The 72,089-nt window shown below is 40.5% G+C and overlaps 1 protein-coding gene across 1 annotated transcript; it reads left to right on the forward strand.

Annotated features, from left to right (window-relative positions):
- The first annotated feature begins 13,035 nt into the window (after window positions 1-13,035).
- On the forward strand, window positions 13,036-55,737 carry LOC311080078 (NACHT, LRR and PYD domains-containing protein 3-like). Its single transcript, XM_084109843.1, has 7 exons — window positions 13,036-13,326; window positions 14,342-14,757; window positions 24,025-25,980; window positions 29,273-29,446; window positions 32,415-32,588; window positions 37,997-38,043; window positions 54,667-55,737. Exons 2-7 carry the CDS (start codon window positions 14,360-14,362, stop codon window positions 55,224-55,226), a joined length of 3,309 nt encoding a protein of 1,102 aa, XP_083965969.1. The 5' UTR covers window positions 13,036-13,326; window positions 14,342-14,359; the 3' UTR covers window positions 55,227-55,737.
- The last annotated feature ends 16,352 nt before the right edge of the window (window positions 55,738-72,089 follow it).

Here is a 72,089-nt window from a genome sequence, read left to right on the forward strand (position 1 = left end):
ACATCCCCTCATGTTGTTTGGGAGGGTTTCAAGAAAAATCCTCCTCGCTCCTCCGAAAATAAACTCCAGCATATTCAGTTGTCAGACACGACTGGATCTTCAAAAGGGACCGAATTCTGTGGTCAGATGAAACAAAAAAAGGGCTTTTTGGCAGCAAACCCACCAGATGTGTTTGGTGCACACAGGGATGAAGAGTACCCCATGCCTACGGTTAAATATACTGCTGGACCTTTAATGTTATGGGCCTATTTTTTTGCTGGAGGTCCTGGACATCTTGTTCAGATACATGGTATTATGGATTCTAGCAAATACCAACAGATAAAAAATCAAAACCTGACGCCTTCTGCTAGAAATCTTATAATGGGCCATGGTTGGATCTTCCATCAGTACAACGGTCCAAAACAAACATCAAAATCAACACAAAAATGGGTAACTGAGCACAAAATGAAGCTTCTGCCATGACCGTCCCAGTTCCCTGACCTGATGAGTGGAGTGAACTGAAGAGAAGAAGCACCAACATGGATCTGGGAATCTGAAGGATCTGGAGAGATTCTGTATGAAGGAATGGTCTCTGATCTCTTGTCAGGTGTTCTCCAAACTCATCAGGCATTATAGGAGAAGACTCAGATATCTTACCTTGGCAAAAGGAGATTGCAAAAAGTATTTATTTTATAACGTGATTTAACCCCCACTTTCAGTTCTTTTACTTCAATAAAAGGTTTGATTTTTGAATGAAAGATCAAAAGGATAAACAATGCAGATTTATTTTTTACAGCCATTTTTTATCATATTTACCAGGGGTGCCATTAATTCTGACCACCACTGTATGACCGAACCTAAAAATGTAATTCGCTGCTGGTTCCTTCGAGATTTTCCTATGGGGTTTTATAATGGAGTTTTCTGATTCATGTGTAAAATAAAGCCTGTGATAAACATAACTTCAGTACACTTTGACATGTTGTTCTACAAAGTAAATTACACACACCCATAGCAAAAACGTGAATTTTGAAACAATTATGTTCATTTTTGAAAACGTACGTTTTTAATAAGTAACTAGAAAAGACAGCTGAGGTGTGAGTGTGTGTGTAGTGTACTTTGTACAACAAAACATCAAAGTATCGTCCATGTTTATGTTTACCACAGGCTTTATTTTACTCATAAATTGAAATCATAGGGAACATTAACGCTGTGAAACATTATAACGCCATTATAAAACCCCATAGGAAAATCTCGAAGGAACCAGCAGCGCTGTATCTGCCAGTGACTCATGTCACTTTAATCAGTTACAACTAAGGTTGGTTATTGAGGCTGTTAAACTGTTCAGTTTAAAAGTACTTTATATTTGAGGCAATATTTTTAGCACCTTATGAATTAAATGGTACTTTTGACAAATGTAACTAGCTTCTGGCAGACGGCCTAGTAAATCGATGCATACAGAACTATAGAAGCTATTTATTTTAGTCGATAAAATTTAAATATGGGTATTTTTCTTACACGAACGCATGGCTTCACTTCAGAAGGCCTTTATTAACCCCCTGGAGCACTTTTATGATGGATAGATGCACTTTGATGGACTTCAAAACAGAAACGGCCATTCACTGCCATTATAAAGCTTGAAACATTTTTTTATACATAACTCAAATTGTATTAATTTGAAAGACGATGTCATACATGATGTCATATACATCTAGGATGGCTTGAGGGTGAGTAAATCATGGGCTAATTTTCATTTTTGGGTGAACTATCGCTTTAATGTCATAATTTTCATTTTTACATTTTAAGTAATAATTTAAACTTTTCATCTCATAATTTTGACTTAGTATGTCAAAAATGTAACTTTCTATGTCATAATTATGACTTACCAGAGCATGTTTTTTTTCTTATATGGCAAAATGGGCTTCCATATCCTTCTCGATGTGTTAGAAGTTAAATGACTGCACCACCATTATGACCTTAAGAAATAAAAAATACCACACAGGTTTATTCAGTTAAATGAAATAGATGGACACTTTTGCTCAGGATGTCTCCACCACTTTTTCAAACCAACGTACAGAAGACATGCAGTGCAAAGAAAAGCATCTCCATCATTCTTTATAGTCCTGACCAAACAGGGCCTGCATCTCGTAAGGCGACACTTAGTACTTAGTACACGTAAAAAAAAATGATACATTTTGTTAAATGCCGCCATCACTTCTTTATTTTTATAAGTTTGCCAAAATATATGGTGGCATAATAATATTAATTATAAACTCCTGTGGTGAAGGCAGTAAATTGCTCACTGCAGGCTATAATGTGAGAATCAAGACAATTGCCCATCAAATAAAGAAATAAATGAAAATGAAATGAAAAATCAAGATAATTATCACAGATGAACACAACTTTTATGAATTGTGAAGCCTAAATGCAGCTGCCAGAAGTAAAAAAGCTAGTTTTGCTATAAACGAACCACAGTCCCACGACTTCAACATCACCATCACTAAACTTCCGACAACTCTTTCAGTTTTTATCTAACAACATTTTCCCAGAACGTTTGAGTTAGAATAGTTTGTAAGAGCACAATTATAACCATAACAATGCTGTAAAAGTGGACTGAGTTTACCTGTTCAGCGTGATGACGTTTAATCTACTCGACAGTCTCTGTATAGTCACATTTGCTACTTGTAAGCAACAAGACACATAACAGTGGGGTAATAGTGATGTATTTTATGTCGTAGAATAAAACTTGAAAGTGTATTGAGCTTGTGTTCCATTTAACCAAAAAAAACATTGACTTCGGGAACCGCGTTTTGGCCTAAAAAATTATTTCTGCACCACCCCATTAGACGTCCAGAGAGGAGGAGCTGGACGTCATTTGACAACTTGATTTATTTTGGACACTTTTATCACCATGGACACTTAATTCCCCTTCTTTGGACATTTTATGTTAAATGTCCAAATATGTTAAATTTTATGTTATGTCTCCGAGGCCTGACACCGCACCCACTGTGTCGATCTGTTGCTCCTCCAGCCACAATATGTAGCCTATTACATCCATGCATGAAGGTTTACAATTTTTACATGAACCATTTCAAATGCACGTTTACTAGGGGTGTGACGAGATCTCGTGTTACGAGATCTCGCGAGATTAAAACGTGACGAGATTTCTCGTCGAGGTGAAACTTTGTCTCGTGAGTTGTTGTGATGTCAGCGTGATGGAGCGTGAGGGTGAAATATTGAAGTATTGAAGATACCCCTGCCACTTTTAAAGGAACACTCCACCGTTTTTTGAAATAGGGCTTATTCACCTTCTTTCCTACATTTAGATAGGTGGGCAAATGCATTTTTGTCTCAGTGCATGCATTGTTTTAGTTTGACAGGGTCGGCGCTAGCTTAGCTTAGCATAATGAATGGAATCCTTTGTTGCCAGCTAGCATGTCCTGAGTAAAAGTGATATAAAAAATAGAAAAAAACTCACCTAATTACTTCTTGTGGCCTGCGTGTTCACAATGAGTACAAATAGCGATGCAGATTAACACTAGGCGATTTCTTAGGCAGATATTGACTTGGGACTATATTAGGGGGAAGCACAGGCGAAGCACTGCTACTTGGGCGCAGAGATATCACGCCCAAGTAGCAGTGCTTCGCCTGTGCTTCCCCCTAATATAGTCCTTAACCCTCTGGGGACCAAGCTGTTTTTGGGGTCCTTGAGATGTTCTGACATGCCTTGACATTTGTGCTTTTTTCAGTTATTTATAAACATGTTAATGGCAAAGGTGTAAATTCACTCTATATAGCACAAACAGGGCTACCATAATATGCGAGCAACGTGTATGTAGATGTTTGTATTTTTAAGAGAATAATGTTTATGCGTGGTTATTGGAAAAAATTTAAATGAAAGTTGCTGAATTAAGACCACAAAACACATTAAATATGTGTCCACAAGACTTTTGACTAATGGATGTTGTCCCTTTGAGTTCTAGCTTCAAAATTATGTGAAAATAGTCTTGCTTTATCGTTCACAAAAAAAAATACATTGATTTAAATGGTGTAAAACAGGTTTTGCTTGGAAAGCCAATATGCGAGGGGGAGGAGTAGTTTACACCTTAGATTACAATGTCCCACCCACTCTGCATAATTAGCCATTCATTCAGGTGTGACACTGACTGAGCCACAATGCAAGGACAAAAGATGTATTTAGAAGACTTATATTGACCATTTAAGATTTCGCTTACATCTCTCTTGTAAATAAGTTTTGCTATTTTATTAAAAATGTTACAATTACAACAATAATTACAATTTCAACAATATTTCAAGTGTACTCTTTCTTTGTAAAAAAGAAAAAGAAAAAAGATTATAGGCCTACATTTTATCATATGTATTCATTAGTTTGAATATAGCCAACTGTCACGACAGACTAAAAACAAAAGGTGTGAGGACTCAAATGCTGGAGAAAATAAGAATTTATTAATGAAAACACAAAACAAACCCACGAGGGGGAAAACAGAACTAAGTAAATACAAAAACAACAACAGACTAAGAAAACTCTGGAAAATCTCGGGGAACAGGAAACAAAAGACAACGTACCGACACAGACTGCAAACAAGAGGGAACTAATAAAGGGAAACTAATCAGGAGGGAACAGGTGGATGAACTCAAACAATAATCAGATAACAAGGGGGAGGGATCAGACAATAACACGAGCACATGGCCCAAAATAACAAAACACCCATGTGCAGCACAAGACAGGACAGGCATGTGACATTACCCCCTCCCTACGGAGCGGCTACCAGACGCTCCATAAGACCCGGACGGGACGGAAGGGACAGACCAGGGCGGGACGGGAGGGACAGACCAGGGCGGGACGGGAGGGACAGACCAGGGCGGAGACTTTCTCTCGGGCGCCCAGGGCGGAGACTTTCCCTCGGGCGCCCAGGGCGGAATCAACAGTCCATCGGGCGGCCAGAGCGGAGACTTTCCCTCGGGCGGCCAGGGCGGAGACGCCCCCTCGGGCGGCCACGGCGGAGACGACAGTCCATCGGGCGGCCACGGCGGAGACGACCCCTCGGGCGGCCACGGCGGAGACGACAGTCCATCGGGCGGCCAGGGCGGAGACGACCCCTCGGGCGGCCACGGCACTGGAACAGACACCGGCTCAGGCACAGGAACAGACACCACCGGCTCAGGCACTGGAACAGACACCACCGGCTCAGGCACTGGAACAGACACCACCGGCTCAGGCACTGGAACAGACACCACCGGCTCAGGCACTGGAACAGACACCACCGGCTCAGGCACTGGAACAGACACCACCGGCTCAGGCACTGGAACAGACACCACCGGCTCAGGCACAGGAACAGACACCACCGGCTCAGGCACAGGAACAGACACCACCGGCTCAGAAACAGGCACCACCGGCTCGGGCTCAGGAACAGGCACCACCGGCTCGGGCACTGGAACTGGCACCACCGGCTCGGGCACTGGAACAGACACCACCGGCTCGGGCACAGGAACAGGCACCACCGGCTCGGGCACAGGAACAGGCACCACCGGCTCGGGCACAGGAACAGGCACCACCGGCTCGGGCACTGGAACAGACACCACCGGCTCAGAAACAAGCACCACCGGCTCGGGCTCAGGAACAGGCACCACCGGCTCGGGCACTGGAACTGGCACCACCGGCTCGGGCACTGGAACAGACACCACCGGCTCGGGCACTGGAACAGGCACCACCGGCTCGGGCACAGGAACAGGCACCACCGGCTCGGGCACAGGAACAGGCACCACCGGCTCGGGCACAGGAACAGACACCACCGGCTCAGGAACAGGCACCACCGGCTCGGGCACTGGAACAGACACCACCGGCTCGGGCACAGGAACAGGCACCACCGGCTCGGGCACAGGAACAGGCACCACCGGCTCGGGCACAGGAACAGACACCACCGGCTCAGAAACAGGCACCACCGGCTCGGGCTCAGGAACAGGCACCACCGGCTCGGGCACTGGAACAGACACCACCGGCTCAGGAACAGGCACCACCGGCTCGGGCACAGACACAGACACAGACACAGACACAGACACTGGCTCCGGCTCAGGAACAGACACTGGCTCCGGCTCAGGAACAGACACTGGCTCCGGCTCAGGAACAGACACTGGCTCCGGCTCAGGAACAGACACTGGCTCCGGCTCAGGAACAGACACTGGCTCGACGGCGGTCATCTTGTCAGGGGACACAGGCTCGGCAGACGTGACGTGAACAGTTCTTGCGGCGGCCATCTTGTCCGAAGACACAGGTTCGGCGTCGGCCATCTTGTCCGAAGACACAGGCTCAGGAACAGTCTCCGGCTGGGCAGGCTGGACGTGAACAGTCTCTGGCTGGGCAGACGTGACGTGAACAGTCTCTGGCTGGGCAGACGTGACGTGAACAGTCTCTGGCTGGGCAGACGTGACGTGAACAGTCTCTGGCTGGGCAGACGTGACGGATCGCTGGGGTGGTGCAGGCAGTGCAAGCAGCTCGGGCGGGGCCAGTAGGGCAAGACGCCTGGGCGGCGCGGGCAGAGCAAGATGCCTGGGCGGCGCGGGCAGAGCAAGACGCCTGGGCGGCGCATCAGGGACGGTAGTCATCTCCGGGATGGTCTCCGTGTTAGGAGCCACCGGACTCGGGACCACCGGACTCGGGACCACCAGACTCGGGACCACCGGACTCGGGACCACCGGACTCGGGACCACCGGACTAGCCACGGAGGGGTTCTTCCTTCTCCTCCTCCGTTTCGGAACCACTGGAACTGGGACCACTGGAACTGGGTCCACCGGAACTGGGATCACTGGAACAGAGACCACTCCCCTGGCGATCCTCTCCCGATGGCGAATGAAACCCTCCACCATCGCCTCAAAACTGACATGATCAAACGCTCTACAGATCAGCCAGTCCATTGGTTCATCCAGCGCATAATTAAATAGATCCCTGCAAGCCTCCTCGCCCAGGTTCAGCCCTTCAGCAGCGCGACGGAACCTCTGACCGAAAACCCTCACCTCCATTCCCTGCTGACGGAGGGAGACCAACTCCTGAAATCGGAGAATCCGCTCCCATTGCGGACAGGAGACAGGTTGCGGCTCTCTTCTCCGCTGAGTCCTCATAATGGTCGGTACGTTCTGTCACGACAGACTAAAAACAAAAGGTGTGAGGACTCAAATGCTGGAGAAAATAAGAATTTATTAATGAAAACACAAAACAAACCCACGAGGGGGAAAACAGAACTAAGTAAATACAAAAACAACAACAGACTAAGAAAACTCTGGAAAATCTCGGGGAACAGGAAACAAAAGACAACGTACCGACACAGACTGCAAACAAGAGGGAACTAATAAAGGGAAACTAATCAGGAGGGAACAGGTGGATGAACTCAAACAATAATCAGATAACAAGGGGGAGGGATCAGACAATAACACGAGCACATGGCCCAAAATAACAAAACACCCATGTGCAGCACAAGACAGGACAGGCATGCAGGGACGGACTGGGACTAAAAAACGGCCCTGGACTTTGACTAGGCCCGGCCCAAAGCAATCGGCGCGCGGAAACTCGACAACAACAACAATAACGCCTGGCATGAGTGCCACAAGACTTTAATTGTGGCTCATGATACTATACCATCCAAATTATAGCAATAGCACTGATGTTGACTAGATGTTGTGTTAAAAGCATATTATTCTAGATTAACTTGAATACTCACATATAAATGGACTTGGTCTAAGCTCAACCTGAATAAACAGATCGAATGGATTTAAAAAAAAAAAACAGGTTTTATTCAAAAATAGCATGGATGGAATAGATTATATAATATGCTGTTATAACAGCATATTATACAATCTATTCCATGCTGTCTTAAAATGAATTTATTACTTAATAATCTTAATTAATTTATGCAGTAATTAATCTTACTGCACAAATAATAATACCACATCTAAATGAAAATACACCATTACAAATGTAACCAAAGTTTGTAAGCATTAACTGTAACGTTACCAACATTTTTAAAAGTAAAAGCACAACATATTTCTTAATATTAGCTACTGCATGTGGCATTTTACAGCTAAAATGTTGAAGTTTAGCTGTTTTAACTACTGTAATCATTAAAAACGTAGCAACCTGAATATCACTTCCTAACATCATCCCTAGCAAGTAACTCTCTTTCTCCTCTCATGTTCCATACTTACTTGCCCTGGATCTGCCTGTGGAACCAGCTCATCTTTCTGTCCCTCATCACTGGTGGCATGTTGCTGCATAGCTGTCTGGCTCACTTCTTCACTGCTGCTAATATTTAACTGCGAGGTGCTGCTGCTGGCTGTGCTGCTAAATATTTCAGTTAGTTTGCGATATTTAGCGGCTTCAGTATCTAAATTCCGCAATTTTTTTTTCTCTCGCCTTCTCAGCCACACCCTTTTCTTTCCGTTTTTTACCCGCGGCCGCGTTGCATATTGTTTTGCTTGTTTCTATGCTTCTATCTAACGTCTTTGCTTTTCCTTACTTGGCGGCCACGGCCAGTGCAGCTGGCATCCAACTTAAAGGTGCATTGCTGCCACCTACAGTACTGGAGTGTGAAACAGATTAGTGGGGGAAAAAAACAGGTGATGACTGCGTGCGTGCGTGGCGGGTGGTGGGCCGGCCCGCCGGCCGTCCTGGAGTACCGGCCGTTCTGTGATTCTCCAGATCACACAGATGGCCAGTCCGCCCCTGCAGGCATGTGACAGCCAACATTGGAACATCTAACATCTTAGTCTATGACTTTATTTTTGACATATATATATATATATATATATATATATATATATATATATATATATATATAACGTTAGATATGAGTGTACCCAAACTGTACCCAAATCTAGTCAACAAGTGACTGACTGCAACGTTGTTTTTATGAAATATTAGGGTATATAAATGCTAATTTGCAGTTTAATACGTTGCTTATACAAATACATTTTATTTCAATATTCCAGTCGATTTTTACTCATCTCAGTAGGCTATAGCAAAGCAGTTTATTCTTTCACACACAGACGCGCGATTTATATTTAGGCTAAACAGTCTTTACAAATATGTACCCTTCATTCATCTCACAGAAAGGCGAGTCATATTATAGAAATGCGATTCATCTTTTTGCGGTTTACATAGGCCTACACTAACGTTATTTCATGACGTTATTCCACACTTGAGAAAAGAAAACAGCCTACCTCACTCCTCAGCGGGATCTGCTCCTCATATCAGGAGATATTGCTCCTCATATCAGCACTGTTCTGAGGAATCTTTTCTCCATAAGGTAGGCTATATTATGCCTCACTCGATCGCGACGCGCTTTGTTTACAGCTGATGTGGGCGTTTCACAGATCTTCAATAGTTCTCAGAATTTGCGTTTGAATAGCACGCGCTCTCCGGGGAGTGGTCACATTACTGTGAATTAGCTCGTAATGAGCTCGACTGGAGTCGCTCTCTTTTTATACAGATTACAGAAGCTGAGAATATTTGTTTTTTATACAAGTTACTTCATTTAACAGATGCGATCTCAAGCTTTATGCCCGTGGGTCTGTTTGCCTGTTTGACTGAATTTTCGCGGAGTTATAGATCATTTTCGAACGCGTTTCAAATGGGAGTTTACTGGCAGAGAGAAGGCAGAAATCGCATCATGTTAATTTTTCTTTATTTGTCAAAAAGCAAAACGCTTTATTTTTATTGTGAGTATACAGAAAAAAAATAGAAACTGAACAGGATCAATTGATGTACTACACGAAAATGAAAGATCAAAATTAACAGAGCATTTAGTGTTTATTTTCATTGCTAAAAAAAAAAACGAGCAAAATGCGCGGGCGCGTTCTTGGTCCCCAGAGGGTTAATATATAAGTCAATATCTGCCTAGGAAATCGCCTAGTGTTAATCTGCATCGCTATTTGTACTCGTTGTGAATACGCAGGCCACAAGAAGTAATTAGGTGAGGTTTTTTTATTTTTATATTACGTTTACTCAGGACATGCTAGCTGGCAACAAAGGATTCCATTCATTGTGCTAAGCTAAGCTAGCACTGACCCTGTCAAACTAAAACAATGCATGCACTGAGACAAAAATGCATTTGCCCACCTATCTAAATGTAGGAAAGAAGGTGAATAAGCCCTATTTAAAAAAACGGTGGAGTGTTCCTTTAAATCATTTGTGTGCCAGGCCAATCACACACACACACACACACACACACACACACTCACTGTCCCTCGCTCACTCTCTCACTCGCGCGCACACACGCTCACTCCCGCGAGCATACACGCACACTCACTGTTGCTCGCACTCTCACTCACTCGCGCACACTCTCGCACACACTCAACCCGTCGTGGAGGACCGTTAAAATGAATCATGCTAGTCTTTCTGTCGTGATGTCCTGAAGCATCGCAGACGCGTAGGTTGTCGCCCACTATGACACACTATACGAAATTAAACGATCGAATCTTGCGTCCCGACGCCCGTTGCCCTTTACGAATCTCCACGAAACGGATCGTGCCAAAATCGCGCTAAAATAGTGTAATCTGAACCAGGCAGGTCATAAATATTTGACCTATCGCGCAAAGAACCTATTAAAGCACTAAGACATGGGAACAGTATAGCTAACATTCACATAGGCTATCAAGTCATATCGATATCGCAATATTAAACAATGTTATCGCACATCGCAGCTTTTCCTCATATCGTGCAGCCCTAGTTACTGCCCAAAGGTCTCAACTGCTGCCAGAAATCGTCGACATGCTTATATTCTTGAAAAAGAACATGACCATAATCTTAGGCTGTTCTGTGTTGTTAATTTATCTCTTTTTCATGCTTGAAGAAAAAATTGTTTCTGTTTGAACTTGTAGTTTTGAGAGAGCAGTACTTTGATTATGGATACACACTTACTGTTTGCATATAAAGTGTTATTTCAGTTATTTATATTTATTTTATTTATACTGTTTTATTTTTTTATGTTCGATTTGTGGAAAGGAGTTAGATTTCTCATGTGAAATCGTACAGGGGAGAAGCCAAACGGTAGAGTTTATTGCAAAACATTTTGCAGTGTTTGCATGTCCTTTACTGCATAGAATTCATTAAAATAGAAGTAAAATAACATTCATTACAAGTTGATTTCAAAATGCACCTAAATTGTTTTGCATTTTGTGATTTTCAGTTGAATAAAAGACTATTTTCCATTCATATATTTCATCATTGAGGATTTCTTAAAAATTGTATAAAAATCTCGTCTTGTCTCGTTCTCGTGAACCCAATCTCGTGTCTCGTCTCGTGGAGTAAGCGTCTCGTCACACCCCTAACGTTTACTAATACCAAACTTTATGGTTTTGTTGGTTTTGTTTTGTTGATTAGAGACTCATTGACTCTTTGTTTATTTATTTATTTCCCTTTCATTTTTACATAACCTATTCATAGCATGTCTGTTGGAGGACCATCAAAATAAAGTGTTAGCAGATATTAAGCAGACTGTCTACTGATAGGCTACTGTAATGACTGATATGGAGTTGCAAAGTTACTTAAACATAATGTTTAAAAGTAGTTGTTTGGTAAATAGTTAGCAAAAAAGTTATTTTTGTTTGTGTATATTCCATTAACAAATTAATCCTCAAATAATATATATATATATATATATATATATATATATATATATATATATATATATATATATATATTTTGTTTTTTTTTGTTTTTTGTTTTTTTTTCGTTTTTCTATATGTATCGCATTTATATGGCCCTGCTGGGATTTATTTCCTCGTTTCAAACCAGGAAGTGTAAAAAATAGTCCATTCGAGGAGGAGCTGCTGGATGTTTACCTGTGATATTTACCTGTCTCACAGTTAGGGTTGCCAACTTTCTGAAATGGAAATAAGGGGGGGGGGGGGGGGGGGGGGTCTGGTGACACGCCCCCCAAGGAAGAAAATTTTGACATTTTTTAAAAAAAATAACTCCTGAAATGATGACTTCTGGTGAATATTGTGGAAACTTTTGATATATTTAGATAAATATATTTAATATATTTAATACATTGTAGCATATTATAATACAACTTATTAGGCCTATATTTATAGAATAGCAAAGTAGGCCTAATCAATATACAAGACTGAACAACATAAGTTAGATGTGAAATATAAAGCCTATCATGATCATTTTGCCAACAATGAACCATGGATTTGTTTAGTTTATAATACGTTTTATTTTTAACTTAAACAAATACAACATATAACATTCAAAACTTATCGGCTTAGACTGCATTTGAAGAAAAATAAACAACAGTTTTCTGTAGCCTTGTGCAAACTTATTCAATAGAATTAGACTTCTAGAATGTTCTTTCCAGTGCAAAAAAATATATTTTTAATTTAATTAGACAACATTTTAAGGAGGTGTAGTGCAAATATATTTATATAATTATACTTCCATCATAGTTAACTTTCTTTCCAGTGCAAAACAATAATATAAAAAACATAAATAAAAAAACAGCTAATAAAGAAAATCTAAAATATTGCACTCAAATACTGCATTCAAGCAATAAAACACCTGTATGTATGCACATGGAAAATCTCACAGAAATAAATAAACCTCCAGACTAAGCACATTGTGCAGCTATTTTTTCCATGTGTACTTTTTTTGATTTCTTTACAATGTTAGGCTAAACCTGTACTATCTCTTTTAATATAATCACTTTCTTATGAACTATATTTGAGTTTTAAAAATCCACATGATTACATAGCCTACCATATCAGCCTCTGGAGACGTCTGACGGACAAGGAACCTTGACATCGCTCGGCCGTGTATTCATTGTCCCTCACGCATTCCAGCCACGGGTAGTCATTTTCCCATTCAGTTCTATATTTTTATGCTCTTTTCTTTTTCGCCGGCTGCTCGGAGGTTGTCATTTTTACATTTCCCGCTGTTGTTACTTGTCGTCATCGTTGCTACGATACGTGACTCACAATGACTGAAACGACCAATTAAAAGGGCATTCTCTGATGATGTAAGATGTTAAAAACGCTACGCTGATCATAGACAAACAGGGGGAGAAATTATACCGCACCGTCGTTTTTTTTTTCTTATCGCCTACAAATGTCTTCGTTCATAGTCTGACATATATTAGAAGCTATGTGTCTGTCATGGATTTGCACTGAATTGATTCTCAAAAATACGGAACAAAGTGCGTTCCGTATCAGTTCAATACGGAACAAGACTTTTATGTGTCAAATACGGAACGATTTGGCAACGAATCGAAAGCAGTCGATGACTGTAAAGACGCCATTTCGGAAGATAGAAAATCATCAATCGCTTCACATGTGACAGTAAGTTCGTTAAACTTTTCATACCTGTAATATCGATAAAGTATTTGCATCTCAACACACATTATGCCGAACTCAAACTCAAATACATGATAAAGTTGAAGGTTACTTTCGTTATCTAGGCCTACGTCACGACACGTCAACTGTTGGTTAAACGTATAAAATGGTTAAACGTAGGCTACACATACTTTTTTCTTTAACAGGAAAATATTAGTTTAATGTTGAAATCTTCGGTTGGATTTAAATACGTATTCAATTATTTTTATAATCTATATTATATGTGTATTGAGTGACAAAGTAATACTGGGGAAAGAAACTGTGGTCATAAACATAAAAATAACATATGCGAGACGAATAAACGGATTGTGAAAAACACCTGCAAAAGTTCAGAAGTGTCATTTAGGTTGTATCGGCGATTTCAGGCCCAAACATAAATGATCACGTTCATCTAATCTTTCCTAACGATCCGCTAGCTGCCCGCCCCATAAGCAAGCCGTCAAAAAAACGCGTCTCTAGGCAGCCTAGGCTCTGAGATCTGCACACAAAAACAACTGCGCTCACCAACACTCAAAACCAAAACAAATAGTGTTCCAACCAATCACCGACAGGGGTGGGTGTTGTGAGGTTTTGCGCTCGTGCACGGCTGCCTATGACGGCTGCACGCGTTGGTGAGCGCAGTTGTTTTTGTGTGCAGATCTCAGAGCCTAGGCTGCCTAGAGACGCGTTTTTTTGACGGCTTGCTTATGGGGCGGGCAGCTAGCGGATCGTTAGGAAAGATTAGATGAATGTGATAATTTATGTTTGGGCCTGAAATCGCTGATACAACCTTTAAAGTGAAGGTGAATCCAAGGCTGCTGTGTTTGAAAGTGTGGCCGACATGTTGCTCTACAAACAAACACTATTAACTGGAGAAAAACTGCTGTAGCCTACGTTAAGTTAAAATGAATTAAATGGCATTTAAATAAAATGTGTCAAAATTCAATTGTGTTTTGTGCATGTTTTCTGTGTCCACATACAGAGGAGAACCATCTTTAAAATGAGTGCATGTGAGGAGAGAGAGAGAGAGAGAGAGAGAGAGAGAGAGGAGGAAGAGGAGGAGAACCGTACCTGTAAAATGAGTGTGTGTGACGAGAGTGAGGAGGAGGCGTCTGTTCACACTCAGAGAGCAGCATCTCCAGTATCCAGCTGTGTGTCCATGAAGAGTAACATCTCCATGGCTATTCCCCCTGATCTCAGTGATGGACCATCTCCAGTATCCAGCTGTGTGTCCATGAAGAGTAACATCTCCATGGCTATTCCCCCTGATCTCAGTGATGGACCATCTCCAGTATCCAGCTGTGTGTCCATGAAGAGTAACATCTCCACGGCTATTCCCCCTGATCTCAGTGATCCCCCTATGTTCAGTGATGGACCTGCTGTGACCTCTGACCCTGAGTGAGTATCATGAAGTTCAGGGCTGTCTGGTCAGTCAAGATATTATAGGTTCATCGCCTCTAAAAACTGTTAATAACACACATACAGACAAAAACAAGCTTGTTGTATGGTTGCACAAATAGTTGTTAAAATTAAGGGAAAAAGGCTATATAAAATATGTATCCAAATTGAATATATTTATAGATGATAGTCTTGGAATCTATATAACTAGTTAGTCTCTTACCTGGCGACCCTATTCTTGAACATAGACTGGAAAATTATATATCCAAACTTAAATGGTCAAATTTGTCTCAAACTATCAATATGCTCTGGGAGTTTTAGGCGCAGTAGCCAATATGGCCGCTAGGTGACATTCAAACTCCATTTGGTGATTTAAAAACTTGAAGGGTTTTAATTTCATGAATGCTTTGGACTACTGGGCTCTTTTGATAAAAGACACATAGGGTTTTATTGCTGAAGTGAAAGCAAGCAACAACAGAATATATATGTTATTGCTTACATATACTGACTAAAAGAAAAAACATTAAAAGTCAGCTTGTAACAATGAATTGACTAATTCACCGTTAATAAATATACGTTTAATTTTACACTATTTTACTTTAATATAGATGTAATGCTCTGTTTGTAATTGTAATTTAGAAATGATACTTTTGTGTGCAGAGGGTTTATAGAATGTTTCTAATTGTATTATTAGGGCTGCTTGATTATGGCAAAAAATCATAATCATGATTACTTTTCTCAATATTGAAATTATGATTATTTAACACGATTATAGGTGGGTGATATGATCAAAGTCTCATTTCATGATATGAGTCATTTTAAATGTCAGTGAAATTTCACAATTATCAATACTTCAGCAAAAACTAATACAAGGTAATTATTGTAAGTCAGTGGTTCTCAGACTGGGGGCGGCACAGAAATTCTAGAACATTCATTTAATTAAAAATATGTAAATTTAATGTTTGATATTTATCTACATTAACTGTGAATAGTAAATTAATGTTAAAAATTATCCACTTTTGTTAAGGGCTGTTTCGGTCAGGATGATAACTGAGTACCATCAGCAGTGGTAAACCAAAACACATTTTTGTGCCCGTGAACGCTGTTTTACCTGGATATCAGGACACGAGTGAAGTACAAAGCTTAGTTTACAAAAGAAATGATAGGTTAGTAACCAAATGTTACATCGCAACAATGGAAACACTTGGATTTGTGCCGAATGAGAGCGGTACATACGTGAGAGCCCATAAACTATAATTAAACCATATGTCGGTTTATTCTGTTTTGTGATTTTTCACAAATTATACAATAACCTATTCCATAAATTAGCCTGTTCCTCTGGACATGGAATCTTCTTGTTTCTTTTCCCAAATTGTCACTCACATCTCCTTTCGGAGGGAATTACTCTTTCGTTCACTTTCAATCCCTGTATTTGCATCCTTTACTATGGCAAAAACTATGAGAAAAACACCATCTCATTAGTTTCAATCTTTATCTCACGTCCAATTAAACTTTTACACAATTTGTGCTTGTTGGACATGGTATAAGGCAAGTCAAGTTTATTTGTATAGTGCATTTCACATGCAGGTAATTCAGTGTCGTTTCTTCCACAGCGCAGCATCAAATACCTATTCATATCTTGTTTGTGTGAAAGATAAAATTCGCTCTTCTGACCTTTTACAATCAGTGTTCATTGCTTTGGAACATTGGAAGAAAACACAAAGATATTAGGCAAGAGATGGACTCTGTCCTGCTCATGTCCCACAGTCCTCTCAAAGCGCAGAGCGGCATATACTGTACAATCAAACATTTATCTTTGTGGGGAAATATAATAAATATATATCCTTTTCCAGGGTTATATAATTTAATTTGCTTTAATTAAAATTGTAAGTTTGAATGTTTTCTGTCATGAATGGTCTTTGGGCTGATCTTCTATGTTGATTATATGAAAAGTGAAAAGCATGAGGAAGATCATGCATAAGATGCACAGTATATCACGAGACGAGTGGGCAGACATGATTTTGACCACTTCATTAAGTTTGTTTTTGTAGAAAACCTTTCTTTAAAGTAAATCTCATTTTGTACTAATTGTATCTTAATTTAAACCAATGTTTCATCAACCAATTGCCTGGATTTAATAAATATAGCAGGCAATATAATCAGGACACGGAGGCGCCGGCGCATGAACTGGAGCTCGTCTCATAAATTAACCAGTACTATTAAAAGCTACTTGCCTCAAAGACCTGATAAATATATCTATAGAAAGCTGTGTACTTAATGTGTACTTTTAAACAAAACAATTCAAAACGAAAGAAAACAGACTGCTCTCTGCTTAGGCTATGTAATCCATAGCCTATGAAATGTGCATTTCTCTCTGGCGCGTTCACTACTGCGAAGATCGAGAGTCAGCATCGTCAGCTTCATCTTTGACACAGAAGACACTTGTTTATTAGCCCTACTAATACTCAATAATGTAATAAATAATATTCAAGAGCAGTGAGTGATTTTATCTTGTCATTTGTTGTTTGATTTACAATAATGATCTAGCAGATTTATTAGGCTGCTGTCACTTTAAGAGCTGCACGGATCCAATATACTGTAACTGTTACACACATGCTCTTTCTCAGTGTTTACATTCACTTCAAGGGTATGTGTACACGAAAACAATATGCTTTTCCTTTGAGTTTTCCGCATACAGACGACATCGTCAAAATGATCGCCATTCACAATGAGAGAGAGAGACTATAAATGCTGTATTTTGCTGACAGACCATTAGATGGCGATGAAACACTATAGACTGATCAAGTAATAACCTACGCTTGAACATGACGTCATCAAACGGTGGTTGAGGAGAGATCCCCTGATATGATTGTAAAGCGCTTTGGGTGTACAGTAGTTTATGAAAGCGCTATAAATGCCTCATTCATTCCTTCTTTCATCATTTTCAGAGATTCACGTTTTTGTTTAAATGGAGAAAGTTTTCAAAAAAACTTCAGTGTTTTCAAAAGTATGCGTTTTTATCCATCCTAAAACGCTGTTGTTGTGTAAATGAAAGGCCAAAACGCATAAAAAGTTTTACATTTTTAGTTAAAAACGGTGTCGTGTAAACAGCCCCAAGACATAACCGACTCTTTACAAGGATACTTGCGTAAATGCCGTTTTGATATATTTGTGTGTAGGCTATTTGACCGTTTATGCGAGTATCTGAAGGCCACAGTGTACTTTTCTAATGCATGTTTAGCCCCGTCTCAGAGCGAGCGCACAGGAGGCCGCCTAGGGAACATTTCTTTCGCGGCTTAATGCACTTTTAATAACACGGTTTAATATCAAGCACTTCCCGCAGTTTAGCAAAAGTAGACTATGTTATGACTTTCAGAAACGAACCCAAGCACAGACAGTCTTCAAAACACACAGTTTATTATAGACAAAAAAAAGGGAAAACAAAACCCACGAGGGGGCAAATAACATAGACTGGGGAAAAATAAAAATCACAAAACTAGACTTAGACTAGACAATTAACAGACAGCAATCACTAGATAAATCTTCACAGAGAAATCACATGACAAGACTACTCAAATGATAATACAAAACGAACCAGCCCAGGACAGCAAACACAAGGGGCTTAAATAGGAGAGAAAATGATAAGGACAACAGGTGATACTGATTAAACAATAATGACAAACGAGGAGAACAAGGGGGCAGGGTAAGGGAACGAGACAACACAAGCGCACAGCCCAAACAAAAGGCCATGTGCTTGTACACAAAACATGGGTCTGTCATGATCCTGCCTCAAGACTAAGGAAAAAACAAGGACAAGAGGGCAGAATCATGACACTCTATTTTACAACACTCTTTTTTGGCTGATTTGGATGTTAAGTTTGACTTAGGTAATGAAAGCACAACGGCAACGCTGTGAAGGAAAGGAAGGTGTGCTGGACGAATGCAGCAGCGGCACAATAGTTGTTTCACGTCGATTATCTTGTTTTCATAATCCCTGGAAGCCGAAGTTGAAAAATCAATTGTGATTAATCGCACAGCCCTAAATGATAGAATTATTGATTTAACTGCAGTGACAAAAGCTTGAACTAAATTGAGCTGGAAAATGACAAAATTGTCTTTGACAAACTGCTTTATAGGTAAACTGAATTTGATGATCTCTGGAACATCGACACAGTTATTGAACTGAATTGAATCAACATTGAACTGACTTGAGCTGAAAAACAACACTATCTTTTGTTGACCTGCTTATACTGTTGCTGAATTGAGCTCTTCATAACTGGTAAACTGCTCTGTTATTGAACAACAAACTCACTAATCTCGGAAACCATTGAACAGCATTAATGGTTTCATTTTGCTTAACTTTTAATTAGTAAACTTTACCCAGTTATATTATTTTCAGTTCTATAAGAAAACATGATATACATGATGCATAAACATAGCCATAATGTTAAGACAGTGTCTTAAAGCTGCAGTAGGGAGCTTTTAGAAAACGTTGACCTGAAAATTTTAACAAGCACAGCTTACAGGTCACTCCCCCTTGCTCTCTACTGCGCTACAGCCCTCCCTCCACAGCTCCTCCCCCACAACGGAGTCTGCCGTGAACGCGCAGGCTAGTAAACATGCAGGGCCCACGATGACGGCGGATAAACAGTTATCGCACATTCACTGGTAGGGACGAAACATCAACAATATGCTTTACATTGACTATGGCCTGCCCATACTTTGACTACAAACTTGGTCCTCAAATCATTACGTATTTTGCAATACATGTAATGTAACTTCATAACGTTGCACTCTTTCTATAAGTTATAAATAGCTAGTAAGATAATATAACGGTAACATATTGCAATAATAGAGGTCAATATTGCGATTGCGATATAATAAACAAATGATTTCATGAGTCAACTTGCTTGGTTCTCAAGGAAAATAAATGCACACACAGATTAGTGATAATCTGCCTAAAGAAAAAAGTTATTTAGTCAAGAGCAGTGAGTGTTTTTCTCTGTTCCCTTTGTTCTTTGATTAACTTTAGCGACAGATATAATTAGTGGCTACTGTGTACTGTCCCTTTAAGACCAGCCGCTGCTGTCTGAGACGCGGATCTCACACGCGCCTCATTCTTTCACGAGTCACAACTCTTCACGTTCATCATAAGACTACTCTTATTTTATGAAGATACTCGACAAAAAGACATTTTGGCATAATTGTGTGTGTTATTGTTCGGTTAAGCTCGAAAGAGAACTGTATTCTGGCAAGCAGTTTTGTGGGCACGCACGATATTAGCGCAAGTCTTTCTGTGTGTCACAGTCAGGACATTCACAGGCAGCGCGTTCATTTTGGCATACATGTGTGTTGTTCGTTCTACAGCGAAAGAGAACTTGATACTGGCGCGCTGTCTGTACGATACTGGCGCGCGTCTATGTGGGTCGTGTGTATGTGTGTGTGTGTGTGTGTTTCAGGAGGACATTCACTGACAGCGCGTTCTTTTTTGTCTTATCGCGCATGAATGGTTTAAAAGCATTTGCATGAATAAGAGCGGGATCATGTAACACTAGCCAAAGGATGCCAAAAATTAACAGATGCTGTGTTAATTGCGTTAACAGCGCTAATTTGTTTATTTAATATAAAATCGCAGCATTTTGGGTCATATAATCGCATAGGCTTGACATCGCGTTTGCAATTGCGATACGATTAATCGTGCAGCACTACTAGTACATTATTTCAGCACCATGACAAGCAGTTTGCACAGTGCGTGACATTTTATCTGTAGGCTAAGTTATGTTATGCGGCTAGAGGTTTGACACTCAATGGGCTCCGACGGGCTTGTTTATCGTCATCATCGGTCTTTTTCTGTTTACCTGTCTTTGTTGTATGAGCCAGTGCCACTCGAGAAATTGGCAGTTTTGGTTGTTTGTCCCTCATTATCACAGCTGCACGGCACACCGGCAATCTTGATTTTGAACGACGATATGCGCTGTGCGAGAGAGGGGTGTGATCAGCGCGTACACGAGCTTGATTGACACTGCTAAGACACTCCTCCTGGCTCTGATTGGTTGTTTCTGACCGGGAGCGGTGTATTTCTGCAAATGGCAATAGGACCACTGGGAGGAGCCAGAGGAGCTTGATTTTTTCACAGATTATCTGTCTCATATTCTACTGTCAGGACATAATGACAGTTTTAACAAATATGTAAAAAATACATTTTTACAAAAGTTACCTACTGCAGCTTTAAGTTCTAGTATGACCTACTAGCAGTTAGTCAGGGGCAGTCAGCCTTAGTTTTCGTTCTTCACTGTAGCCTCATTGAATTTGCGACACGAGACACCAAACCCGCCAGATTTAAATAGTCAGCAACAGCCACCACAGGATCAATTGTCCACACGACTTTTTTAAATGACTTGCTTTAAACGACCATCACACGCAACTTGAAAAACAAAATGTCTGTATTGTGGTCAGTAGACGAGGTGGCAGCACAACTATAATGATCAGTCTATAATCCCACCCATAGGCACTGATTTATGTTTCTGCCGGTGCCCACACTCCATACACAAAAAGTGGCGAGGACATGTCCCACCCGCAAGTTACGCCTATGTTACCAACCAAACAAAAGCACATTCTCTTCATGAGTGTTGTCCTGAGTCGCGCTCTCGCTGATATCTGATGATCCGTAGAGGTTCACTAAATAAAATAATTCAATAAATACCTATTTACAATAAGCACTTGACTCAAAAATAACTATGAAATAATAAAATAACTTGAGAACTGGCTGACTAAAATCAGCTTGTGAAATAAAGTGTAAAATTATGAAATAAAGGCGAATCCGTAATTTCTTTACAATTGAAAGGTACACGTGTTATTTCGTCAGTCAGTCGTGAAAGTCTGGTGGTTGAAAGCTTCTGGCAACATTAAATCCAGGAGAGAAGAATATTCTAGAGAAAGAGCAAGTTTGAGCATGCACACGTAATGTCTGAGTGAGAGCAGACAAGAGCCTGAGACTGTATATTTGAGAACGAGCGTCCAGTCCTGTGCGAGAGTGAAGGAGATCAGCCTGTGAGTTGAGAGATTTGTGCTCGCGCATTACTTGGATGCGCTCTCGACATTTGTCATTAAAATAATGCCATAGAAACGGCCTCAAATAAACTATAAAAAGATGAAGATAATCGTGTCTGAAAACTGCAATAGATTTTTTATTGGTTAAAATGAATACAGTGTATCTCGTATTTTTCTGTGGGTGCTTGAACATGAGATTGGCGCCTATGATCACTTAGAAGCGGTGCTAAACTGCAGTGGAAAAGCAAACCTAGCCAAAAATAAAGAGAGCCGAGCTGAGCCCAGTCGTGCCGAGTCGAACCACGCAGTGGAAAAGTGTCTTTAGACGTTCTACTAACTATAAGTAACTTTGCAACTACATGTCAACTAACTCTCATTAGAGTATTAGTAGACTGCAAGTAGACTGTTAGGTTAGAGTGAGGTGTTAGAGTTCGGGTTAGTAGAATAAGTTGACATGTAATTGTAAAGTTGCTTGTAGTCAGTTAAATGTCTGTTGAGGATCATCAAAATAAAGTGTTTAAACATATTAAACAGTCTACTGATACTCTAATGACTTGTAGTTCACATATAGTTGCAAAGTTACTTCTGGTTAGTAGAATGTCTAAAGTGAACCATTGAAATAGTTACCACAGTTTATTTGTTTAGCACTTTTTAGAATATAAACTGTTTAAAAGCAGTTTAACAGAAGATGTATGTATCATATATGCACACAACAGCATATTTATTTTGATTAATGTCAATATTATTTGAGATTCAGAGGAATGATGTTGCTATCAGTGAAGAGTCTGATCAGAGCAGCATCTAAAACTTCTCTAGGCCGACAGAGCTGATGATATTGATCAAACGCTGCTGTCTGAGATTATTGTAATGTTGAGGGTCTGAACACTGTCAAACTGTGGTGCAGTGAAGGTGAACTCAGGTCTGCAGTTGTACTTTTAATAATAGTATTGACCTAATATTAACTGGAGTATGTATGTTCTGGCTGCCTCTGGAATCTCGCTCTCTATTCAGAGCCATTTGCTCTTTATGCATAGTATAATATTGCATAATAAATACATGTTTTTATTGAATATTGATGGATTAATACATTTTGTGGGAAAATAAATCATTAAAGTGTTTTTTTTTTTTTTGGTAAAAAAATCGTATATATGTATGAGATGGCAATAACCTTCAAGCCTTTTACCCCCAACTATCCAGAGTCTGGGTAAAAAAAAAAAAAAAAAAAAAAAAACCCTTATTGCCGCCTCATACATTTATAGGATTTAAAAGACTCACCAGGATGGGGCAAAAGGCCCCCAGTATTGATACATACTTTAAGAGTAAAGTAATGTGTTTTGCATAATATCTAAGTTAGTACTTGTTCAAAACAATCACTTTAGTTCTGTTTATTTTAATAAATAAAGGAAATGCATTTTTGTTTAATAATATACTGTCATTAAAATTAAACTCTTCATTATAAAAACAGAAAAAAATATTTAAAAACTCTGAAAGCGTTGAAGGAGATCCCATAAAAAATTATATTGGCTTTACAGTAGTAACAATAATTGTAATATTTTATTATATGATTAATATATATATTTTTTTAATATTATAGTTTCATTATAAATATGGTGATTATCTCTAAGTTGGACACCCAACTTAATACGATATTTACCATCTGAATCAAACCATGTCATGTCAACAAATGGAAAAGTAAGCCAGCTGTTGATTATCATGTTAATTATTTTGCCTTTAGCTTCAACAGCAAACTTAACATATTCTTCAGAATAACTGTTGATTTAAGTATCATCTGTCGCCATATACAAGTAAATCAATTATATGATATCATTTCACATGAACACTGCTTTTTCGTCATGTCAGTTTTTCTGTGATAGTTTAAAATAATGGTTTCTGGTAAAACTTTATGTCAAGAATTGTAGCCGCCTTTCTCTTTTTTTTTTTTCGAACATGTTGACTACTGAAATATTGATGTCTTATTACTTCTAATATGCAGGTCATTATCTGCCCCCAAATGCCTGATGTGCATAATTAATTAACAGTTTGTTGGAAACATGGGTAAACAAAATCTGTGCAGGAACAGAACCTTGAGGATCTCCATGTAATATATTAGGAAGACAGTTTCTACATGTGGTATGATTTTCATATTAGACATATTTAAATATTTTCTTTATTTTAACAAAGGTTTTTGTGTCTCTGTTCATCTTAATGTGTTTTTAGTGGTGGGAGAGCTGACCAGATCACAGATGTGTCCTGTCAGACCAGCACATCCTCCTCCTGTCAGAAACACATCAGTCATCATGAAACAGAAGCAGCCCTGCAGCTCGACTCTCACCAGCCAGTGCATGATGATCTGCAGAGAGTCAAAGACCAGCACAAAACCAGCATGAAGAACAAGTATGAGAACTTTTATGAGGGAATCAAACTACAGGATAATCAGACCCTTCTGAACAGGATTTACACACAGCTGTACATCATAGAGGGAGAGAGTGAAGGGGTGAATGAAGAACATGAGGTGATACAGATGGAGAAAAGTTACAAGACACTCCAAGACACTCCAATCAACTGCAATGACATCTTTGATCCTTCACCTGAACTAGAATATGAGGAGAAGAGAAGCGAGAAGAAAGACAAAATCAAGACTGTTCTTACTAAAGGCATCGCTGGAATTGGAAAAACCGTCTCTGTGCAGAAGTTCATTCTGGACTGGGCCGAGGGAAAAGCCAATCAGGATGTAGATTTCATGTTTGTGCTTCCATTTAGAGAGCTGAACTTGATTCGAGATCATCAGTACAGTCTTCACAGACTTCTGCTGGACTTTCATCCTGAACTTCTAGATCTGGACTCAAAGATTTATGATGAATGTACAGTTGTGTTCATCTTTGATGGTCTGGATGAAAGCAGAATTACACTGATGTTTTCAGACAGTGAGAAAGTTTCTGATGTGACTGAGTCTTCATCAGTGGGTGTGTTGATGTCAAACCTCATGAAAGGAGATCTGCTTCCCTCTGCTCTCATCTGGATCACCACCAGACCAGCAGCAGCCAATCAGATCCCCTCCAAATACATCAACCGTGTGACAGAAATTCAGGGATTCAATGACCCTCAGAAGGAGGAATATTTCAGGAAGAGAATCAGTGATGAGCATCAAGCCAGCAGAATCATCTCACACATCAGAAGAGCAAAAAGCCTCCACATCATGTGTCACATACCGGTCTTCTGCTGGATCTCAGCCACTGTGTTTAAAAACATCCTGAAACAAGTTCTCACTGCAGAAATCCCTCAAACTCTGACTGAAATGTACATACACTTCCTCCTCATTCAAACTAGTATGAGGAACCAGAAATATGAGGAGAGAGATCCAGAGAAACGCCTACAGTCCAACAGAGAAGTGATTGTGAAACTTGCTGAACTGGCTTTCAATCAGCTGATGAAGGGCAATGTGATGTTCTATGAGGAGGACCTGATTGAGAGCGGCATAGATGTCACTGACGCCTCAGTGTATTCTGGGATTTGCACTGAGATCTTTAGGGAGGAATCTGTGATTTATCACAGGAAGGTTTACAGCTTTGTACATCTGAGCTTTCAGGAGTTTTTTGCAGCACTGTATGTGTTTTTCTGTTATTTACACAAGAACAGTGAAGTTCTGAAAATGTTCCTCACAGGAAAGTCCAGAACTCAGTGTGAGATTGTTTCTCTGGATGTGTTTCTGAATGGAGCAATGAATAAAGCTTTGAGTAGTAAAAATGGACACCTGGATCTTTTCCTTCGATTCCTTCATGGCATCTCGCTGGAGTCCAATCAGAGACTCTTACAGGATCTGCTGATTTACATAGAGAACAACCCAGAAAGCATCAAGAAAATAATCCAAAACCTTAAAAAACAAAAAAACACAAAAAGTCCAAAAGACAATGTCAGCCCTGAAAGATGGATGAATCTGTGTCACTGCTTGATTGAGATGAAGGATAGTTCTCTTGTTGACGAAATGCAGGCATTTTTACATTCTGATACAAATAACAAAATCCTTTCTCTTGCACAATGTTCAACTTTGGCAAACTTGATCTTGATGTCAGAAGAGGTGATGGATGAGTTTGACCTTAAAAAGTACAAGATCATATCATCACAAGAGGGTCGAAGGAGACTGTTACCTGCTCTGAGGAACTGCAGAAAAGCTCTGTGAGTGTGAAAATATGAACATAATATCAACTGATTTGGAATATGAACATAATACCTCTCATGTAGGCTAATAGTTTAGCTAAATGTGCTCTAATGGCTTTTTTATTTACATAAATTTGAAGTGTCTACAGATTTAAAAAAAAAAATATATATTTATTTTAATTTGTAATTATAATTGAAATCCAAGTAATTACTAGGGCTGGGACAATATATCGATGCATTGCGACTCTTGGATCGATTCTATTTTCTTCCTAATGTATCGCGAATTGATTCTGAGCTTAGTTTTTAACAGGAGATGGCGCTCTAGGCTAATTTTTAACCGGACGCTCAAATGCTCACGAAGAAGAACGCTTGTGCATTCAGCTGAGTCTGAGAATCTACTTGCACCTCAGAATGCTTTTAGAGATTAATGTAAACAGCCCACTGCAAACACGCTTGTAATTTGCTTCAACCTTTTCGAATTATTATTTTCGATTATTTTATAGAAGGTTCACAAGCACGCTGTTTCAAAAGCATGCAGTGCCATATGCTGTCCGAATCGATTCGAGAGAGAATCGCGATGCATTCGGAAAAATTGGAATCGATCCAGAATCATTTCTCGATTCACGATGCATCGATATATTGTCCCAGCCCTAATAATTACATTTCTGAAGTTTTAAAAGCTGAATGTTTTTCAGTCTTATCAAGACCAATACATTTTTTACTTTTCCATTGTTCATAATTTACTGGATAAAGATTAAGCATTTTTAGAAAAATATATTCCTTTTCCTGGTCTAGAAATCACACTTTAGTTAGTGTGTTTAATTAGGCTACCTCATATATCTAGTTGTGGTGAGGATGAATTAAAATAAGAAATACCTTGATTTAGGTCATTCGTTCCCAACCCTGTTCCTGGAGTATCCCAGCACTGTACATGTTTAATGTCTCTCTTATCTAACACACATATTAGAGGTCTTGGAGTCTTTACTAACTAGCTTGAATTTGAAAATGTGCAGTACTAGGGATGTCCCGATCCGATCCACGGCATCGGTATCGTGCCGATACTAGCCCAAAACGCTAGATCGGATATGGGAGGGGAGAAAAAAATTTAACGGGTGGAGCGGTACATGTATTCGTACTGAACGTTCGTTCGGTGCATGGATTTACACGGAGAATACACGGTATGAAAATAAATAAAACTCGCGTGCATATTAATTAATGTAATACTGTTAGATACGCGCATTGACATATGCGGGAATGCGCGTCTGTATCGCTTCAAACGCTCGCTTTATCATTATACGCGCGTGGCGCGTCCTATTCGCTTTGGACGCGCGAATGGAGTCAGACTGTTCAAGCATCGAACTAGACGCGATAGACGCGAATTTGACGCTCTATTCGCGTTTGGTGTGAATGCAGCAAAATGAACAGGCTGCGATGTCAAGATTGCAATGCTGGAATGTGTGTGTGTGTGTGTGTGTCAGAGAGAGAGAGGCACGGGCGCGATCGAACAGTGGAAACATAAATACATACTCCGTCATTTTCATACAGGACATCATTCAAACTGCAAAAAGTGTTTAGCTTATATTTGTGTTAAACACAATGTGCTTTTGTCAAACTGTAAACTCTTGTCAAACTGTAACTGTCACCCAACCAAAACCACACACACACACACACACACACTGTTTAAAAGCAAAAATTATCTCATCTTTTGGACATTCATCATATTGCATTGGTTTTCATTTCTTGTCCTAAAACAGAGCACTAATCTGTTTATTTTTAAGTTACACTTTCTACATTGAATAAAAAAGAAAATCAAATGTGTTTTTAAAAGTAGTATTATTTTATACAGAAATAAATTATTTATAATTCAGATGAGAATAAAGTTCAAGTTAATAAAAATTTTAAGGAAACAAATATATTGATCTGAAATATAGCAAATTAATTTTAAATTCATTCAGGTACAATTACCAAACATATCGCAAGGCCTTTTGTATAAAGGGTGTCAGTCTTTCATTATCAACTGTTGTTGTGGACTATATACAGGAGAAGTATTTGTTCTCCATTTGAGTGAGATGTTTTTATGTGGCTAATTGAGCAAAGTCCTTCTATATATTTTATTATTAGTAGTATTAGTTCAAGAATAAAATAAAAATATCGGATTGATATCGGTATCGGCAAATAGCCAAAGCTGCGGCATCGGTATCATATCGGAAGTGAAAAAGTGGTATCGGGACATCCCTATGCAGTACTGTGGATACTCCAGGAACAGGATTGACCAGAAACTGTCTCTGAGCATACTAGTCCGGGCCTTAATGCTATGGTAATGTAACCGTGACGAGCACTGAAAACGTTGTGTGGCTTGGATGGCTTGAGCCAAACTCTGTGCAAGTTTGGCACCGCAAAGTGGGATTAACAGCATAAAAGCGACTCTAATCCTGCTCCAGACCAGGGTTTCATTTCTCTGTGTAAGAAGTAGTGCTACGTAAGTGCTAAGTAAGTAAGTCCCACTTCTAACTTACAAATGTGAAAAGTTTCTTTACCCAGGGTTAAAAGCAAGGTTTAGAACCACTATAATCAGAGATTAATTGCAGCATTGAAACAATGTGTATTGTGAAAATTGGAATAAAAATAAAATTGAAAAATACATAACAGAGATTCGGGCTGATTCAAGGTCCCTTCCTGATCCTGTTCCTTTCTCTCCCATCTTTGAGTCACAGTACTATCAATAAATAAGGCAAAAAGTCAGACAAAATATATATATATATATATATATATATATATATATATATATATATATATATATATATTACTACTACTATTCAGCTGACAAGACTTTTTTTCACTATAAAGGATTGTATAAACCAGTGGTTTTAAACCTCTCCTGCAGGGACCCCCTGACAGGCCATGTTTCTGTTTTAACCCTGAAATGGCACACCTGATTCAGTTAATTAAAGGCTTAATGAGTAGTTGACTAATTGATTAATTGACTAATTCCTACTCTTCCTACTCTAAAAACTACTCATTAATTGAATCAGGTGTGCCATTTCAAGGTTAAAACAGAAACATGGCCAGTCAGGGTGTCCCTGCAAGAGAGGTTGAAAACCACAAGTATAAACAAAGAAATAAAACATTATACACATAATCTTCATGAAATATGAAGTCATGTCGATTTAAATTGGTGAATCTTCCTTAAAAAATGACCAGAATGTCAATCAGTGTCATATTTTATGCTGAAGTTGGTTAACCAAGGAAGTCATGTGATCTGGTGGGAACACCAGCATGCCTTTTTATCAGTGTCCTCTCTTTATTTCAGATTAAAAGACTGTAATCTCAGTGTTCAGCACTGTGAAGTTGTGGCTTCAGTTCTACAATCATCAAACTCCTCCCTGAGAGAGCTGGACCTGAGTAACAATGACCTGCAGGACTCAGGAGTGAAGCTGCTCTCTATTGGACTTAAGAGTCCAAACTGTCAACTCAACAAATTGAGGTATTTAAGGGGGTATATATATATGTATATATATATATATATATAATATTCTATGCAACTGACTAATATTCTATGCAACTAAAAGGATAGTTCACCCAAAAATTAAGTCATCATTTACTCACCCTGCTGTTGTTCTAATTCAGTATGCCCTTCTTTTTTTGGACTATAGAAGGAGAATTTAAACCCATCCACATAATGGGAGTGAATTGCGACCAGCATCAAGCTAAAAAAAGGCAAACGTATCACAGAATGGTCCCATACCATATGTGTCATATATTCCAAGTGTTCTGGGGGGTGTATGACAGTATTTGGTGAAAAACAAACCAAAATTGTATTTGTTACTTAACAAAAGTGTGACTGCATTCATGAGACTCAGTTAGTGCTGCCGTTCACTCCGACTCACCCAAAAAAGCAGACAAGTGAGAAATCAAGTTTTGTGGGAGTTGATGTGGGAGTTATTTGTCTTAAGATTTTGAAAGGACCCACATACCTGGAGCTGAGCTAAGCTTCTTGCAGGGCAGGCGTACATAAAGATCCGGAGTAAAAAAGCCAGACCCACTGTCCTGGTGCATAATTGGGGTTGGAACGACGGTGATGATAAGCTTGTTTCTTCTATCTATATGCTGCACATTGAAGCTGGACGTGTGTTTGATTCCACACTGTTTTGCTTCGTCAGAGCCAGTCATTAATGGCCAGTATCTCAGAGGGTTTCCTTGACCAGGGAAATACAGGTGGTTGAAATCCCAGGACACATTGGAAAGGGGTAATGCCAGTGGAGTGTTTCTGAAGGGAATTTTGAGCATATTCAGCCCAGCGTAAGAAGCTGCTCAAGTCCGACTGATTCTACTGACAGTACAATCTAAGAAACCTTGTGAGTTCTGGGTTTAGGCTTTCGCTTTGACCATTTGATTGTGATTGATATCCTGAGGTGAGGCTTGTATTTAAATTGAATTGGTGGAAGGCCGTTCAGACCCGAGATGTGAACTGGGAACCCCGGTCTGAGACAATCTTCAGGTAGTACATGATAGCGAAACATGTAGTGGATGAAATGTTCTACTGTTTCAAAAGCTGTTGGGAGTTTAGGTAGAGATGTTAATCGACATGCCTTAGAAAAAAAAAATTAATGACTGTAGTGTTTTGGTGTTTCCCTGAGAGGCCAGGAGATCAGTGACAAAATCAATAGCAATGTGTGACCAAGGTTGTTGAGGAATGGGTTGTGGCTGTAGAAGACCTGCGGGGGTTGTCTAGAAGATTTCGCTGTGTTCAAGTATGACTGTAGAAGAGGAGATCAGCAGTGCCATCTGCTGGACATCAGTATTATACATCCGACAAATATACAGGACAAGCCAATGTAGTGATCATGCTCCAATCACTCGACCAGACAGCTAATCAAATCGCAGCACTGGTCGGGTGACCATGCACAGAACTTTTTTGTTTAGTTTTTGCTCTATCATAGATGGATGGTTTGTGTGTTGTTTTTCCTAATTCCTAGCTAAAGCTAACTAGTTTAAGGATCCACATTATTTGTATATTGTATTACAGTGCTGAGTACAGCTTTACATCTGGTAATTTACATGCAGTAATGTTATCATGTTTATTCTAGACTCACTTAATTTATGTAATTAATTTCTTCTTTCCTTTGTGTAGACCACACACATAGACACACACAAAATTGACCATCCTTACCAATGTAACCAGTGAACTTGATGAACATTAAAGTAATTTAAATGGGGTTCCTGTCTCTGTGTCCTTACCGACACAACATGGTAATGACCAAATCTACCTAAGAACCAGTCCACCTTCATTACCATGACAGTTATTGATGTATGTGATTGTGTCTCTGAAGACATGGTAGACAAAGGATGACTGGATTGTGAGGGGAACGGATGAGGTAGAAGCATGTTTGCTCTGTGTGTAGAATTCCAGCTTGTAGAGTGATGCCTGTGGTGGTACTATGAATGTGACCAGTTTCTAGAGGGTGTCCATCCTAGTGCTGCCACTGCCAAGGGAGATTCACAGGGAGATTTGTTCTCCATTTTATCCTTAAATAGTCCATAAAATGGAGAACAGATGTTTGTGCAATTAGTCCAGGTATTTGAGTTCTGAGATTTGTAGCCCAAGTGCTAATACTCAGATGAGGGAGACCTCCGGTGGCAGACGGGAGGATTTTCAGAGGTAGCATTCATGAAAAACTAGTAGTACATCTATCAGTTTAGATGCATTGGTGCACAGATACAGAGATCATCAGTTCAGGTGCGCTCCATGTTTCTGCTTAAACAGATACGTGTATGTGGCTATAGCGATCTGTCACATGCTTTAAAGAGTGTCAAAATGGTATGTATTGTTTTAATTTGAAAGTTGAGACCTTGTTCTTATCAAAATAAGAAAGTGCATAGCTTATTGCGATTATTGGATAGGAGTAAGTAACAGGCTATTAATTATGTTTGTAAAATTATTACTTTCATCTGGGTGTGGATGGTGATGATCCCTCTTCTGTAGCATATTATATGTGTTCGCCGCTTTTGCTGACATGTTTCATCTGAATGTTTTGCATATTATAAACCTGTCATCAACTACTCCTGAATCATTTTTAGATTGCTAAAATGCTCCCAGTAGCTTAATTATTTTGCTGCATCTGTGAATACAAGTTCAGGAGACTGCATAGTTCCACCATGTTTTCATTTTGAGAGTTTCACATGCACTAAAAGTTCATGCTTTGCACGCACCCTGCCTTACGTAGAGTATTTACGTAATGAGTCGGTTTAATAATGTGACCATTTTAATCACTGTCAATTGTGAAATTAGGAAATCACGACGTCCCTAATTGCAATCAATCAAAGGTCCTTGTAAGGATGGTTGATGGGTCGAATTTAGCCAGCAATCTGCCAGTGGAAGAGCCCTGTATTTAATGTAGTGTATATTCTCTAAAAATGAAGCACTCTGACATGAACACTTATTGTTGTTGCAGATTATCTGGCTGTATGGTGACAAAAGAAGGTTGTGCTGCTCTGGCTTCAGCTCTGAGTTCAAACCCTTCACACCTGAGAGAGCTGGATCTGAGCTACAATCACCCAGGAGAATCAGGACTGAAGCTGCTCTCTGATACAATGAACCATTCAGACTGCACACTGGACAAACTCAAGTAAGTGGACCAGTAAGAATCATCCCGTCTGGTGTGCATGTGAGACTGAGAGTTTTTAATAGTTTTTGAGGTTGTCAAGAGACACTTCTTTATTAACCAGGATACTGGCGTCAACAGACAAAACTTTGGTTTTTACATTCTAAATGGTAGAATTATAATATATTCCTGTGGACAGTTAACTTACAACTCTGGGGTCTTTGGCAGAGGTGGAAAGTAACGAATTACATTTACTCGCGTTACGTAATTGAGTAGTTTTTTTGTGTACTTCTACTTTTTTAAGTAGTTTTTAAAATCTGTAATTTTACTTTTACTTAAGTATGTTTTGATTGAAGTATTGTACTTCGCTACATTTTAAATCATATCCGTTACTGAGTAAAAAAAATAACTAAAATAAATAATAATACAAGGGAGGGAAATCGTGCTCCGGAAACTACTGCAAGAGCAGGAGAACAAATGTGCAAAAGAAAAAAGTGAAGTGATGCAAGTCAACACAGTCGAAAACGAACCATTGTCAGCATGGGCAATATTTAGATGTGCAGTAAACGACTGCGCGCGGTTGTCTTCAAGGATAGATACAATTTGCAAAAAATGTGGATGCAAAGTGGCTGAAAAAGGAGGAAACACTTAGAACACCATCCCTTTGCGTGGAAAAAAGTATATCCCGTTTATATTTAGATGCAGAGGGAATCCCGGAATCCAGTCATGCAAATTGAATTTACAGTAGCCTACTTGCACACTATTCGTCATTTGGTGGCTATGAATTGTCAAAACACCATTGAAAATGCTTGATACGGCTGCGAAAAACGCAGAAAATCAAGATGTGAGGTCGTATTTATTTTTTAACATGCGAAAATTTCGGACGCGAATTTCGGACTCGGTGTGCAAGGACCTTAAAACGCAGATGTCAAGTAAAAGACGCAAACTGATGGATGGATAACTAAATCGAAAGTAGAGCTGTGCACTAAATCAAATCGCGACATGGTCTGTGAATATTAAAGCACAAAAAGACTGCTATATACTCGCTTGATCTGCGTGTCTCTGTGGGAATGAGCTGCGCCGCTTCGTCTAACGTTGTATACTCAAGCTCAAGGTGTTTTCTCAAACAATACGAGGACATGAATACATGGACATTTCCAGAGCTGCTCTAAAAGAACGCCTAATGAGCCTTTTCATCATTTTATTTGAGAAAAACCATTTGTCAAATACACTCTGGAACAAGTCTTCACTACAACCCATCAAAATAAAAGTTCGGTTAAATAGGACAAATTATGAAAGAAATATAATATTATTGTAGACCTACAATAGAAAGCACTTTTCAGAATAATAACAACAACAATAATATGACAATTTATTTAAATATTATTTAAGGAATATTTTTTGTCCATGATTTAATTTAGTAAATCTAAATTTCGAGTAAATATAATTTTTGAGTTTGTCATAATAAAAACATTTGTTCAACCAAAAAAAACCTGTTTTCATTCATTTAACCGTCATTTTATCTGATGATAATAATAATAACAACCATAATTTAATAATACTGTTTATTTATTTATTTAATAATTGATTAATACTGTAAACCCTAATAATTTCTGAGATGGTTATCGTACTGTAAAAATCTACAACCTGGGAGAGTGCATTTACCATCAAAGCTCTGACCTTTTCCGATCACTGCCAGATCAATGTCTTCATGAAATATGATAGCAAACCAAAAATACTAATTAAATAACGAAAAAGTTTAGGTGTTCAAATATGTCTGTCAAAATTATTGTAGCTGTTCAAATTGAAAATCATACCCCATAATGACAAAAGTTTACCCCAAATACAATACATTTCCCTTGTCATTTGCGTTGTATTGACTGAATTTTTCTCTGAAGGTTTTTTTTTTTTATAGCTCAGATAAAGGCTACTAGCCCTGGCATAGATACTATAGAGTATCCTATTTGTATTTATATTTTTATTTATATACAGCCGACAATGGGCTATGGTTTGCCCTTCATTCTTGAAAAGAATGTATAGACTCTGCTAAAACAGCAGTGCATTTCAAAAGATGTCTTTGTCACAAGACGATGAAGACGAAGGTAGACAGGATCCGATAAGAAGTGATGTTAATATTACAACAAACACAGGAACAGACAGAAGGTTTACTAGTGCATGTGTAAAATGTGGTAAACACACACAACACGCAAACATCAACCGACAACCAAAGACTGAAAACAGAGGAATTAAATACACAGAGATAATGAAATGATTACGAACAGGTGTGATGATTAGATGAGTGTCCATGACAAGTGATGACTGGCAGGAAAAAATTAAACAAAGGAACACATGTGACTGATGAAAACAAACTAACTGAACATAACTGTGACAGTCATATTGTTCATAACTATAATATTAAAGATCAACAACAATCCTAAACATAAACACATGAACAGTCAAGTCAACTTTATTTATAGAGTGCTTTTTACAATACATATTGTTTAAAAGCAGCTTTACAGTAATAACATGAAAATAATGCAACACAGTTTGTTTTTGCTGTACAGCAAATCTAGAAGAAAATAATGTCATAGTCCAGCTTAAAGCTGCAGTCCATAGTTTTTCCTCTTTGTCTCCATCTCTGTTCGAAATCTGCAATTGCAGTTATTCGCGGAATTATCAACTTTACGAATCACAGATTCTACTTATTGGAAGTATGACCAACATAAGAATTTTCATCTGCACAAGTAAGTAACATCCACTTTTGTTCTGAACAGCTAAGGGGAAAAAAGCACTGCAGTAAATCGCGCTGATTAAATCCAACGATCGCTTATCATATCACGTCAAACTGTGCAAATTATACTTCGTTCTCAAATTGTTAATGTTAACAACATCTGTGTTGCGTGACTACATTTAATGCCCTTCCAATATTTATCCTTGTTTTCGCATGGGCCCAAGCGGCTTGCAGTCTCTTTTTTTCTGTAGCCAGTACGAAGTCGGAAGTCTTTTATCCTCTTATCATTCCAAATTAAGTCCGAAGTCTTTTGCATTTTACAACGGGTGAATCTCCAGTTGTCACTGGTGATTGCCTTTTGAACCTTTCTGGATCCGCCATCAAATTAATAAGTTTATATCAAGTGCTGTGAGAAAAGGCTATACTGTAAATCTCCACCTCCAACATCCTCACACTCACAGCCTACTAGCCGAGACTCTTCTTTATTTGTACAGATGTGACGTAATGACGCAAAGACATGCTTGAATTTCCAGAGGAAATCCACTAGTACTACTGGAATTAAAAACATTATTACAAGCTTACTGTTTTGAATCGAGCTAAGGCAAGCAGATAGTTTTAAACACTGGCTGGTTATGTACTTGCACAAAAAAATATTTTGGATAATTTTTTACCCAAAAAAGTGAAGGAATGCAGCTTTAAGTAAGTTCAGTGATGTTTCATTTTTGTTGTGAAAAAGTTATTTATTTAGTTCCTTAATATATATATATATATATATATTACACAACACGCACAACCTTGAGGCGGATGGGCTACAACAGCAGAAGACCCCACCGGGTACCACTCATCTCCACTACAAATAGGAAAAAGAGGCTACAATTTGCACGAGCTCACCAAAATTGGACAGTTGAAGACTGGAAAAATGTTGCCTGGTCTGATGAGTCTCAATTTCTGTTGAGACATTCAGATGGTAGAGTCAGAATTTGGCGTAAACAGAATGAGAACATGGATCCATCATGCCTTGTTACCACTGTGCAGGCTGGTGGTGGTGGTGTAATGGTGTGGGGGATGTTTTCTTGGCACACTTTAGGCCCCTTAGTGCCAATTGGGCATCGTTTAAATGCCATGGCCTACCTGAGCATTGTTTCTGACCATGTCCATCCCTTTGTGACCACCATGTACCCATCCTCTGATGGCTACTTCCAGCAGGATAATGCACCATGTCACAAAGCTCGAATCATTTCAAATTGGTTTCTTGAACATGACAATGAGTTCACTGTTCTAAAATGGCCCCCACAGTCACCAGATCTCAACCCAATAGAGCATCTTTGGGATGTGGTGGAACGGGAGCTTCGTGCCCTGGATGTGCATCCCACAAATCTCCATCAACTGCAAGATGCTATCCTATCAATATGGGCCAACATTTCTAAAGAATGCTTTCAGCACCTTGTTGAATCAATGCCACGTATAATTAAGGCAGTTCTGAAGGCGAAAGGGGGTCAAACACAGTATTAGTATGGTGTTCCTAATAATCCTTTAGTTGAGTGTGTGTGTATATATATATATATATATATGTATATATATATATATATATGTATATATATATATATATATATATGTATATATATATATATATATATATATATATAGCTGCTCTGGAGAAAACCGTGATGTCATCGTCCAGCTCAGTTCAGTTCTCATATAATGGTGTCAATGCAGGCAGATCAATAATATTGTTGAATATTAAATTAAATGTCCCCAACTAAACAAGCCAAAAATTCAGTGTTGATTCAAGTTAAAGATGTGAGTATATACAAAAATAAACACACACAAAGTGAGAAACAGTAATAGAACTCCATCCACCTGTATTTACAATATAATGCACCAAATAACCCAGAGGCAAATTGTATAATGTACAGAATAATGACAGTTTTTTGTCAGTCTTTTATATGTGAGCAATAGTCTCAGGAACCATGTGCAACAGTCATTGTTCACCCAGATCTCCTCTGTGTGAAATAATCTGCCAGAGAAGTCCATTAATAATCCACGGAGGAAAAGCAAGTAATCGGCTGTTATCATCTTCATGATGAAGGTTTCTCACGGTCTTCCTCCACAGATGAAATGTACTTAAATTTCACTCTTGGTATATTAGTCTTTTCTTTCGTCATTCTGTTCATCATCCCTGGAAAGTCCTTCACGTCAAATGATGTAATGTCTCTCTGAACTTTTCCTTTCGTGAGATTTGTGTTGATCAATTACAGTTGTAGGGGATTCAGAAATAACACACATAAACAGGGTTCATAGAAAATAAATTGTATATCTAAATCCATCTATGCAAGTCCCACAACAAGCATTCATTAATAAAGCTGTCTTATATGTAGGCCTACTACAAACTGGATGATTTAATAAAAAAAACTAAATGATGCTTATTTGAAAACATAAAAATGCAGAACTTTTTTCTGTGATGAGTAGGTTTAGTGTAAGGGGAGAGAATATACAGTTTGTATAGTATAAAAAACATTTGTGTGTGTGTGAGATAGAGAGAGTGTGTGTATGTGTGTACTTGTTTAGCTGCTGTATACTTTTGAGGGCCAAATGTCCTCACTAATATAATGAAAAAACAACATCTGACTAGTGAGGACAATTTACACAACTATATAGTGAAACAAACGTGTGTGTGTGTTTGTGTGTGTGTGTTTTCTAGCGTCGATTACGGAGGGGAGATCAGGATTTCATCAGGACTGCACAAATGTAAGTCATTAAACACACAATTTTAGTGTTTGCTGTTTTGTTATTAAATTACCTTGAAAAAGCCAACTTACTGATCTACTATTTAAGATTATTATTATTATTATTATTCTTAGACTCAATTTCTAAATGCTGCTCCTAGAGTTCAAGCTACATCCACCAAACTCAGACTAGACCTTCAGACTTTTCTGACTTAAGGCCCATTCACACCAACGACGATAACTATAAAGATAACGATATAGATATACTGTAGTTCTAAAAATCGTTCTCAGTATTAAAGAATAGCAGAGTTCACACCACAGAGAACGATAACGATATAGAGAAACGATATCGTTGGGATCACTTTCAGAACGATTATTTTTCCAGCTGAGTATCGATTCAGATGTTCTAATTAGATTCGATTTCATTTCACGAGTTCACATGTTAATGAAATCTGATGTAATATTATAATGCGTATTTGGCTTGCTGTCCGGGGGGAGGGCTCCGAGCTCGGAATTCGGCCCGACCCCAGAGTACTCCCCCCTATGAATGTATAGATCATAGGTATCTATGAGCAGGCCCATCTGAATGTGAGGTGATGGGGTGGTGGCGGGATGCTGAGAAATTTGTCATGAGACGGGAGGTAAGGGAAGGCTTTATTTATACTGGCTTCTTCTTGTGCTGATTGGATGATTACCTGAACATGCTCCTCCCGAACTTTGTTACATAAAACTTCATTTCACGAGTTCACATGTTAATGAAATCTGATGTAATATTATAATGCGTATTTGGCTTGCTGTCCGGGGGGAGGGCTCCGAGCTCGGAATTCGGCCCGACCCCAGAGTACTCCCCCCAAAAAGCCAGATGAACGCAGGACAGCGAGCGTAGAATTAATCCCCCCAAAATGTGAAGGGTATGTATTTACCAAGGAACGAGCTTGCCTATTCGACTGGGAAGGCTCTCGCGACGTCCGACGGGAACTTGGATGCTCACGGCATCGGACGGATGAGCCCGTTCTGCAGTTGAACTGACAGCTCGATGACGCAAGAATTATGCGAGCGTAAATTTGAGAACGAGTTTAACCGTTCACCCAGGAGGGCTCTCGCAGCATCCGACGGGAACTTATATGCTCACGGCATCGGACGGGTAAGCCTCGCTAGGTTGAACGGAGGGCGCCCGCTGGACTCGGTCGGGAGGGTTCGACCGGCGCTTCGACGGGGCTGGGGCACGGGAATAGACCCCTCGCGGCCCGACGAATGGGGAGCCCACCTAGCGACACGAGCGCGGCCGTCCGGCGACGACTAAGACAGGCAGGCTCTCACTGCAATTCGAACAGGAGGGCTCGACCGGCGCTTCGGAAGGGGGACTGAGCCCGGCCCACGAGCGGGGAGCCGTCACTGCGTGCGAACGGGGGAGCCTGCAATTGATTGTAAAAAAGTTATAATTATTGAAGCGAGTGTAAATACGGCGAGCAAAATAGATTCGGAAAGTGGGTTTGAACTGATATCGGTGCGGAAGGTGACGAAGGATGTGATGTTGCAGGTGATGGAAATGAATGATCTAATTAGTTAGGGCTTGGTGGGCGTTTCTGATGTGGAAGCGGCTGGATCTAATGTAAGTTTTGAAAGCTTCAGATGACCAGCGACCGAGGGTCTGGATTTGTTGATGGGAGAGACCTTTTTGTGCGGCTGTGGTAGCTGCTCCGATGCGGAATGAGTGGCTAGAGAAATGATCTGCTGTGACGCCAGCTTTGATGAGGACTGCTTTAAGGTGCTTTTGGAACCAAAATCTCGTAGCTGGATGATTGGAGTCGTTAGTGAAGAGTGGGTCGAGTGGGGATTTGGACGTGGAACGTTTGTACTGCAGGTAGTTAAAAAGAGCATGGTACGGTTGGATGGGAGTTTGTAAATTAAAAATATATACGAAGTGACCTTTTTTTTGCTTTGTCAGTTTTACTTTGTTTGATGAAAAATGATATGGTTTCATGATCTACGATCTGTAGATCTGAAATTGTAGGATGAATGTTTGGGTCGAATAAGGAAGTGATGGTCAATTCGGAGCAGCGGAGGAAACCGAAGAATGCCAGGATGAACATAGCTTCTAATGTATAGGCGGTGTTGGTGGAGTGGTATCCTAGACGGAGTGATGAAATGCATCTGGTGAGTATATCAATTGTGATTGGTTGTCTGGTGTCTGGGCGAGTGGGGCGGGTTCTTTGGATTCCCTTAATTAGAAGGGACGTTTGGGAGTTATTAATTGCAGGTGCAGGTTTACCGTGGATTAATTTATGGAAGAATTGAATGCCGCTTAGATAGCTTTTGATGGATCCGGCTTGGAGACCTTTAACTGAATTAAGGTGCGATATGAACGAAGTAACTGTTAGAAGAGAGAATTCGGGAAACGGCAGGTTGTGAGAGAGGTGGAATGACTTGAACGATTTCCACGCGGTGTAATATGTTTGCAGGGTTCTGGGAGAAACTGCTTGGAGGATGGAATCGATGGACGTGTCCAGGAGGGATTTTAGCGGATGATTTATGGGAAGATCAGCTGAGAATAAGGAGGTACTGGGGTTGGAGTGGGGTCTGCTTCTGGTGCCAGCATCCTGAATTTCTGAAAAGAGAAACGGGAGAGAGAGTCAGCGATTTTGTTTTGAGCCCCTGGAACGTGTTTTGCAGTTATTAAGAACTGGTCACATGCGGAGATCCAGATAAGGCGTCTGAGGAGTGGCATTAACGCAGGAGAGCGAGAACGACCTTTGTTAATGCAATGAACGGTTGCTTCGTTGTCGCAATGGATTTGGATGCTTTTTGATGACCACTCTTTCCCCCATAGGGAAGCTGCGACAACGATCGGGTAGAGCTCGAAAAGGGCCGAGGAGGCTGAGGACTGGGGTGTGTCTAGGAGCTGAGGGGGCCAGGGAGACGCGAACCAGCGTCCTTGGTAATAGCCGCCGAAGCCGGTCGAGGGAGCTGCGTCTGTAAACAATTTGATGTCGAGGGGGAGAGAGATAAAGTCGTCGTAAAAAAAAGTTAAGCCGTTCCACTGGTTAAGGAAATTCATCCATAGTTTTAGCTCGTTTTGGGACTCGTCAGAAAGGAAGATCCGATCTTCCAGCGCGTGAACGGATGAAGTGAGGGCGAGAAGATGCGCGATAAAGGGGCGGCCCTGAGGAATAATGCGTATAGCATAATTTAGGTGGCCCAGCAGCGAGAGAAGTTCGCGTTTTGAACAATCTGAGCTGTCTGTAAAATTGGATGCGATTAAGATGATACGATCTATTTTTTCCTTAGGCAGTGAGGCCTGGAATTTTACTGAGTCCAAATTGATGCCTAGGAACTCGATGGACGTAGTTGGACCCGATGTTTTCTCCTGGGCTAACGGAATCCCTAGTTCGGCGAAAACTTTTTGCACTGTGAGGAGGTGAGCCTCGGGGATGGCGTTGTATGGTGAAATTATTAGGAAATCGTCGAGCAGATGGAGAAGATGAGGAATTGCGTAATTATTGGAAAGGATCCAACATATAGCTTCAGAGAGAGTGTCAAAGATTTTCGGGCTGCTTTTGCAGCCGAAAGTTAAGCGCACGGCGAAATAATACTTGTTCCGCCAGTTTACACCGAACAAGTGCCACGAGTCAGGGTGAATTGGCATTACTTTGAAAGCAGAGGAGATATCTACTTTTGCAAGCCATGCGCCTCGTCCGGCTATTTTAATCATGGTTATGGCTTGCTCGATATCATGGTAGTTGAGAGAATATTCTTCGAGAGGGATGAGACTATTGATGCTCGGATATGGAGAATTATGGGGGGCTGAAAGGTCTATTATCAACCGCTTTTTTCCCGAGAATTTCCTGGTAGCCACGCCTATAGGGCTGATGCGAAATTTGTCGAACGGGGGAGCCTCGAAAGGGCCTATCATAAACCCGGATTCAATTTCTTTTTTAATTAGTTTATCTACTACTTCAGGCTCCGCTAAGGAGGACTGAAGATTAGCGCAGATAATGTTTTGTGTGGGATGACTTTCTACGCCGGGTTTAAAGCCTTGGTTGAGACCTGTCAGCAAATAATTTGTGAAGTTGACATCTGGGTGGTGTGATAATTCCTTCGCCAGGCGGAAAACATTCACAGGAGTCGAGAGATAGTTTTTTGCATTTTTATTTACAGATTTTTTGACTGGGCAAACCACGCGGGCGTGTGCGCCGCCACAGTAATCACAGACGTGGAGAAAACGACAACGTTGTCTTGGGCATCTCCCTTCATTGACGTTTCTGCAAACTTGTCTGTCGGGTGCCGTGTATGGTGCTCTGATCGAACAATCTTCTCTTGCGGGTCGCGGAACGTAACTTGTGGATTTTATGGCATTTTGCTCTGGGCAGGGAGGGATCGATGGATTGATTTGGGGGCATGCCGTGGTGACATGGCTTGTGGATCTGCAGATTGCGCAGGAAATGTTTCTACACCCGAGGAAGACTCGGTTATGGAGATCAGTGTCCAACGCTCCCCAATAGGGACACTGATTCCACTGGGAAACGCGGACGGCGCATTTTGCGGAAAACAATTTATGGTAAGTATAAAAATGACTACCCCCATAAGACAACGCGAGCTCCGCTATGATGGCAAGATAATCATTTAGCTCGCGCCGTCTATGGGGGAAAGTCGAGCATATAATTTCTGTGTAGCGGCTGAAAGCGATACAGAATTCGGCCAGTGATAATGTGCGTGATGTAACCCGCGAATTATTTTTTAGAGTGACTGAGATATCGCCACAGTCCACTTGGCGATTGGACTCGACTGGGGGAAACAAGGACAGGAGAGAACCCAAATCTACGTCTGCACCTGCGAGGATTTGGGCTCTGATGTTGTTCGTCACTGGAGGAGGTTCTGCGGCAACTGCATTCGGAGGGGCTGGCTGAGGAGTGGCTGAGAAGAGAGAGAAAGGAGAGCGCACTTGGAGTGGGTTAAAGGGAGGAAAAGTCGGGGCTGTGGCCGATTGCGGAGGCATCCTCGCGCAGAGATCGGCCCCCGGGATAGAAGGAGGAGGAATGGGAAGAGCATAGTGAGGAAGAGGAAGGGGAAGGAAATGCGCCGGCGATTGACCAGCTAACGGAGGCATCCTCACGTTAGGGTGAGCACCTGGCGCTTGGGAAGGAGGAAAACTGAAAGAAGTAGAAGGGAAGAAAAACATTTGGGGATCTTGTGTCAAAGTAGAATTGCTGAGATCTGGAGCATGAGGTACCACGGTGGGAGGGGCAGAGGAGAGGAGTTGACCCGGAAAGGTTTGGCGCCCTTCCGCGACTGGATCCGGGGCGCGGCCCAGGCTAGCGGAAGGTCTGCGACGACGTGGCGCGGGGGCGGGGCCCGGCGCTGCGGGTGAGGAAGGTGTAGACGCTGCGGGACGAGCGATCGGGACCCGGCGGGCCTTGCTCGTCCTAGCCGATGAGTTTGGAGCTGAAACAGAAGGGTGAGAAGATTGTAAGGTGACATATAAATCAAACAACTCTGCTTTTTTCATCCTGCGGGAAAAATTTGCATCTGAATTAATTAAGGCTTGTCTCAGCCCCTTAACTGTCCACTTCCCTATGGGAGGGATGTTTGGGGGCGCTGAAAGGTGGGAAGGCGCAGAGGAGGACGATGAGGAAGAAGATGAGTTCCTCGCTGGTGGTGGTGAGGGAAGTTTTCGGCGTCTCGGAGTGTGCGGAGAGGATCTAGAAGGCCGGCGACCCCTGTTAGAGGATGGAGGCTCGATGTTGTTAGCTGCTGGAGAGGAAAGGGCCGCTGGATCAGCGGTTTGCGACAGAGACATCTCCGTGCTGAACGAATCATCGTCGGAGGGGAAGAGCTCTAACTCGGACATGACGGCACGAAGGCGGAGTCCGATGCTGAGAAATTTGTCATGAGACGGGAGGTAAGGGAAGGCTTTATTTATACTGGCTTCTTCTTGTGCTGATTGGATGATTACCTGAACATGCTCCTCCCGAACTTTGTTACATAAAACTTCATTTAGATTCAATTTCGATTTTCGATTCCCGATTCAATTCTCGAGTCGACTCAATGAATATAGATTTAATACAAATACTATATTTATAAAAAAGAACATTGAACATAAGTTTACAAGTGATTAATGAATAAAAAGAAATTGAGAGCCACAAACGTGTATATTAAACCCTTTTGTTTTAGGTACACTCGGATACATTGAAACGGAACCCATCTCTATGTATGCAATGAATAGACAGGATTTTGATGCAAGATGAAAAATGTATGCTGAAAAAAAAAAGAACAGTTGATCATGCCTTGATCAAACAGGATCAGGTTATTTTATGTTTAAGATAAAACAATCATAAAATCTTATAGCATTAGCTGTAACATGGAGGCTGCAAGCCTATGAACAATGTAGGAAAACTAACTAATACTGGCTTTTAGGTGATAGTTCACCCAAAAATAAAAATTCTGTCATCATTTATGAATGTATTCATCATGTATACATGTTGAACACAAAAAAAGTGTTGTCAGGGATTATGCATTCCAGATGAGGGTGGGGAGATCATTCCACCAGCATGGAACCGTGAATGAGAATGTTCTGGAAAGTAATTTTTTTGGCTCTCTGTGATGGTACCATGAGCCGTCGCTCATTGACCGATCGTAGGCTTCTGGTAGGGATGTGGACACGTAGGAGTTAGTGAAAGTTGCAGGGAGCTGAGCCTGTGGTAGATCTGTAAGCCAGCGTCAATGCCTTGAACTTGATGCGAGCAGCGAGTGGTAGCCAGTGCAGAGAGATGAACAGAGGAGTGACGGGGGCCCTTTTGGGCTCGTTGAAGACAAGACGAGCTGCAGCATTCTGAATCATTTGTAAAGGTTTAGTTGCACATTATGGAAGTCCAGCCAGAAGAGCATTGCGGTAATCAAGCCTAGATATGACCAGGGCCTGGACGAGAAGTTGTGTTGCATGCTCAGTAGGGGTGGGGGAAAAAATCGATTCTTAGATGCATCGCGATTCGGACGTGGACGATTCTGAATCGATTCACAAAAGTCAAAAATCGTTTAAAAAAAAACCAAACTAATAATTTTTTTTTCTAATAACGTAATATTGACGGAACGCAAAATGCGTTCCTATAAAGCGGACGTGCAGTGCGCGGACAGTCTGTGGCGTGCACATAGAGATGCGCATATAACAGAGACGCACACATAACAGAGACGCATGATGGCTGAGCGCCAAATTCGAACAGCACCCTCTTTGTTAAAAGCTAACGTATGGCAAATTGGCAATTTCATTGTGACCTATTTAGTATTTTTTGTATGAGAGCTGCTTTCTGTATTGTTTAGTTTTCACATCAATATGCTGTGTAAACCAATATGTTATACAAACGTTATACTGCGTTCCACAGTCACAGTATGAGTGCAATGCCAGATGTTCATTCACTTTTTTTGTATAAGCTGTTTTTGATTGTGGTATACAGCAAACATTTCAAGTCATAACTCTTTATTATTTAGTTGTGTATAAAATCATACGTAACTTTGTATGTTACTAATTATTCCGAATATGCGCAAGTCCACAATCATCTTTGTATGAGAGCTGCTGGTAAATAATTCTATATTTTTGCTACAGCAAAATGTTTTTTTATTTTATTTTTTATGATTGAGCTGTCTTTGAAATGTGGTCTGTGAAAGTCAGCTGGTCATCAAATATTACTCCAAGATTTCTGACAGACCTTGATGGGGTGATTGATGAATGTAGCTGGATAGTGAAGTCGAGCTGTAGAGACAGATTGGCAGGGAGGCAGAGAAGCTCAGTCTTTGCCAGGTTGAGCTGAAGGTGATGTTCCACCAGACAGCTTGAGATCCGTGCAGCTACTGTGGGATCATCTGGTTAAAATGAGAGGAGGAGCTGTGTGTCATCAGCATAGCAATGGTAAGAGAAACCATGTGCCTGTATGATGTGTCCCAGTCATGTGGTGTAGATGGAGAAGAGTAATTCTCTACAAGTGATGTGTTTAATGTTGTTTTTTTAAGCAGTGGAGTTACCTGAGATTGCTGTATGGAGGGATGAGTTGATGATGTGTGTGAGTGCTAGAAGAAGTGTGGGAGAGATGGCTTGCAGAAGGTGTGAGGGGATGGGGTCTGGTGGTAGGATGACTGGAGAGGAGAATTTTAGATACTTATTCCTCAGTTTAGTGGAGAGAAGGAGGAGAGGTTATTGGCCGTGGGAGAGGTTGGTCTGGGTTCCTGTACGTGTGGAGCTGAGAACTGACTGCTGATAGTTGTTGTTTTGTTGGTGAAGAAGTTAGCAAAATCATCGGCAGTTAAAAAGGAGTTGGGTGGTGGTGGAGGTGGACAGAGGAGAGAGTTGAATGTCTTGAAGATTGATCATGTGTTAGAGGAGCTGTTGATCTTGTTGTGGAAATATGAAGATTTTGCGGCATGAACATCAAAAGAAAAGGAAGCGAGGAGAGATTGATACATACTCCGGTCAGATGTGTCTTTTGATTTCCTGAGTTCGGTCGGGTGTTCACAAAGAACCTCAGATAACCAGAGGTTAGAGGGAGTAGCGCATGCAGGCCTGGAGGAGATAGGGCAGATATTGTCTAGAGAAGATGTTAAAATGGAGCATAGGGTATCCGTTGCGGTATTCACATCCAGGGATGCGAATTGTGAGGGTGAGGGAAGAGAAGATGACACGTCAGAGGAAAGATGGGAGGGAGAAAGTGAGCGCAGGTTTCGTCTGAAAGTAACTGGTAGGTGGGTTGGTGGTTCACAGGTAGAGAGTTTTAGATTGAAAGTAATGAGGAAATGATCTGAAACATGGAGAGGTTTCACCAAAATGTTGTCTGTGATGCAGTTGCGCGTGTAAGGTCCAGTTGGATGCCTGATTTGTGAGTACCTGTGTTGACGAGCTGTTTGAGATCGAATGAGGCTAGGAGTCTGTTGCATCTCTAGATGCATGTTGACATCACCAAAGACTACGAGTGGGGTGCCATCCTCAGGGAAAGAGGACAGCAGCACATCCAGCTCCTCTACAAAGCTTCCCAGTTGACCTGGGGTGGAGATATATGACTACGATATTGATCTTACTGGGAGTTGTAAGTGTAATAACATGATATTCAAATGAGTTGTTATTGCATAGAGAAGAGAGCGTTGAGTATTTCCAATTGTTAGAAATGAGAAGACCTGTACCCCCACCCCTCCCAGACTGGCGAGGGGTGTGAGAGAAAGAGAAGTTGTTAGAGAGAGCAGCGGGGGTTGCTGAGTCTTCTGGACGAATCCAAGTCAAGCCCAAATTATTAAGAGTAAATTGAGATGCAAAGGCTGGAATAAAGTCAGCTTTATTGACTGCTGACATCCACAGAAAGAGAGAGAGATGTGTGTGTGATGAGAGAATGGGATGCAGATTAGCAGCATTGCGCTGCCTTCTGTGCGTGATGAAAGAGCGTTGTTGAGAGACAACAGAAATGTATTGAAAGCACAATGTTGAGTAAGGGTAAATAAGATTAAAAGTGGAAAGGGAAAGGGATAAGAAGATAATTAAGTGCCTTACTGGTGTCCTTGCTCAGTGGAGTCGCACAGGTGGAGTCGATGGTCTTTACCCGAGTCGGTCTTCACACGAGGAGACTGAACGCGAGAGCTGAACGCTTCTGTTGACGCTTCTGCGACTGCGCACAAACTACATAGATATAATGCTTTCAACGCTTGAGTGAGGACTGCTGTCTCGGCCCAGCAATTAGCACAGCAAAAGCAAATAATCCGAAAATGGGAAAAATCGAAACTAGCTGTTGGACAGCGCTACACTTAAAGGGACTGTAAGTAGGAATTTCTCCCATCTAGTGGTGAAATTGTATTTTGCATTCAAACGAATAATGCTCTCCAGCGCCTCACTTTTCCAAATGCGCGTTGCATCTACGGTAGCCGTTATGTACCAAAAAGCTATGACAGGATGTCTTATAATAGCACTTCGAGTTTTCCTTCGGGTGAACAGGTTTATTTAAAACAAACTGAAACTTGAATCAACGAAAAAAAGAATGTTACAGTATAAATTACTGACTGTGAAAAACATTAACTATGGTAGTTAGTAGTAATGCCGCCTTTATTCGTTATATATTTTTAATAATAATAATAAACTTTATTTTATATAGCGCCTTTAAATGTTACTTCTCAAAGCGCTTTACACAGACAAGGATACAATGAGGGGGTAAAATGTTAAAAAAAAAAACAAAAAAAAAACACAGCATGCAACTACCATACAGAGTATACAATCAACCAATACACTGCTAAATCACATAAAAGCAAGTCTAAAAAAATGAGTTTTAAGCAAGGATTTAAAAACACTAAAAGATTCAGCATGCCTAATCTCATATGGAATAGAGTTCCAGAGTTTTGGAGCAAGGGAAGAAAAAGCCCGGTCACCCATAGAGCGCAAGCGAGTTGAGGGAACAGTCAGAAGGCCAGAGTCAGAGGAACGGAGATCACGCCTTGGAGTATAAACAGTTAAAAGTTCAGAAAGATACTAAGGTGCTAGGCCGTGCAAGGCCTTATAAGCAAGCATGAGTATTTTAAAATCTATTCGAAACCTGACAGGGAGCCAGTGAAGGGATTCCAAAATAGGAGTGATGTGCTCTCGAGTCCTGGTTCCTGTCAGGATTCTAGCAGCTGAATTTTGGACATATTGCAATTTATTTAGGGTTGAATTCGAGACTCCTGCTAGTAAAGCATTGCAATAATCAATACGAGAGAAGACGAATGAAGTAACGTTACGTGCATTGTTAGATATCATCATCATCCGTGCATTCTCTAACGTTACTTTACTCAATAACGTTAGCTGCTAATCATCAAAGAGCCTGTTTAACTTACTATGAATAGAATAGATAAATAGATATAACTATAAATGTTCTACTGTCTATATAATAAAGTTCACAACCAAGCAATGAAAAAGAAGCTTGTAGTTAAGACCGTAACATTGACTTACCTGTCGAGAAGAAAGCAGGAATCTCTTTTGAAAGCTTTCTCCTGCATTAGCTATCCCGACATTAACCCTTGTTTTTGTAATCTCCGGTCACGTTTCCTTTTACGGTCTATTTTGGACTTTTTCGACGACGAGGACTCCTTATCCTGTGACTCATATGTATGAATGAACGGTGTATAAATAACCGTGCAGTGCAGCCTTTTAAACTTGCCGCGGCAGTGACAAGCGCCTCTCTCTGCTCCGCTTCTCCGCTTCTGCTGACTTCAGTCACGTGACGCTGGCTCTGAACGAAACGCGTTGGCTTAGTACTTTTTGTCCCTCTCTGCTATTATAGTTTTTCAAGATGGCGGAACTACATGGAAGCCTCCGTGGACCTACCCGTCCCATGTATATAAAGATAATAAATTCTTCGTTTACGAGGATTAGTCTGATCATTGGCATAGGTATTTGTACACCATTGAGGGCATATTTATGAATAAAAATATTGATTTTAGATAATAAAATACCTAAAAAGCTACATATTGTCCCTTTAAGTGCAATAAAATTCAAACTGCAATACTTTTCAGACGCGGCTGTTATTTAAAGTAGGAAATATGGTAAGATATTCACACCAAAGTGTATAAGACTTTTAATTAATCTTATTAAAATACAGATTTGTGTGAAGGTAAAAATTTAAAATAAGCAGAGAATCGAAAATAGCCTTACCTTGTGGCAAATAGTAAACTGAGAGGAGAACTGGATAATAAGAGAAAAAAACACTTTGAGCGCTCTTGTTGTATCCACAGACTGACCGCTTGTCCTGTAATTTTTTAGCAAAAGAATAAAATAGCCTGTATTAGCTGTAAATGGTCTTTTCCATCTATGATCGTATAATGTTCATATCATAATGTTCAAAACCAGTGCAGTACAATTCTCTGGACTCTCTAGATCAATCATTATCAGAAAAAGTTTAACTTCTTCATTTGGATGGTTGTAATAGGTTCACTTCAAAATGTGGCCTTGACCAAGTGTCCCCGAAAGCCTATATCTCTTCAATGAATGCTCAGATCTTCTTAAATTCATTATGACAAATCCCAATAACATTGAAAAAAAAAAACACATTTTTCTTTTGTGTGTGTGTGTGTGTGTGTGTGTGTGTGTGTGTGTGTAAGCATGCATTATGGAGTTAACCCCCTGGGGTCGACGGTATCGCCGGCGATACCAGCTCGCTTTTTTTCAGTTCAGTTCAAAAGAAATTAATTTTGCTCTGTGGACTTTGATATTACAAGCAAGTTTCATACATCAATCGATTCTGTTAAATGTGTATTATTTTTGTGTATACTCACAATAAAAACAAAGTGTTGTGCTTTTTGCCAAATAAAGAAAAATAAACGTGATGCGAGTTCTGCCTTCTCTCTGTCAGTGAAGACCATTCTGAAACGCGTCCGAAAATGAACTGTAACTCAGCGAATACTCAGTCAAACAGTCATACAGACACACATGCATGAAGTTTTAATTATCTTCTTTTAAATGAGGTAATTTATATAAAAAACAAATATTCTCATCTTGTGAAATCTGTATTAAAAGAGAGCGATCCCAGTCGAGCTCATTAGAGCTAATTCAAATGTAATGTGAACCCGCCCACGGAGAGCGCGTGCTATTCAAACGCAAATTACTGAGGCAATCCAAGCAAACGCCCCCCATATCAGCTCGAAAAAACACAAGTTTAATCATATCATTACACGTGTTCACACCATCTTGCAGCGCTGTGAGGAATAATAAAAATGGAAAATCTACCTCAGAGTGCGGGTATTGCAGGAGAGAGGATCAGAATATGTAGTACGTTTTTTTTTCCTTCTCAAGTTAATCGCGTTTCTGTGTGAATGAATGAACGGCAGCCGCAGAGATGCGCGCTGTTTACCACAGCTCGCAAAAAGACAGTTTAAATTTAAACTGCATATTAAACTGCAAATTAACATTTATATTTCTTATAATAAAAATGAAAGACCTATGTTACAGACATATGAAAGACAACATTTCGTTGATTAGTTTTGGATAGATTATACATTTTTACTGTAAAATATCTGCCACCTCAAATAAGCCATTGTTTGCCAATATTTGCTCATGTTAAATATAGTATGTTTTGTCAAAAATAATCAAATAATCAATCAAATCCTTAACTTTGAAATATGTATGATAAAATGTATACTTTAGTTTTTACAAAGAAAGATTACACTTGAATTGTTGTTGTAATTGTAACTTTTTTAATAAAAAATATATTTACAAGGTAGATGTAAACAAACTATTAAAAGGTAAATATAAGCCTTTTCTTTAAATAATTTTTATTGTGTTTTATTAGTGACAAATTTGGGGAGAGGATAAATATTCCAAAACTGAAAATACAGTATGAGAATTAACTGCACAATTACTAGACATGTTTTCCTTGGATATTATAGGCCAAATTGCAAGCACAATATGTGAAAAAAAAAAAAAAAAATTGAGATGCTTCCAATTGTTGCTCTTGCATTCTTGTGGCTCAGTGACTCACCTGAATGAATGGCTAATTAAGTATGCAGGCCCCAATGTCTCCAGGTGCGAACCACTAAATATGCATGATCGTTGACGCCCACTCCGCATATTGCCTTTCCAAACGGAAAGTGCTTTGCAAAATTCAAATCAATGTATTGTGTTATGTGAATGATAAGGCAGGGTGATTTTCACTTCATTTTGAAGAAAAAACACTAGGTGATGATATCCATTAGACAAAAGTCTTATTGGCACATATTTAGTATGTGTTTTATGGCCTTATTTCAGAAACTTTAGTTTTTAGTTTTTTCAATAACCATGCATAAACATTATTCTCTCAAAAATGCAGACATGTACATTCTTGTTGCTCACATTTCATGGTAGCCCTGTTTATGCTAAATAGTGTGTCATTTTTTTTTGCCATTAATATGTTTATAAGCAACTGAAAAAAACACAAATGTCAGGGCATGTCAGAATATCTCAAGGACCCCCAAAACACCTTAGACTCCAGAGGGTTAACATGGAAAAACTGGTTTGCGTTAGTGCAGAAAACTGGTGAAAATCAAGAAGTTTGAAATGAAAGTGAGCCAATAAGTGGTCTTCTAGTGCCCTCTGCTGGTCATTCTATATATTAATAAAGTCTTTTCACATGTGCTTTTGCATTCATATTTAGACACAAAAATATCACTTATATAACCATTACTATTATAACACAATCATATTTTGTCAGAGTTTATCACTTCATTTGTACTGATACTTCACATAATTGCTAGCAATGTGGTAAATCATGGTAAATGACGCTAGAAACATGGTAAATCATATCATAGTAAATAATACTAGAATGTGGTGTATCAAGGTAAATCATGTTAGAATCCTGGTAAATCATGGTAAACTATGCTAGAACAGGGTAAATCATGGTAAACTATGATAAATCATGATAAACTATGGTAAATCATGCCAGAATCACGGTAAACAATGGTAAATCATACTAGAATGTGGTATATTATGATAAATCATATTAGAACATGGAAAATCATGGTAAACTATGGTAAATCATACTGGAACATGGTAAGTCATAGTAAATCATGATAAATCATACTAGAACATGGTAACTCATCTATGATGTCAGTGGTTAAATACTTGCTAAATAAAGCATAATTTATTTAATGCTTATGTGCTTAAAAGCCTTAAATGCTAGCCTGGATGCCAGCCTAACTTAGCCCCGCCCACAACATTTTTAGGTCGGGAAGTTCGGTCTGGACTTGATCCGTTGTGGAGCTATTATGCCCGAACAAAAGCTGTTCGGACCAATCAAATTGTCAGGGCAGGCTTTATATGATTATGGACAGATGATCAACAGTAACGCATCACGTCACCAATGAGCACTTGGGTTGAATTTGTTTACAGCAAAGATGACTGCTGCTGGAGAATTGAGATTTCACACTTACAAATAAGTCAGATAGAATAAATGCATATTTGGCGTACTGTACGAGGAGAGGCTACGGGCTCAGTATTCGGCCCGAACCCGGAGTACTCCCCCCGTATTCCAGGCTGTGGAAGAATAGGCCAAGAGTGAGTGAAGGGATGCTGAAAACTGTCAAGGAATGTTAGGTGAGTTGACAGAGTGAATACATATATGCTTCCTCTCATGCTGATAGGGTAGACATAGTAATTGTTTGATGACAAGTTGATTGGATTAATTATTTGAACGTGCTCCTCCCGAACTTTGTTTATAAAACAGCACATTCATTTTAAAAGAGGAACAGAGAGCCGCAATCAAGGTATTTGTCGATCGGAAAGATGAATGAAGAACATACGTCACTTACTCCGTTGCTCTGATTGGTTGTAGGTCTATCCAATTGAGTGCAAAGGCATTTTCCTTGCTGGTTTGTTTGAAACACGCCCCATAATCACAGCCCAATGGAGCAGATCAGACTCACATTCTGACTAGAATCTGAGTATGACGACATCAGGCTACTTAAATGCTTGAACCCCGGTAAAATGCTGCTTGCAGCTTTGATTATTATTATTATGTTGTTGTCGTTACCTTGGATCTTCTTTTTGTATAGAAGAACTTAAATGAAAAGCTAGAAGTAAACGTCAGTTCTGTATAGGATGATCATTTTTATTTGACCTTAAAATTAATTTGATTTAAAAAGAATCTGCTGTAGCATCTTTGTTTTACTCGTTGCTCTAAACATTATTTGATTTAACATTTTGGAATAATTGGAATAATTTTTTTATGTTGGTTTTATTTAGTTTAACTGGTAAAGACCCGTTTTCTTTACACCGAATTTAAAAGCAAAAACAAATGCTGAATGCTGATAAAGTAGCCAAACATCTTTGTTTGGATTGTTGTTGAATGTGTTTTGATTGTGTCTATGCAGTTGTTGCCTTTAACTGCACATGGTTACAGTTAATGTTTTCATTTAAGGTCATTTATGAAGTTTCAAGTTCAACCCAATTTAAAAGCAAAAGGTAAATGCTGATGCTAAATATGTCAGTAACATCTATGTTTGTATTGAATGTGTTTACTGCGCAGTTACTGCCGTTAATTTCAGATGGTTAAAGTTATTGTTTTCAATACCCAAAAGCCAGTTTGGCCTGTTAAATACCAAATAAACATCTTGTTTATGTATAATTTCATTCTTTCTTGTTTGTTGCTTAAAATAAAAATAAAAAAACGAAATCGGAATCGGCCAGTTTGCTTGAAAAAAATCTATCTATCCGTCCGTCCGAGTACCCTAGTAACCACCCTAGAAACCAGCCTGAGTACCCTAGCAACAAAAAAGCAACACCCTAGTAACCACCATGAATACCCTAGCAACCACATGACAACACCATAACAATCGCATAGCAACACCCTAGCAACCACCCAGAGTACACTAGCAAACACACAGAAACACCCTAGCACCCTAATCGAGTACCCTAGCAACACCTTAACAGCCACCCTGAGTACCATAGCAATTGCATAGTAACACACTAGCAACCATATAGCAACACTTTATAATCTATCTATCTATCTATCTATCTATCTATCTATCTATCTATCTACTGTATTTCCTTCAAACTTAAAGCTTTTAAAACTAATTCAAAGTTTCTGGTCAGGCTTTCTCAAGCCAACTCCAAAGTTTGTCTTGAACTTTATTATCTGGTTGTAAATGTTGCTGTTGTAATGTGTGTTCTTGTGTTCAGATGCCGTTGATCTCACACTGGATCCAAACACAGCAAACACTCATCTCGTTCTGTCTGAGGAGAACAGAAAGGTGACGTTTGTGAGAGATAGTCAATCGTATCCTGATCATCCAGAGAGATTTGATCATCATCCTCAGGTTCTGTGTGGAGAGAGTCTGACTGGACGCTGTTACTGGGAGGCTGAATGGAGTGGAGATTATACTCATATATCAGTGACATATAAAGGAATCAAAAGGAAAGGAGAGAGTGATGACTGTGTGTTTGGATGTAATGAGAAGTCCTGGAGTCTGAGACGTTATAATAACAGACTCACTGTCTGGCACAATAGTAACTCCACTGCTGTTTCTGCTGGTTCAGGATCCTGTAAGAGAGCAGGAGTGTTTGTGGACATGTCAGCCGGCACTCTGTCCTTCTACAGCGTCTCTGACACACACACACTCACACACTTACACACATTCACACACACATTCACTGAACCCCTCTGTGCTGGATTTAGACTTCGTTGTGTTAACTCTTCAGTGTCTCTGTGTCACATTAAACAACAAACACACCCTGACTGACACACACACACACACACACACACACACACACACACACACACACACACATTCAACACCACATTCACTGAACCCCTCTGTGCTAGATTTAGTGTTTATAATGTTAACTCTTCAGTGTCTCCGTGTCACACTGTAAAACAAATTACAAAGAAAATGTAAATAAATTACATAAAAATACACACACTCACTAAATTGATATTTTTATTTTTTATTTATATTATGTGTGTTACTGCATTATCACCGTTATTGATATTCATACACTTTATTTGTGCACAATGTGTTATTAAAATCCTTGAGATGATCTGATTAAAACTGCTGGATCTCAAAGGATTATTATAATCAATAATGTGAAATGAATAACACATCATCTATATAATCATAGAGATAACTGTAAAATGAACATTAATCTACTGTCACCTCCAGTATTTCACTGTTAATTCACATGTTTTATTACAGTTTAATCATGTTATTGTAGTTTATGGTCAATAAACGCTTGTTCCTGTTTCAGTCTGAACATGTTTCTTCAGTTGTTGATCTTTGACTGTTATTTTCATTCATGATAAACGTTTGTCACCCTGAGTTTCACTTTTTTTACACGTTTGCTTTTTAATGTCCAGTTTTGACTGAATCACTTTATGAATCTTCATCAAAAGAGAGTTTGGATTGAATCTAATACAGAATAACTGTTGAACAGGAAAGTAAATGAGTCTGGGACAAATAATCAAAGTCAAAGTAAAAAAACACTTTATTTTAATGTGTTAATAATAACTTATTATATATTTAAGTACTGAGTAATATTAAGTACATGCACGTACTATAGGGTTAGGGTTCATTTATAGTTATTACTATAGTAAATACATGTAATGTGTAACAATGACACTGTAAAATAGTGTTACCAAAACTACACTGTAAAAAAATCTTTTTGCTTTGACACAGTTAAGTTTTATTTACTTAATCTACTAAGTATTTGAACAACTTTTAACAACATTTAACAAGTATTACAACTTAAAAAGTTTAGTTGACATAGTTAAAATAGTTGACCCAACAACTTATTTCAAGTAACCTAGACTTGTAAAGTTTAGTTGAAATACGATAACTTACATTTTCAAGCATCTGTACTAAAATTTATGTTCAGTGAACTCAATTTTCGTTCTACAGGGTCAGGGTTCATTTATAGTTATTACTATAGTAAATACATGTTACGTGTAACAATGACACTGTAAAATAGTGTTACCAAAAACACCTGTAAAAAAAAAAAAAAACATGTATCAAGTTTTTATAAATGTACGCAGTATTCGTGTTTGTTTCATATGGTTTTAAAAAACTTTTATATTATTTTCTACAAGTTTAAAAACTGTAATGTGGTTTATGTAAAAATTATATAGTACATATTGTCCTTAAACACCTTTATATGTGAGACTAAATCTGAATTATGTTAAAAAAATATTGCAATTATAATTTTAAATTAAAATAAATAAAAAAAAATGCTCGATCATGTTTATTTTTCCAGGTCAGTTTATTTAAAATTATATCTGGAGAAAACTCAACTAACTAAACCATCTGAGCAGAAAAGAGAAACTAAAAGTCAAGTCAAGTCATCTTCATTTATCCGCCAAGACGACACCATTCTCTCTACACAGACTTTAAACGCGAACCTGTGATCAACGCTGATGGCGTTCACATGCGCATTAAGAATTGGTTCTATAGTTATGTGCATTTGAATATGTGCACAGGTTTGGAATTCCCTACAAACCAAGCCTAAACAAAGTACTGGTCTTTCCTTATAAATTTTGATACAGAATTTAATTTAATTTTATCACTTCGGGGTAGGTACACGAAACGAATTTTTCCTGACAACGCTTTATCTGTAGTAAAGGGATCCTCCATAGGGAGAGACTAGTTGGCACTTCAGCACTGCGTTGTCATCGGGTTCAGGCGAAGGTCCTTCGTCAGATCTGGATACGGCCTGGATCCGGCAGGCTGCGGGAAAACCTCGTAATAAAACATAGAAACTAAAAGAGAATCAACATTGTTCCTCTTGTGGCCGTCAGTCATTATTACATCAGGATTGAAACAACATGAATATATGATGAATCTCTCTCTCTCTCTCTCTCTCTCTCTCTCTCTCTCTCTCTCTCTCTCTTTCTCTCTCTCTCTCTCATTTATTTATTGTGTTGAAATGACCATTAAAGCGGCATTTGCCATAAAAGTGTTTTAACTCAAAATGCATTGTAAAAGTATACAAGTATATATCTATACTTTATTAATAAAGGTTAGTTCCAGTCCTTGATTCTGATTTCAGAGTAACACTGACAGACACTGACTGGTTCAATCACTAAGATTCAAAATGTCAGTTATTAGCTTTATTTCACATGTAAGTTGCATCAAATGAATGGTTGTTGTTGTTTTCAATGGAAAGAGTTTCTCATATCCCCAGATTAGTGTGTGAAGTCAAGTCAAGTCAAGTCATCTTCATTTATATAGCGCTTTTAACAATGTAGATCAGGGATAGGCAACTCCGGTCCTGGAGGGCCACTGTCCTGCAGAGTTTAGCTTCAGCCCTGATAAAAACTCACCTGCCTGTATCTATCTAGTAATCCTGAAAACACTGATTGCCTTGTTCAGGTGTGTTTAATTGGGGTTGGAGCTAAACTCTGCAGGACAGTGGCCCTCCAGGACCGGAGTTGCCTATCCCTGATGTAGATTGTCTCAAAGCAGCTTTACAGAGATAAATGTATAATTTAACGTAAGATTGTTTTGGCTTTATAGCGGTTCTTTGATAAAGTTATTTTCCAGCTAAAGTTAGTTTTGATTGATTCGCTTCCGTCGCAACGATCATTTGTTTTTAAATTAGGGCCGCCAAGACGACACCATTCTCTCTATACAGACTTTAAACGCGAACCTGTGAGAAACGCTGATGGCGTTCAGATGCGCATTAAGAACGGGTTCTATAGTTATGTGCGTTGATGTGTGCAGGTTTGGAATTCCCTAAAAACCAAGCCTAAACAAATTACTGGTGTTTCCTTACAGTTTTGATTCAGAATTTTATTTTATTTTATTAATTCGGGGTAGATACGCAAATTGAGTTTTCCCGACGACGGTTTATCTGTAGAGTGGGAAAGGGATCCTCCATAGGGAGAGACTAGTTGGCACTTCAGCACTGCATTGACATCGGGTCCAGGCGAAGGTCCTTCATCAGATCTGGAAACGGCCTGGATCCGGCAGGCTGCGGGAAAACCTTGGGATAAACAAAGACACTAAAATTAGCGTAGATGCCATTCTTCTCATGATGTAACAAGTACATCAGGATTTATGGGAAGTGTTCCCGGTTCCAGCTGACCTAATCTATGCAGCCTAATATTGAATTATAGAAGTCTATAATGTATTATGTGAACGCTATGTCAAAGAGATGTGTCTTTAATCTAGATTTAAACTGACAGAGTGTGTCTGCTTCCCGGACAATTGTAGGAAGGCTGTTCCAAAGTTTTGGTGCTAAATAGGAAAAGGATCTACCGCCAGCAGACGATTTTGATATTCTAGGTATTATCAACTGGCCGGAATTTTGAGATCGCAATAGACGTGAAGGAGTATAATGCGTTAAGAGCTCGCTCAAGTACTGCGGAGCTAAACCATTTAGTGCTTTGTAAGTAATCAGCAATATTTTAAAATTGATGCGATGTTTAATAGGGAGCCAGTGCAGTTTTGACAGAACCGGGCTAATATGGTCATACTTCCTGGTTCTGGTAAGAACTCGAGCTGCTGCGTTTTGAACTAGCTGTAGTTTGTTTATTAAGCGTGCAGGGCAACCACCCAGTAGAGCATTACAATAATCTAGCCTTGATGTCATGAACGCATAAACTAATTGTTCCGCATTTGTCAATGAGAGCATATGGCGTAATTTAGATATATTTTTAAGATGGAAAAATGCGGTTTTACAGATACTAGACACGTGACTTTCAAATGAAAGATTGGTATCAAAGAGCACACCCAGGTTCCTAACCGACGACGAAGACTTAACAGAGCAGCCATCAAGGGTTAGACAGTATTCTAGGTTATTACGTGAGGAAGTTTTTTGTCCAATAATTAGAATCTCTGTTTTTTCAGAATTTAGAAGTAGGAAATTACGAGTCATCCAATTTTTTATATCAGCTATGCATTCTGTTAATTTAGTGAATTGGTAAGTTTCGTTAGGTTTTGAAGAAATATAGAGCTGAGTATCGTCGGCATAACAGTGGAAGCTAATTCCATGTTTCCTAATGATATCTCCTAAGGGTAGCATGTACAGAGTGAACAGCAGCGGTCCTAGTACTGAGCCTTGAGGTACGCCATACTGAACTTGTGATTGATAAGACATCTCTTCATTTACTGCTACAAACTGATAACGGTCAGATAAGTATGATTTAAACCATGCTAGTGCAATTCCACTAATTCCAACATAGTTTTCTAGTCTATTTAAAAGAATGTTATGGTCAATGGTGTCAAACGCAGCACTAAGATCGAGTAACACTAATAGAGAGACACAACCACGATCGGATGATAAGAGCAAATCATTTGTTACTCTAACGAGAGCAGTCTCAGTACTATGGTATGGTCTAAATCCGGACTGAAAATCCTCGCAGATATCATTTCTTTCTAGAAAGGAACATAGTTGTGAAGATACTGCCTTTTCTAGTATCTTTGACAGAAAAGGTAATTCGAGATCGGCCTGTAATTGACTAATTCTGAAGGATCAATTTGCATTTTTTTAACAAGCGGTTTAATCATAGCCAGCTTAAAGTTTTTTGGTACGTATCCTAGAGACAAAGACGAATTAATGATATTAAGAAGAGGATCTATGACCTCTGGAAGCATCTCTTTCAGTAGCTTAGTCGGTATAGGGTCTAACATACATGTTGTAGATTTAGATGATTTAACGAGTTTAGTAAATTCTTCCTCTCCTATAGCAACGAATGAATCAAATTTTTCCTCAGGGAGGCTACAATGCACTGCCTGATGCGATACTGTAGTAGACGGTTGCATAGTTATAATTTTATCCCTGATATTATCAATCTTATAAGTGAAGAAGTTCATAAAGTCATTACTGCTGTGCTGCTTGGAACCTTCGGTGCTTGAAGCTTTCTTTTTCGTTAGTTTAGCCACTGTTTCAAATAAATACATAGGATTATGTTTATTTTCTTCTAATAGGTTTGAAAAATAAGCAGATCTAGCAGCTTTTAGAGCCTCTCTGTAAGCAATCGAGGTCTCTTTCCATGAAATGCGAAATACCTCTAGTTTTGTTTTCTTCCAGTTGCGCTCCATTTTTCTGGCTGCTCTCTTAAGGGCCTGGATTAAGTGTGCTCGTTGTACCACGGCGTTGGATTATTTTCTTTAATCTTCTTTAAGAACGTGAACATGCCCCATTACAAGATCAGTGTGTGTTGTTAATAATGCGCTGTTTTCCCCTGTGCAATAACAGTGAAGATGAGAGTGATTTGTGTGGAGAAATGAAGCAGATGTTGACTGGAGTAAAGTGTGAGTTCTGCTCTCGGTCTCATATCTGGTGTCGTCAGACCTCAGGTGTGAATAAAGCTGAAATGAATGAAATACTCAGCTGATGTTTGTCTCTCTACTGGAATCACACACAGATCTAGTTTAGCAGAAGGAAAATCTAATGCAAGTGTTGCTGGAGGAGAAAGAGGATAATCACTGTTTTGACTAGTTGTCTGTGAAGAACTCAATATTCTTATTGCTCTTTGATGTCTGAATGTTAATATTAGTTTTGTGTGATTTGTGTAAATTGCAAAATAATAGATGAACAGAAAATTATTGCTGTAAAGTTTTGACATTTGAAAGGCCGAAGCTGACGAAAGGTAAATTGGTCAGAAAGGAGTTTACATATTTATATACTGTATAAACACATATGTATAACCTCAATATATTTATTTGCATGTTTTGCACTTATTAAGATTTTGAAATGAAAAGGGTGAATCAGTTTAAACCATCCATTAACATCTAATGATCAAAAACACAACGCTGACAAAACAGATTACAGTCAAATAAACAGACTTACAAAGAGTAACAATCAATTCAGCCTTTATTTCAAATTCACCTCATTTACAAATATTACATAGAACATCCGTTCTGGTAATTTATCATTTCATAAACAGAAAACACAGCAGATTATCAGAGATCAGCATTAAATCTCTTTCATCTGTAAAGTGCATCAAAGTTGAAGAAACTCAACATGTACAAATGGAAACTGAACTCACACACAGTTTTACTTCAACATATTTGCTTTGGGATCTTGAATTATTACATATAACATCAGATTTTCATTGAAGTTTAACATCATTATTTTGTCCCTGTAACTAAAGTAAATCAGTTTGACCTAAATCAAAGATCAAGTTAAAATCAAGCGGAGCGCAGAGGTTCATGTCCTCCATCACAAGAGTTTCACTTCAACATGAGCTTAGAAAACACTCACAACTTAATGTAGGTGTACACCCAGAGTGTGCACATATTTCTTGATATGTAGCCCCTACGATAACATGAAGAAATCCCCCAAAAATATTCTCATCCAATCGCCCACAAGAACTTGGACATAGACTCGGCCAATCAATGACTTGCATGCGGGTGCACTGGTGAATGAGACGAGAGGAGAGGGCGGGACAAGAGCGAGGTGAAAAAAAGAAAGAAAAAACAACAGAGAAGATGGCGGCGTCCGAAGAGGTCCCATGCTGACGGAGATTTCGGTATGATAATTCAGTAAATAACAGTTTAGCTCTTAGTTATTGCGGGTGCTACATGTTTTGGTCTGAGCTACGGAACTGTTGCGGTTTGAGTGGCGTGTGTAAGAGCGGAAGACTCCACGCTATCAGTACTGAAGATTCATCCGTCGTCATATCATCAACAAGTATAGTTCGCATAGTGCGAGGCAAACGTTCTCGCTAGGTAGTGCAAAGTGTTGATTATTCAGCTATACTACTAGCGCGTCGCCAACGTTGGAAGCTTGTCACACAAGGAAAGGAAGACAACCAGCCAGTTCACTGCTATAGCCCTGGACGTGTCTGTGGCTCATTTCACCTGCTCTCTCTCTCTCCCTCTGTCTCTCACGCCATTGATACATGGTGCGGTTGATGGATAATAGGCTACCCTGCCACACATGGCTCCACCATTGTCACGCGATAGCAACGCCCTCGTGATGGACATGTTCTATTAATTGGTGTACGGTCGGCACATACGTAACGTGGACAATCCGAACCAAAAGGAACATTGAACTGAGGTTGGTCATGGAGTGTTGTTAAGTGTATTGTGTGAAACTGTTTTTGAGGTTACCGTTGACCTGAAGGTTACTGTACAGCATATACTGCTGTTATTTAAATATATAGTTTATCTGCAGTGTATTTAGATACATGCTGATGTTGTTAAGTAAAACTTTCAAAGTGTTATTGAGCCACTCTGGTGAAGCGGATGTTAATACAAGGGTTTGAACATTTTATGGTGGTTACAGGTTGATAGGGAAACCATTCCTAACGTTTTACATTTGATTTATAATTTTTTTTTTTTATATATATATATATATATTTTTTTTTCTCAGTATTAGAATACTGGTACTTAGTATAATAAATAACCACTCATTTCTCAACGTTTACACTATTGTTTTATTGTGAAGTTTTTCCATCTCCCCTGAAGTAGGGGCGTCTCATCCTCTGTCTGTAAAGTATAGTAGTTAGGGGGAATACAAGTTAAGTCACACACACTGACGGTTAGGCTACTGATATTCTGCACTTTAGGTCTCCACCGTGACAGGTCCAAATCCTAAAGCCTAAGCTATTGTGCTCTATTGAGCGGACAGAGTAGACACGAGATTAATAGGTCTGGGGGTTAGGGACTTAGATCCTCTGATTTCCAGCCATTCAGGGGAGAGTGATTTACCCCTACTAAACGGACGTTGGTCCCGTCCGCTACATATTGGCGTCACAAACAGGATCTACTTTTTTTGTAGCTTTATAGTTTATGCTCCATGGCTGAGATGGAAGAGTTAAGGAAGCAATTTAAGGATCTCCAGGAAACAGTTACAGCTCAGACAGCTAGGCTGGGGGAACAAGCGGCACTTCTTGATCAAGCCAGACAAGATCAGAGGGAGGCTCTGTTGATGGCTAAGACTGTAATCGAACAGCAGGCCAAGACCCCCACGTTTTTGTATATTCCAAGAGAGAGAAAATGTTCCGATTTCACCGGTAGCCCAGCCCAAGGTGAACCATGCGTTGAGGAGTGGATAGCATCCATGAAGTCTAGCTTCAAGATAGCCAGGGTTCCAGACGAAGATAAAATTTAGTTGCTCAGGCAGCACCTCAAGGGTGAGGCTAAACTGACAGTTAAGTTTCTATTAAGTGAAGAAAATACTGATATCACAAAAGTCTTTGAAGTTGTGGAGAAAACGTATGGTGACAAGGTCCCTGTTGGTGCTCGCCTTAGAGATTTTTATGACAGGAAGCAAGGCCCAGGTGAAAAGATACGTGCCTATGCTTATGATCTTCAGGAGAAACTGCATAAGCTGAAACAGCGAGACCCAGAGCGAGTTCAAGATCCAGACAAAATGCTGAAGGAACAATTTGTACTTGGGCTAAGAGATGACTTCTTACGGCGTGAAACAAAGAGACAGGAGAAAGCGCAACCAACGCTGTCCTTCTTTGACCTGATGCAAGCGGCCATCACGTGGTCGGAAGAAGAAGAGGCCCCTACAGCTGCCAGAGGCCCAGTGCGAGGAGCAGTTAATGCAGCAGCTGCTGAAGAAGCCTCTTCTCCACTGACCCTGACATCACTATACGAGGCTATCCAAAACCTTGCTGCCCGTCAGGAGGAACTCTACAAAGCAGTTCATGGCAGGGAGCAGGCTGCAATGCCCCCTAGACCTGCTAGACCCCCTCTAAGAGACGACGAAGGGCGACTCATTTGCTATTCCTGCAATAAACCTGGTCACACGAGCCGCACGTGTCGGCAGAGTAAACCAGCCGAGCATAGAGCAAGGATGGCAGCCGTTGCTACAACAGAGTGTCAAGCCGAAAATGACACACAAAGCCCTAGTGGTTTGGTTTCAGCTGGCATTAAAGCTGTTACCCAGACCAGCGAGAGGGACTCAGCAACTTCGGTTGGTGCATTTGGGGAGTGCTTCACAATTGATATTTGGATAGATGGTGTAAAGACCAGCTGCCTTTTAGACACTGGTTCTGAGGTCACTACCATTCCAGAGAGTTATTTTAGGGAACATTTCCAGGGGACCGAGTGCTGTCTGTCACCAGCTAAATGGGTTCGTCTAACAGCGGCTAATGGCCTTGAAATTCCAGTGGTCGGGTCTCTGGAGGCGGATATTGAGTGTATGGGCAGGCTGTTGAAGGGTCGGTGTGTTTTTGTGCTGAAAGACAGTTGCAACGGACGGATAGGGTTCGTAAAAGTTGCAGGAAAGCAAGCTGTCACCATTCCCCCGTTCAGTGAAAAGGTGATCGAAGGTCGCTGTAGGATACCACCCAGAGCAACATGTAAAGTGCTGGTGGAGGCGTCTGCCAGTGTCAGTCTCCCTCGTGGTCTAATGGTGGCAAATGTTCTGGCCCAGGCTACTGAGGGGAAGGTCCCAGTGCGCATACTCAACTCAAGTAAGAAGACCATCACATTGTTCCCAAGATGCAGAGTGGCAGAGTTGAGTAAACCCAACGTGATCGTACCAAGGGAAGTAGTGTCCGTGGAGGAGGTGAATGGAGAAGTGTACGTGAGGAAGGTCAGCCGTGAAGAGGTCGAGTCGGTAGAGGGGGATGGACCACTGTCTGTTCCGGTACACGCAAATCTCGAGGGTCTGACGCCACCTCAGGTGCAAAAGCTGGACAATCTTCTCAAGAAACACCGGGATGTGTTCTCAGAGCATAAAAGCGATTTTGGGTACACCACCACGGTGACTCACCGTATTCAGACTGGAGATGCAAGGCCGATTAAGCAAAGGCACCGGCGTATACCTCCACACATATTTCAAGAGTTTAAGAAACACGTGCAGGACTTGGTCGCACAGGGGGTACTCAAAGAAAGCTGCAGCCCGTGGGCCTCCCCTGCAGTAATTGTCATTAAGCCAGACCAATCTGTACGGTTCTGTTGCGATTACCGTAAGCTAAACAGTGTCACGTTGAAGGACGCCTACCCGCTCCCGAGGGTTGAGGAGTCCTTGGATGCCCTTGGAAAGGCGAAGCTCTTCTCGTCGCTAGATTTGACAGCAGGGTATTTTCAGGTGGCTGTTCATGAAGACGATCAGGAGAAAACGGCTGTTACCACCCCATTTGGCCTGTACCAGTGGACTAGAATGCCATTTGGTCTTTGCAATGCCCCTGCCTCATTTCAGAGACTAATGGAGGTAGTCCTAGGCGATCTGGCGTTCGACGTGTTACTGATATACCTGGACGATGTCCTGGTCTTTTCCAGCGATTTCGATAGCCACTGTGAGAAACTGGACGTAGTATTCACTCGTCTGAAGGAACATGGGCTTAAGCTTAAACCGAGCAAGTGTTTCCTGCTAAAGTCAGAAGTCAAATTCTTGGGCCATATTGTTTCTGTGGAGGGTGTCCAAGTGGACATGGAAAAGGTCAAAGCACTCCGTGACTGGCCGGTGCCCAGGAGTACAAAAGATGTGCGGCAAGTGGTGGGGTTTATGTCATATTACAGGCGTTTCGTCCCGAACTTCGCCCAGTTAGCAAAGCCGTTACATTCTCTAATGGGAAAGGGCAAGAAAGAGAGTGGAGGCCAGTCTGTTCCCTTTGTGTGGAGTAGAGAGTGTCAAGAGGCCTTTGATAAGCTAAGGGAGCACCTTATGTCATCTCCGGTACTTGCGTACCCTGACTTTTCACTCCCTTTCACCCTTACCACCGATGGGAGCCTTCTTGGGTTGGGGGCAGTGCTCAGCCAGCGGCAAGAGGGGGTGGAGCGCGTGGTCGCCTTTGCTAGTTGAGGTCTCCGGGGTTCAGAGCGGAATGACAAAAATTATAGTGCATTTAAGCTTGAGTTACTAGCCCTTAAATGGGGAATAACAGAAAAATTCCGGGACTTCTTAATGTACTCTAGATTTGTTGTGGTGACCGATCATAATCCTCTGCGCTATCTCGAAACAGCTAACCTCGGGGCGGTGGAGCAGAGGTGGGTCGCCCAGTTAGCAGAATATGATTTTGAAGTGCATTATTAGCCGGGGAGGGAAAACACAAATGCGGACGTGCTGTCTCGGCTCCCTCGAGCACAGGAGCCTGAGGTCAGCGACACTGAGAAAGACTTTCTGGTCATTCAGGCTGAGGAAGTGCGTGCCTGTCTATGGCCTGGACAGAAGACAAATGCAAGAAAGCCTAGTGTGCAGGTGGCTTCACAAGCTGCTGTTACAGCGAAGGTTACAGGATATAGCTGGGAGGATCTTCAGCAACTTCAGGCAGAGGATCCTGTCGTGGGCCCTATAGCAAGGGCAATGAAATGTAACGCGAGGCCCAAAAAGAATCAGTTACAGGAAATGGCTCCAGAAAAAAAAAAACTGGCCTCACAACGGGATCGACTGAGCATCCGTCATGGTGTCCTATTTCGTAGCATTTATGACCCCAGAGATGGTGAGGAGGTACACCAGTTAGTATTACCAGAGGCTCTGCGGAAACATGTGTTCAGTATGGAACATGAGCATGGGGGTCATTTTAGTCAGAAGGGTACACTTGCGCATATGACACGCAGTTTTTACTGGCCCTCAATGAGCAGAGATGTACATGAGTGGGTGAAGCAGTGTAAGCGTTGTGCACTTGCCAAAGACGTATTTCCAGCTATCCGAGCCCCATTGACATGCACTAATGTGACCACACCTCTGGAGGTACTGGCCATGGATTACACCCGATTAGAGGTGTCTGTGGGTGGCTATGAGAATGTGTTAGTCATGTCTGACATGTTCACACAGTTTACGATGGCTGTACCCACGAAAGACCAGTCTGCTAAAACCACAGCCAGGGCCATTGTCAAGCACTGGTTTGTGTATTATGGCTGCCCCTCTAGGCTTCACTCAGACCAGGGGCGCAGCTTTGAAGCCAGTGTCATCAAAGAACTCTGCCGTATCTATGGCATCTCCAAGAGTCGTACAAGCCCATATCACCCCCAGGGCAACGCTCAATGCGAGCGATTCAATAGAACGATGCATGATATGCTCAGAACTTTGACGCCAGAGAGGAAACGCAATTGGAAGGAGTATCTTCCTGAGCTTGTGATGGCTTATAACAGTCATGTTCACTCCTCGACGGGATACTCCCCGTTTTATCTCCTCTTCGGGCGAGATGCACGACTGCCTCAGGACATTCTGGGGGGAAGAGACTTGGAGCCCAGTGACATTGACAATCTCGATGATTGGGTCCTCGACCACCACGAGAGGCTGAAAGTGGCAGCAGAGGCGGCAGGGGACGCCGCTCGGGATGCATCCCGGCGACGCAAACGGCTCTACGATCGGAAGTCACGCGCTGCACTTGTCAGATCGGGGGATCGAGTACTGCTAAGGAATCATCGACCAAGGGGAAGGAACAAGATCCAAGACAAGTGGGAGCCAGAGCCATATTTAGTTGTCAAGCAGAACCACCCCGACTTACCTGTCTTCACAGTCAGGCCCGAAACTGGGGGGCCGTCAAAAGTAGTGCACCGAAATCAGATGAAGCATTGCACCTTTCAGACACCTATTAGAGAAGTAGTTGCTCCCAGGCACAAGAGAGCTGCATCTGATTCAGACACAGACTCTGTAGGATTAGTTTGCATTCCTCGTACCCTTCACAAGGCAGCAACATCAGGCGAGAGTATGGGGGCTAGTCAAGGAGAGCTGCGGGATGTTGAGCCAGAGGCAGTCTTGGGTGGTAGCCTGGGGGAGGTATCTGATCATGAAAATGGGGGAGCCTCTAATGCTAGCTCTGGGGAGGGGTCTGTTATAGGGGATTTAGTTGAGGATGCGGATAACTCGGAGTCAGATAATGAGTCTGTAATAGTGAGACGCCCACAGAGGAACACTAGGGGTCAGTTACCTGTTAGATATCGGGAGGGGTATGTTCTGAAGTGAGCTCCTTTTCCTTTGGTATGTTTTGTTTTGTTCTGTGATTTTGTTTTACACTAATGAAAGTCTAAAAGAAATGAATGCATGTGTACTTCTGTTCTAGATGTATCGATGTTACACTGTATGAAAAAAAAAACATGGACTGTGGGTTAGCAAGGGACTCAAACATTGAAGTCTATGATGTGGCAGGGTTTGGAAGGGGGGAATGTAGGTGTACACCCAGAGTGTGCACATATTTCTTGATATGTAGCCCCTACGATAACATGAAGAAATCCCCCAAAATATTCTCATCCAATCGCCCACAGGAACTTGGACATAGACTCGGCCAATCAATGACTTGCATGCGGGTGCACTGGTGAATGAGACGAGAGGAGAGGGCGGGACAAGAGCGAGGTGAAAAAAAGAAAGAAAAAACAACAGAGAAGATGGCGCCGTCCGAAGAGGTCCCATGCTGATGGAGATTTCGGTATGATAATTCAGTAAATAACAGTTTAGCTCTTAGTTATTGCGGGTGCTACATGTTTTGGTCTGAGCTACGGAACTGTTGCGGTTTGAGTGGCGTGTGTAAGAGCGGAAGACTCCACGCTATCAGTACTGAAGATTCATCCGTCGTCATATCATCAACAAGTATAGTTTGCATAGTGCGAGGCAAACGTTCTCGCTAGGTAGTGCAAAGTGTTGATTATTCAGCTATACTACTAGCGCGTCGCCAACGTTGGAAGCTTGTCACACAAGGAAAGGAAGACAACCAGCCAGTTCACTGCTATAGCCCTGGACGTGTCTGTGGCTCATTTCACCTGCTCTCTCTCTCTCCCTCTGTCTCTCACGCCATTGATACACAGTGCGGTTGATGGATAATAGGCTACCCTGCCACACATGGCTCCACCATTGTCACGCGATAGCAACGCCCTTGTGATGGACATGTTCTATTAATTGGTGTACGGTCGGCACATATGTAACGTGGACAATCCGAACCAAAAGGAACATTGAACTGAGGTTGGTCATGGAGTGTTGTTAAGTGTATTGTGTGAAACTGTTTTTGAGGTTACCGTTGACCTGAAGGTTACTGTTGTGTGAATTTCATTCACAAGCATATACTGCTGTTATTTAAATATATAGTTTATCTGCAGTGTATTTAGATACATGCTGATGTTGTTAAGTAAAACTTTCAAAGTGTTATTGAGCCACTCTGGTGAAGCGGATGTTAATACAAGGGTTTGAACATTTTATGGTGGTTACAGGTTGATAGGGAAACCATTCCTAACGTTTTACATTTGATTTATAAATTTTTTTTTTTATATATTTTTTATTTATTTATTTTTTTCTCAGTATTAGAATACTGGTACTTAGTATAATAAATGACCACTCATTTCTCAACGTTTACACTATTGTTTTATTGTGAAGTTTTTCCATCTCCCCTGAAGTAGGGGCGTCTCATCCTCTGTCTGTAAAGTATAGTAGTTAGGGGGAATACAAGTTAAGTCACACACACTGACGGTTAGGCTACTGATATTCTGCACTTTAGGTCTCCACCGTGACAGGTCCAAATCCTAAAGCCTAAGCTATTGTGCTCTATTGAGCGGACAGAGTAGACACGAGATTAATAGGTCTGGGGGTTAGGGACTTAGATCCTCTGATTTCCAGCCATTCAGGGGAGAGTGATTTACCCCTACTAAACGGATGTTGGTCCCGTCCGCTACATTAATATTGTTCAACTTAAACCATACTGCATCTAATCTTTGACTTCTCATTAATGAGTGAATGCACTAAAGTTTTAAAGTTTTGAAGTCACCACGTTTTTAACATGCTATTACTATTAACTAGAGCAAAAACCAATGTGATGCAAGAAAAGATACATTTGTATCAATATGAGACATATCTCATTTTCTCATTTACTCTTGTTCATTTAAGACTTTATGTAACTAATTTAAGACTGCTTTTCTGTTATGAGGATACTCGACAAAACGGACATTTTGGCATGTTGGTGTGTGTTATTGTTCGTTCAAGCGCGAAAGAGAACTGCCCAAGTGATTCTGGTTGTTGATTCTGGTTGTCTGATTCTGATCCTTGGTTATACTTTCGCCTGGCTTCGCAGCGCGAGTCTCCGCAGACTGCGCGTGCACCTCCCCAAACGGACGAGGCATTTATACTTGACGCGCTCACCGTTGTACTATTCTTTGAAACGACAGGGGGCGACTCGAGTAATTGTCCTCTAAACCAGGAATCAGAGGTGAGAAGAAGAAAGCTACGTTTATTTTAGGCCCTGTCCTAAATGGCGCACTTCATGAGGACTTTCGGTCTCGTGGACTTAAATTGCGCATGCTCGCTGAGTCCACGAGTCCGTAGGCCATCCCATTCAGCATTTTAACGCTCTGAAGTGTGCTCAGCAGCGCCCCCTTTGTACCCTTGAAGCGGTCTTCCGCGAAGCCCGCATAGATGCAGGCTCCGCACACTTTAACTACCCAGGAATCCTTGCGAAAGGCCAATCAGACAACGGATGGGAGGAGATTTCACTCACGGATAATTGTTGACATGGCTGAGAAGAAAATATTACGGTTTTTATGACCTAGATGTACATTTTACCAGTTGTAACCTACAGTTTATACAAACATTATGGTCATTGAGCAGTGGTTGATGTCTCAAACATAATAATAGCGCGTTGAATAATGCGATCGTATTATGATTCATTAAATAAACAGAACCGAATGTCAGGGCTTTACTGAGTCATATATAAACACAGTATGAATATTGAAACCTGTAAATTCATCTGAAACTCGTGCACATTTTCATTATGTGTTAAAATTGTAATCTTAGTTCAAATGGAACATTATGTATTATTATGTACAACTGTATACATCATTTAAATAAGCATGATGTATCTATTGTCTAACGCCCAGGTGGCATGCATAATATCAAAATATAGAACTGTAAAATTAGGCTGTGTAGTTGACATGGAGATAAGACTTCGGAAAAATGTGGTTTCTCCTGTCCAACAACAACCAGACTGTTATTTCCGGCGTGACGATCGAGTCTGTCCCAAAAATACCTCTCAATGCGCCCTCGTGGACTCTCGCCAAGGGCCCTATAGGTCTGCACTACATGACGTCACCAAAGTGTGGACTCTGAGGAAGTCCGCAAGTCCGGAGTGTGCCATTTGGGACAGGGCCTTTGTACACCACCATACCACACTACAAAAAGAATCGTGTAAAACCCAGTAAACCCTGAGATTATTACTAGTGACAATAAAACAAAATATATGGATATGAGAATGTGCATACAATAACTAAATTAATAATCTCTTACATATTTTCTAATTTCACTAAACATTATATTAAGTTTAATGAACATTTTTATTAAACATGGACCATTATGTTCATTAAAAATACTTTTTATGCTATTGTATGCTCATTTTTTAAATGTAAGCAACTAAATTAGACGTGCAAACTGGGTGCCGGTGTGGTGAGAAGTTCGAACTCGTGCAAATTCGGCTCGAAGTCGTTCATCTTCGGATCGGCGCCGCGCGCGTTGTTACAAAATCTGCCGTGCACACCGGCAGGCGAAATGGGCCCTTGCGCACCCAACGCGCGCGACCGCCCACACCGCGATGACGTCATTTTTGCCGCGCGCACCTTCGCGCTCGTGCGGACGCGTCAAGTATAACGGTGCGTTTCCACTACAGCGGCAAAACTCCGCTCAGTGCCGTTGGCAACGCCGTAACGTCTCCGCTTTGGGGTGTGTCTGTTGCGAGTGTGTTTAATCTAAGTTTTTTTCAACACACCGACAGTATAATCATCAGCGAT

Source organism: Abramis brama (genome assembly GCF_963993115.1).
Source record: "Abramis brama genome assembly, chromosome: 1".
Classification (NCBI taxonomy): Eukaryota; Metazoa; Chordata; class Actinopteri; order Cypriniformes; family Leuciscidae; genus Abramis; species Abramis brama.

What these genes read in the sequence shown, in the direction of transcription:
- LOC311080078 (XM_084109843.1), top strand. Translation starts at nt 14,360, where the DNA reads ATGAGTGCATGTGAGGAGAGAGAGAGAGAGAGAGAGAGAGAGAGAGAG. An exon ending in TGTCAACTCAACAAATTGAG is followed by an intron (nt 29,447 to 32,414) that starts GTATTTAAGGGG and finishes TTGTTGTTGCAG; the next exon opens with ATTATCTGGCTGTATGGTGA. An exon ending in TTCATCAGGACTGCACAAAT is followed by an intron (nt 38,044 to 54,666) that starts GTAAGTCATTAA and finishes TCTTGTGTTCAG; the next exon opens with ATGCCGTTGATCTCACACTG.